The sequence below is a fragment of the Ammodytes marinus genome (assembly GCF_949987685.1).
Source record: "Ammodytes marinus genome assembly, chromosome: 12".
Taxonomy (NCBI): domain Eukaryota; kingdom Metazoa; phylum Chordata; class Actinopteri; order Uranoscopiformes; family Ammodytidae; genus Ammodytes; species Ammodytes marinus.
In genome coordinates this window covers 17,388,708-17,445,729 of record NC_137216.1, presented here as the reverse complement: position 1 = coordinate 17,445,729, position 57,022 = coordinate 17,388,708, and the positions used below count along the sequence as shown (strand labels likewise).

Here is a 57,022-nt window from a genome sequence, read left to right as displayed (position 1 = left end):
GTCACATTATGAACACAACTAATTGCTTAACTACTAGTTAGTAAATCAGTTAATGCTTTATAAATCAGTTATAAGCAACTAAGAGGAACTACTCTTTCCCAACCTGGCAACACACAAATAATAAAGCTTGATTGGTTACTACTTATTCAAGAGTTTTTGACACCAGTCAGAACAGGTGAAAAAAGAGAATTGTAAAATTGCAATCCTTTGTACAGTAGATCAGTAGGAACAAGTTTTGTTTTGTCAGGTGGTAAAACATTCCTTCGCTGGTGCTTCTTTCTATTTGGGTAATAATTTAGCCAAAAAGTAAGGTATATATTAATACATGCTCCTGGGTTTCTCTCTTTTTGCTAAGCATTCTAGTCGGCAGTATGTCAATAAATGATTGATAAAGGTTTATTTTGCGAGAAGAGGACAAACAGCAAAAGGGTTTTCATAACCACAACCCCAAAGTTGTTCTTATTGATGACTTATAACTGATTTATCAATCTATAAAACTGTTAGTTACTACTTCTAAATCATTTATAAAAGATGCCATATTAAAAAGTGCTACACAGGTATTTGACACATAATTGTACTGTGAAATGTACATTTGCAAATGAAGGATTTTGAAAAATCAGGTGAAAAGAGAATTATAAAAGTAAACATTTTTACAGTTGACTCATAAAGTTTGTGTTTGTGCAGGAAAGTTGCCGTCAGTTACTATTTTCTTCCAGGTTTAAATGTCAGATAAATGTCAAACATTGTAATCTGCTCTCTTATGTCAAACCAGACAACTGTGAAAGTAAAGGGAGAATCCACCTTAAAAACGTTCGCCTGTGATCCTTAACAGCGGCAGTGGTTTGAGGATATTAAAATAGCAGACGTTATTTCAGTTTTAGGGTGGATTTTCACATAAACCAGTTTTACATGTGAACTGCCACGGTATGCAAAGCAAGATTTCAGCCATATGTGACAACTTCTTGAATTTATGTGAACCATCAGCATTATCAAATTATGGATATCTCCCTTTGAGATACTCGGTTCAGTCTTTAATGCGAGTTCTTACATTTTAATGCATCTCAATGGGACTCCGGTTGAGGGATGGACTTGGCTGAGCAGGACTTTGATATAGTTTGTAAGAAATTCATGACAGTGTGTGTGCTTGACACAATGTCCAGTCCCCTAGGCAATTTACTTGCTCCAAACCTTTATCGACTTGTGGCCATGCCTCAAGTTCTACAGGGTCACCTCAGCAGTTTGGCTAAAGAAATATTCCCTGCTGCATTTGAGGGGAAATTAACTTGGAGGAACCCCCACTGCAAGTTTCCTGCCTAGTATATTCAAAGGATTGAACATGTCTGTACCATCCGTGTATTTCATTCAGTACTTTAAAGCATAACTCAGAGTCCATCAACAGAAATACTGTTACGAGCTGAAGACGTGTACGCGCAGAATATCTAAAAAGGAGATTTAAAAAAAAAAAAGTCAGTGCCATAAGTCGGTTTCTCATGTTAGCTCACTTTCCCGTTTTGATCATAATTTAGAATTTCCTGAGTTTTAAAAGAGCATAAACATGTTCTATAAGGTCAATAGGTGTCATTCCAGTAAAGGTAACCTAGATGAATAGCATTACAGGCTCATTCATTTCATATTGGCATTACTTTTGATATAATAATGAGCAACTTAGCAATTTAAAGGGATGTTGCGTTATAACTGTATGCATTGGCTCAAAAAAAGACAAAGATTTACAAAGGATGAATTTTTCTAATGATTCCTTAATTATTTGCACATGACATGAAAAAGGAATTACCAATAAAAAGATGAAAACCAAAGAATGCACCAATAGTAAAAGGTCAGTAGTTTAAACAGATTTATTTGACTGATATAAAACATCCGTTAACTAGAAATAAATAAAAATGTACAGTAGGTGTAGAAGCTGACTTTGTTTTGGTTCAGGTCCAGTTCAAGGTTGAAGAAGGCAATCTGCAGAAGAGACAGAGAATAGACCGCGTTATAGATTCCCATTGGGCAGCACACTCAAAATACTTTTCACTCAGTTTTCAATTCATATCATTTTATTTGCACGATTTAGTACAGTAAGTGCACTGACCCCCTGATGGATCTGAGAAAAAGGAGAGCAGAGAGCTGAACGCGATCTTGGCAGTTTGAACATTTTGAGCGATTTGACAGTGAGAGCCGTGGATTTGACAGAGTCAGAGGGCAATGCCACAACACCAACCCTTTTTTAACTTTCCATATTCTCTGGACAGTTGGAGAGAAAACAAGTTCCACATCTGTCTCATACGAGAGATATCAGAGAGTTGGGGAGGGGGTGTGGGGGGGTGGGGGGATGGGTAGTGTGAGGAGGGTGCATGTGTGAGAGTGAGAGTGAGTTTGAGTGTGTGGGAGAGAGAGAGAGAGGGGGGGGACGCTCGAGGCTACTGGGTACTTGAGCCGCTATAATGGTGTCTCGTATGAGAAAACATCTGTGAATTTCCTCAGTGATCTACAACAAAGTATAACTCAGAGCAGTCACTCAGCAGACCTTTGAAGTTGCTGTCTGACAGAAAGCTGCCATTGTTCGCAGCCCCCAACACACAGAAACTCAAACTTTCGTCTCACTAATTTTCCCCCTGCAATGTGATACATCTCTTTTTTTCTCTCTCTCCCTCTCTCTTCCGAGCGTATGAAGCTGGGGATCTCTGCATATTCAAGAGCAAAGAGCAAAGCCTTGGCAATGTGCAGTGTTGGCCCGGGGGTCATGTAAGGCGGGACAGGTCATTTTACCTTCTCTCAGCCCACCCTGGATGCTTAAATCTGGCCCTAAAGAGGGAAACTCTCCCCCTTTATGATGATGTACAAGGGTACGCCCTGAGGTGCTCTCCAAGGAAAAAAATCACAATATAAAGACCTCATTTCCAATCATCAAGCGTACTGCGATGCCATGAACAAAACCATTCTCAGATATTCAGATGTTATGCTATTATATTTACATTCTTAAATATTATTTGTGACAACTTTCCGGGTGTTTTTGCCTTAGAGAACTTTGGGCAAAACACAAAGAGCCTCTACATGATCCTGGTACGCAATTATTCAAGATATTGTCATCCATGAACGCTTTACCATACACAACACGTTGTTGATTCTAAGCACTTTCAAAACAAAAGTAGGAGGGAATAACAAGAAAACAAGCATTTATGTGTCACTAGAGACATCTATAAAAATAAGAAAGATTTAACAGTGGATATAAAATCATTTATACCGGAAACTATTTTATTGCAACCACAATTTAAACGCTGGTTTGGTTGAACACCGGGTGATACGTCCCTGCTCCTGCTGGCAGTGGCAACGAAAAAGACAAGCTTTCTGTAATGCATCCCAAACTGAAACAAGGCCGTGGTAATTCTCACTGTTACCCGTCCAGCGTTTATTCAATGGCAGCTGGTCCAACCATCTGGGAAAGCAGCACCAGGGCAAAACAAAACAGGTTACACCTTTGGCCATGCCAAGTCTTCTAGCGCCCCCACCCCGTCTACAAACTGAGAGAGGCTAATCACAATTTCACGCTCTGATTTGTCAAATCCCATTCCAGCACCGGAGGCCCAGAGAAAAACTTTTAAGTCGATACATTTCATGGCGTACAGGATAACAGCTTTTCCATAGAGTTTTCTACTGTTCTAAAGTTAGCTCTCTAGCCCCTCCCTTAGCTTCACCTCTCCTCACACAAGGAAGCATCTGAATGGTTACATCTCTCTCTTTTACAAATGAAGAGGAAGCTGTAATTTGGCGCAAAACATTTGGTCACCACCAAGATTAGCAGCCCGGGAACAAACTCTTGTCTCCTCATGCATGCATTTTATATTCATGCAAATGATAACAACAAAACAGTGCATAGAAGGGCCCCTCTGCAAACTGCAGGTGTGAGGAAGCTGAAACAAAGCCCACTGTAACCCTAATGGCATCCCTTGTCATTAAGAGACCTTTGATGTATGTACTCAACAGAGTCTTTTATCTCCTTCTTCCTCCTACTCTCTCTGTCTCCAGCCGGCCCAAACAGTTCCTTTATTAATGCCGTCTTTAGGGAACGTTCTTTTGCTCTGAGCACCTCAACGCACTTCTGACATCTGGTTGACGCTAATGTTTGTCGCCTTCTTTGGCACCAACCACCAGCCAGCCAAGAGCTTCACAATGCTATGTGTGTGTGTGTGTGTGTGTGTGTGTGTGTGTTAGCATCCTGCCCTTCAGTTGGTGGGAATCAAACAAGGCTCGCCGTTAATTCTGTACTTGTGAAACTGTGGTATGCAATCATACCATAGTGAGACATTCTACTGTGGTGGAAATCCAACACATCTGGATAGCAACAGCACGTACACTGCATTAAAACGGTATTTGAAGAGGCTGCACATGAAATACAGGTATTCAAACTCTCCCTTTGAACTCAAAAAGGATATAGAAACAGGACAATGTTGGCCTAATCGTGTTCTCCCTTTGAAGTGAGACATCACTATTAGGTGAAAAGGTAAGTACGCTTCTTTAGAAAATAAAAGCTTTTGTTAAGGCTGCAGCTCGATGGGATTTTCATAAAGGTGCTTTAAAACTTTTGATAACAGTGTTTTGAGGCCGCCTTGGATGGAGCTGTAATGAAAGTGCTGTGCATGAAGCAAATAGCTAAAACGGCAAGAATAACACCGGCAGTAACGCTAGCCACATTAAAGCAGTCCTCCTCTCGCGCGCCAGATGTTGTCAGATTTAATGAGGAAAAACAAGAGGGAGCTGGGTTTACGGAGACGTATTAAAGAAAACACAGGTGTCAAGTCTCCAAACACTGACTTGGGGGGCTTCATCCGTCCCACTGCATCCTGACCACATAGCCATAAGACAGGGGGGAGTGAGTCCAATAGAGCTTCAGTTCATTAGGTCAGAACATCTTTCAGGAGAGTGACGGCAGCATTTCATAACATTTTCCTTTCTGCAACACATAATCAGCTCACCGAAAGCAATTACGTACACACCTCCGCTCACCTCCTCTCATATGCTAAAGCAGGCAATCAGCCAGGGAGTTAATTTGGCAGAGAAAAAGAGGGGAAGAAACACCCACTCTGGAAGCATTTGTCACCACAGTCCAACCTTGTTATTCAAACTAGAGAGCCTATTTGAAATTCCTCTCCTTAGTACAAAAAAAAACAGGGTCAAAATAATCAAGGGAGCACGAGCACACTTAATTGATTCAGTGTACTTTTAAGATGCACTACAGGGTGCTGGGGGTGACCTATTTCAGACTGCTCTTCAGAGAAGCCAACTATCCCAGCAAGGGAGTAATGCACAACGAGGATTTTAATTATTGCAGGATCTGTGGCTACGACCGGAGGTGAAATGCTTCTGAACTAACTGTGACACCACATTATAACACTGCCACCGGTCTGGGCTATTACTCTTTGAATTCTTTGAATTAAATATGACGATAAATTGAAAAAAAAGACATAGGATTTTATTAATGATGCAGTTTAATTGTGAGCTAGTTTGATCGTGAACAGCAGATTTCTACTTTGATATTTTCTTTTTTTTGGACAGTCAGACAATTATAGGATTTATACAAATGAAAGCATGAAATAAAATAAAAAATCTTTTTACAAGTATTGTTTTCTAATCTTTTTCATAAGGGATGTTTTTTTGTGTTTGTGTTGGGTTTGGATACATGACCTAAGTTTCTCCAAGATAGTACAGCTACTTAAAACTTCTACTTCAATTCATAGGGTTGATCATACTTTGATTTGCATTTTACATTGCTGAATGGTTGTGGCTGTACAACACAGCAAACAGCACAGTAATGGTTTGGAAATGACCAAAGGAACCATGTATCATCATAAAACATATTTGAATAACATAGGATGATTCTTCAAATGCTTCAAATAGGACAGATATAACACAAGTAAATAACCAGTGATGTTTATGTGATGAGTAAGTCCTTGGTGACTCAACCTGAGTCCGACCCTTACTGAGTACTGAGCCTTGGGATTTATTGAACATTTTGGGGCTCTTTAAACCCACCAGGATTCCCATTGAACCTGAACCTAAGTGAAGTCAGTCTCGCTATCTAGGCAGAGCTCTAATGTTTTCCCCGCTGAGTATAAGGAGGATGAGATCCTCAGTCATACCACCCTACCCTTCCTATTAAGATCAAAATCTTCTCTCAGGCCCTCGGGTGTCAACAAAGGGAGATGCAGTAAATGATATGCAAATTGAAAAAAAAAAAAAAAAAAAAAAAAAAAGCTCCACAAATCAACTCGCCAGCCCTGTATTTCCGACACTTTACATCTTTAAAAAGAAAAATTCCTGCATTTGGGGTGAAATTCAAAGTGAGGTCTAGCTCTGCCTCTATGGGGATGTGTGTGGTGATTCCAGCACTCAGACAGCACAAAGCCCCTCTAACTACAGGCAGCTCGCTGTAGGAGAACTCGTGAAGGAGAGACTCTTAGGTTTCAAAAGGGATTTGTCTCTGGATCCTTCTTAGACAATAGACATAATGCTCAAAAATAGGTTGATGTTTCCAAGTCAGGTTAACAGCACTGAGAAGCACGTTCCGTACGAGATGAAGGGGGCTCCTGAAAGTAAATGTGGAGCGAGGCTGAAACGATAACAGTGATGTGAATATTTAATTGACAGAAATGAACTGAACAAGCATCTCCTAGTAAGAGCTTTAAAAAAAAAATTCTTCCGTTTATATCATTATAACTTGAATAGGATTTAACTTGTGACTGCTAGACAAACACATGCTTAAAATAAATGAGAAGTTATCTCAGGTTGTCTTTGTTTTAACAATGTAATGGATTGAAGAATCAACCAATTAAATATTCAGAAGCTAAGTGGATTATAGAAAGTAATCATGTATTGCAGCACAGACATAGTTTAGATCTTAAACATCCGACTTAACAATAAAACTGTGAATGGATGTGTGTTTCCTTGTGACTCTGCAGAATGTTTTTTATAACCAAAACCTCCCCGCCCTGTGAACAGCATTAAGACGTTATGTTAATTGTTTGTGATACATGTATTGTCATTAATTTAATTTAATTGACGCAACATCTGAATAATTTCATAGCAGTGTGTGAGGTGAATAATGTATTTGAGATCCCCCCTCAAAAAAGACTGTGGACAAAAAACTAAAACAAAAAAACACCATATTGATAAGAGAGATTAGAGGAGTAGAAAAAAGTTTGATAAAATTCACATGTCTGGAGCCCCTTTTCTTTCAAGAAAGTATAATCAAGCAGCCTGGCTTTCTAAAATCTAAGGCAAAATGGAGAAGTTGTGTTGGTTTTCTACACAGAGAATGGCCTAATGCTCATGAAAAACTCCCTGACCACTTTGAATTGATAGTTGAGGGCATCATCCCCAGTACAGCTCACTCATTCTACCCTGCTTCTACTTGCTCCACATACCACAGCACATCCAACACTAAGGATGGCCTTTGGAGTGTCTGTCTGCCTGTCTGCTTCTGTCTGTCTTACCGGTTGACATGGTTGTAAGGCTCAGCTCTGACTGACGAGACGCCCGCTAGAAAGGATGTGAGGGAGGTGCGGTCGCGTACTCTTCCTCGGGGATGGAATCCACGGTTGACAGTAATTTGTAGTACTCGTCTTCACCGTCCAGCACTTTGATTTGACTGTGATGGGGAAAGAAGAACAAGACAGAGGTGAGAAGTAACCGCGTTATACGGAAATAGGCCACAGATGTGTAAAAAACTAGACATGTAGAATAAAGACAATATGTGCACACGCAGCGATGAGGCGTTTTCTTAAACACACTGATCTGAAGCAGGCTGTCATTTTACAGTGCAAATACGAGTCAGACCTTCAACAATTAAATTAGCATGCTGACAAAGCCTCGATACGTAACCTCCCCCCCCCCTCTCTAGGCTAATGACGTAGAGCAACTGGCTCACATAAAAGCCCCGTTATTTTCGGCTCTCCATTTACATTATAAGAAAACAACTCCATTTCTGGATTCTCCTATTCCACAAAGGGCCTGCTCTGTTTAGAGCTGCTGTAAGTAGGAAAGCAGTTATTTACCCAAGTTTTCTCGGCTTCCTCTTGCTCCCCTGGTAATCCAGAGTTCTCTGAGGAAAGGGCCAAGAGCACACAGTCAAAAGATGAGCAGAGAGTCATTAATTTTTAATTCAAAGTGATTTTGTGTTGAATGCGAGCAGATGCTGATAATATCAGAAGTCACAGCATAATTTTTTCTGATCAAAGGGCTCAAGTGAGTCTGATGAAGCATGCATCTTGCTCAGCTTTGATAAACCACATCAATTATTCACCGTGAAGGCAGACATCCTGACATGAAAGCAACAGATAAAGAGCATAAGCACATGTTCAAGACAAGAGGCAGAGAAGCGTGGGGGTGGGGCTCCAGGGTCTGGCACAGGTAGGTTTAATTGTATTATCATGTGGAACCAAAGTCAGACAAAGGCCTTTATCGGCACTTTGAACTCACATTTAGCTGGTTGTAGTACAGACTGTCTTCAGGGCTGTTGAGCAGCTTGGGCTGCTGGCCCCGCCGGCGAGGAGTTCTCTGCTGCAGCTTCATCACTGGACCTGCAACAGAGGAAAAATTAGGGCAGTGATCCAACCCAGCAAAAACAACAACAACAACAAGCACCAATATGATAGCCTACTAACTGATGGCAGCGGCAAAAGCAGGAGTAAACAGACTCTGCCCACCGGCTTTGTCAAATCTGCACCCTCGTGTGACAAAATTGGCAGAAACCTTTTAAAATTGACTTTGGTTTAGGTTTAAGATTATGTAACTTCATCGATTAGCTGACTCAATAACAGCTTAACGTTACATAAACCCGCACATGTGAACCACATCTAATTACATCACTCCACTCAGGTGCACTGTGCACAGAAGACTACAGCTAAATTTGACAAGTAGTTACAATGGAAGAGGCAGAAACAGCAGAAGTGTATGTAGTACCAGTTACAATAAAGGCATGACAGCTGTCACCATCTGGGAAAATGATGTACCATGATTTAAGTGTATTTCTAGGACATAAGGCTAGACAATCTCTATTATTAAGAAGCAGCAAGTAGAAAGGCACTACAAGCGTTTGCTAAAAAGTCATCAACATTAAGAAAAATGTCATTTGTTTTTCAGCCAACTCATAGGAGTGATAATTATATATTTGTGTAAATGTATAATCATAAAGTATGTAGTTTAGTTTAGTTTAGTTTTATTTGTGCAAATAAACAAGATTAAAAAATGGCAAGAAGATGCGCATAGACATCCATAAATGCACGGGTGGGACAAACACCGACATAGTGTCAAGACAATGCAAAGTTAAACAATGTTTTGCTGAATAATACTTGGACTGGTTCTACATTTTCTAGATTTCTGTGTCTAAAATGTTTGATTTCACCATGGAATTGTATAGAATTTGATTTGTGGTGATTTTGATTAAATAACCCTATAAAGGAAAATGTCAATTATTAGTTGGGCCATTACAAAGTACATTTATACGATGAATACTTAATCAGAGACCTGATGAAGATCTTAAATGCTACTGACTCTGCAGATTTGCTTACTTACTTTTTATTCAACCAAATAACAGCAAGTGTGAACCATGAGTAATCTGTTAAACAGAATAAGAAGAAAATTGCAAATTCAGATTGCCATCCATTGAATGACTGCTTCTCTATTCACTGCTGCTGCTTCTCTTTCAGCAGATGACCAAACCTTTGGCAGCGTTATATTGTTTTCCTTGACTGTTTAAAAGTGCATAGGACTACTGACGGAAAGGGAAAATGTGAAATGTTATTGATGAATTACTAAACATAACCAGCTTTGTGATCATAACCTGATTATTCAAACATATTTCTAACATTCTTTTACCAGTGCACACGAAAAAGGATTTCAAAATTGATAGGTTACAAAAGTGTGTTTTAAAGCCGAGGCACCTTTACAAGGCAGCATCTATATTTAATGTCAGATAACGTTTCATCTTCTTTGCCTACGTTTCGGGTGAGACAGGACATTTCTTCATCATCTCTTGCTACCTCGGCTTCTCTACCTTGACTAAAGCTGCATTTGCTTTTTCCCATCTTAACACTACTTTGTACTCACTTTGAACAGACCTCATCACATCTCAATCCTTTACATCAAAGAGCAAGCCCCCTTACCCCTTACTCCCCATCCCCCATCTTTCCTCGGCTTTAGATGTTATTCAAACCAGCACGGTTTTACTAAAGTCATATTTTGTAAATGCCCAGAAAGTTCATGTCAGTTTCGAGATATTAGCTAACTTTTACCGTGAATCTTATCTATCTGTGCCTCATAGGTGCCAAATGTACACTGGAACCTTGTCACCTCAGAGTATTTGAGGGTATTTGGATGGATGACATGTTCCAAGGAAAATAACTGAAAAACAGCTGGGTGCATGTCTTGAAAAAACGAGCTTGGTTTGGCTGCGTCAAAAGCTCTTCGGTTTATATATTGCATTGAGATCAATTGTACAACAATGCTAGTTGACTTCGTAAAAGTGTTTACTCGGAAATGCTGGTGAAAAGATGATAAACCTGCATAAATATGTGTTTGCACCTTATAGTTTAGTCAAACAATGTCTGTATGTAGGACATTGTTCTGCTAATGATGCTGAAATGGATTTGATAAGAAAATGTTTTATTCCCCTGGAGTTGCATCAAAGCATTCAATCACACATAATGAATCTTGAAGTCCTTGAACAAAGTTGAAAAATCCCATTGTAAAATAGATTGCATATGTTTGAGAAGAAATGGCTAATCCAGTCCCACTGCAGCTAAATGAAAATATCTGCTGTAGGTAACCATTCTGTTTTTTAAATTGAAATCAGGATTGGAGAGAGAATAGCTATCAAACCGCTAGTTCCGCAATCTTAATCCTAACAAAATGTGTCTTTAAAACTTTAGGAAGTGGAAGTTAGCCTGCAGACTGTTGATTTTACCGTCTGCAATGAAAACTGTGGCGGGTACATTTACTCAGCTGCAGCAGCTACTAAACATTAATTCAGTGAGTTGGACAAACAGCAAACAAGAAGGTTTGGCTGTTGCCAGATTAGAGTGTCCTCTCTCAAAGTAAAAGTCTGTATTGTTTAGGTAAAGTTTACAGACACCAACTATTTTTGTGGAAGAAACATGACATTTTTAGCCAAACTTCTCACCAAAACATCTCCTGGTCAGGCGGTATGTCCAGTACTTTGGTCTAAATATGTTCATGGCATGAACACACTCATGGTCATAAGAGGATGAATCCTACTAACCAACGTCTGTGGTTGTTTTGACACAATTAAACATTCATGCCCCTGTAAGGATGAATTGTAATCACCTTGGTGATACTTGGACTTTTCATCCGCGCCACCATCAGGTCATTTTTTTTGTATCTGTTCCTACTAATGTAGATGCAAGATTTGATATTGTGGTTTGTATCATATTTAGTTTAATACTTGCATTTTAAAATCAAATTTGCAATCAATTATTAGTTTTCCTAATATCGCTCAGCTGCTGAACCTACCACTGCAGATCTAGAGCCCAAAACATGACACATGGGGGGGTTCAGCATTTATCCATTCTGATCTGCAGCGATTAGAACTTGTAGCAGATCAGAGGATGGGTCAGGCCTCCCATCTCTTTGCCTCTGTTTGGGAAATCACTGCCATTTGATCCAGGCCAGCCCCAGAGGAATGCTGCTCCTGCAGATATATTACAGGCAGGGAGGCTGCCAAACTAACTTCTGGCATGAGAGCGAGGTTTGGACATGGGCAGCCAGGGCTGGGAAGGGGTCAGACAGTGGCTCACACAAGGGGTTTGCTAAATGATCGCGGGTAATGTGTGCTGTTTGGGGTGGGGAGAAATAATGGCCGACTGGGAATATAGAGCCAGCGCGCTTCATACAATATTGATTACTCCGTATCAAAAGAAAGCCAAGCAGAGTTTGCTCTTCATGGTGTGAGAGACTTGAACATTGTACATGTTTGCTTCTTGAGATAAAACGGGCTGGAGTTCTTTTTGAGATAGGTATTTCTTTATTTTTTTCAAAGAGCCGCAGATGACTCGCATTACATCTCTAAATACCACTTTGAAATCCCTTGAAAATCTGAACGCTTCTCAGAAACAACATAAAAGAGCAGCTAAAAGGGATTTCTTCAGTGGAATAAATTAAAGATGTATTGATTTACTTCCCAAATCACGTGCTGCAATCACCTGACTTCTGCCGGACCACAGAGAACCACTTGGGCTTTGTTTATTCAGATGCAGGGAGCAGAGGCACCAAAAGGCATGGATTATAAGGAAAAATCATCAGCAGGGGCCTTTGATGTCTAAATGAGGCATATGCAACCCAGACCCCTCTCTTTACCTCACAGCCGCCTCTATACACACACACACACACACACACACACACACACACACACACACACACACCCGCACACACACACACAAACATACACATGCATTCGTGCTCAATAACACAGACGTTAATCCTCAGTTGCAAAACAAAGACTCCAAAACAGAGATGTGTAGCCGAAGAGGATTTCCAGAACTTTTCATGGCTCCTGAGATTTATTACCGCCCTCGTCATTTCAGACATCATACTTAAATAGCCACTCATGTGCTTTAAATTATGAGACAAACTGGTCGAGTCGTGCAGATGATGCCGAAAAAGAGTAGTTCCTGCATCTGTTTTCACTAATGTGAGTGGAGGATGTTGTTACTTACAAGCAATTTTTCACACTGAAATCAATCATTTCCCCTGACAGCAGATTTGGAACTTTTGACTCCTGGAGAAATGTTTGTGTGGAGGAAAAAAAATCTCTGAACTTTGTGGAAGCCAATCATTTGTCAGACACATAATACCTGTCATTTATAACTGTGACGTAGCAGGACGGGTAAAAAGCAAATACATGAATGCCAAGAAAAGCAGTCCAAAAAAAACATTTAATATGCAAATAAAAGGCATTAAGCTTTTTCTCTTCTGATCAGTAGCATCCCTAGAAATTCTATTAGATAAAATACAGGTTCATTGAACTATATCAAAACATATAATGTGGACAACAATAATAAACTGGTAAGGTTTTGGTGTTGAAAAACTTTGATTAACTACATCAAACGAGTCCAACCATATGTGCAAAAATGACAGAGGAACTTTGGGAAGTATCATTTTTCCACCTTTGGGTTTTACGTCTGGGGAGATTATTCTGCTGGAATTGTGATGATGACTAGTTTGGAAGTACATCCTGTTAACTACTCCCACTGACATTAAGAGGATTACGTAGGTAGCGTCAGACAGAGGCGACTCCTTCCGTTAAGTTGAGTCTTTTCCTATCCCATCCTATCCTTTGCAAATCTCTGCTGCCGCTATACGCCGAGCCTGTAATTTGCCTTAAACTGAAGGCATCCGGTTGAGACGCTGCGATGTGTGGAGAGAGACACACGTATCAATCAGAAAGAGGGCTGAGGAAGACAGCGAGAGGGGTGGGACTGTATTTGTCTAGAGAACATGGAAGAGGGTGGATCATTTGTCTGGCAGATGCATGTTGATATTGAGATGCTGCTGCTGCTTCTGCTGCTGTGGTGGTGGTTGTGGTTGTAAGGGTTTTGTGGCTTGTGGAGCAGCACCTGGTGGCATGCTAAACCTCGTGGGAGGACATGTGGGGAAGACGTTTAGTTGAGTAGCTAAAGGGAAGGGAGCGGGGCAGAGAGGAAAGTGAGATGTACTGGTGAGTGTGTGGGTTTGACCTCAGTGCGGGTAAGAAAAGAGTACACATTTTCAATGAGCTCTCCCAGGCGGCTACAGCTATAAAGTGTGGAGAGAGCTCGGGGCGACAAAAGAAAATCAATCCTTATTGACTACACCATGTTAAGCAACCGAGGAGACATAACTATAACCAATAAGTTGATGTGAACTTTTCTTAGCACCTATTTTATTCTTCTTTTTCCTCTTTTTTCATCCCTTCAAACGACCAGGTTAACTGTCTTCCACGGCGGCACGGAGGTAATTGGGTCTGTTTTGTTGCTCCACTTTATCACTGTCTCTCTCTTGACATGTGTGTTTACCACAACTATAATCTTCAAAAAGCCTGTTAACATAAGTAGCTCAGCTTTCATAAACCATAAAGTCAGCTCTGACTGATCCTCGGCACCATCCTGTTTACCACGCTGTGGAGCATAAGCAGCACTCTGATCATATCTACCGCTTGCTAGCAAAAGGCATTCTTTCGGGCGCACGCCTCAGTGACTCATTTCCAAACATGTTGTATTAATATTCAGGCTCGGAAGACAGGTGACGAGAGAGGTGACATTGTCTTGAGTGTGCGGCTTACATGGCTGCACTGTGTGTGTGTGTGTGTGTGTGTGTGTGTTTCAGCGTCAAAAACATGGGAAATCAAAGGTTGGTTCAGCAGACATCTGAGAGTGCCTGGAGTATGAATTGCCTTAACACTCTCTTCCCACCATAACATGCAACACTGGGGGTATTTGGCTATTTAGAGTAGTTTCTAAGCCTGGTGGTGTCGGATACACAAATGATCTCCCTCCCCTGGCCTGCTTTGTTTCATGCATGAAAGAGAAAACTGGAGCACTGAGCACATCACTTTGCAACGCTAGGCTTTGTTAAATCACTTAGAAAAAAGGGCCCAACGTCCGTCAAACACATTGAGAGGTTCCAGGTCATGCCCCTGTGTTTCGGGCAATAATGGGAGCAGCGTGCAGAGTGTGAGCGAGCGTCTGGAGGGGTGGGGTAATTCAATTTCCATGGCTAATTTTTGGTTTTTCTCCATTGGTGTCCTGAAACAGCGCAGGGGTCGAGCACAAACACCCCCGCCCCCCCGGGAGAGAAACGGTGTGCGATCACCAGGGGCGACAGCAGGATGAGACACAGGAAGGAGGTCTGGTCTCCAAACATCTGGCAGGGCAAGGCTTCCACCACTCGCTCAACCTCGGGATGAAAAAAAAAAGAAAAAGAAAAAAAGGGCCCTCAGATCTGCGGGGATCAAAGTGTACCCTTAGTGCCTGAGCCACCGTGGCCTCCCTCTACATATTCAAATGGGGTTTCCTGAAAGAAGTCGGGAGCCACCAGCAGACCTGGGAACATAAACGAGGCAGGAAAAGGGGCCGACCACTGAATACCTGAAAATCTGTGTGCTCTCCAATTCAGAATACGACAAAAGCGAACAGCATTATCTTTTTTTTTGGTCAGGAAATTTAAATAGAAATAACTGAACTTTCAGTTATGGAACACTCTTCATGTGACCAAAGCTATATTAGTCAGTATAGAGATCCCTGAAATTGACATAACACAAAAAGGAAGTCTGACAGTGTTTGATGTGTTGCAATAAATTATTCAAATGAGCTTTCACAAAAAGAATGTAGGTTGATTTAAGTTAGTGGTTCTCAACCTGGGGATCCCCAAGATAAGTTATTACTGCATAAATTAAATCGTAACAAGTCATTTTGGCTTTTAACTTGAGTCCATTAACTCATTTGTCCTTAAAACAAGTGAAAAAACTTGTTATTGATATTTTCGAACAAAAAATTCAACAATAATTCTTTAATTCCAGACTGAAATTCCACCAGGCTGGAGACTTTTAGCTATGACCATAGGGGTACAATAGAAAACATGAGAATTAGGTTTACTTTCCCTGAGTTTTTGTTATATGTCTTTTTACTGTTAAAACCAGATACTGTCCCCTCTTGCTTTTAAAAACAAAATCCAACTAAACAACCTGAGCAGCTCATGACTCATTTCCACACTGAATGATTTAGTGCGTTATGTGACAGAAAACAAAGGAGAACATTGTGCAACATTTCACAGTTCATGTTGTTACAATGAAGCCATTTCAATTCTGTGTATTTGAACTAGTTTTAAATTGAAAGGCGTCCTAAGTGCAAGGGAATGTGACTTTATACATCAATACAAACTTCCTCATCTTACGCAGCTCGGCTTCAAACTACAAGAAATCAATTCAGCTGTTATTCCAAGACTCTTTGTTTGAAAGCTCCAGTGACACAGACAGGACAAAACACACATTTGAGCAAAATGCCCTCATGCTGGCTTTCACTTTAACGTTTCCCTCTGTGATCACTCTTACATTATAAATTCATCAAACACTGGCTCCCTTCAGTGGCGGTGATGCCTGGGAGCGGGGGTCACCTGTATGCAGCATTAGCGAATTAGCCGCTATCTAACCCAGACCTGCTGTGGCGTGCTGACACTAATCCGGGGACCGCTGGAGAGCCCTGTCTGTGTTACATTATCATGTCTAATCCCCGTAATCTCTCTGCCACGCCGCTAAACGCTATTTCACCTCCGTCTCCTTACCTCATACACTCTTCTAATAATATTAATGAAGGGCCGGGCCCCCATTACCCAGGCTACCTCAGTGGTGACGGCCGTAATCACAGGCCCCCTGTGCAGTCACCCACTCAGCCTTCCAGGCAGCAGGAATTAATGTAATTCACCGCCTGGGGCCAAAAAGCAAACCAAACATATGTTCAACAAATCAGGGTTTGTGTGTTTTCTTGTCACCGTTACTGTGCAGGTCTATTACAGTCATTGATGGGATCCTTAGTGAAGGGCCTCGCCGTGCGGAAGAATGAAAGCTTTGAAGTGCTCATGCCACTTCCAAAAGCCCCACCACCCCACTTGCCGTGAGACGTTTATGACGAGCTGACCCGGGTTATTAAAATACCACAGGAATGATCACCCATAGTGCTCCTCTCTTCTTCGCTGTCAACAGAGAATGGCAGCAGGGGATTGGCTGGGATGAAAGGTTGAAAGAGGCCCCCGTATTAAAAATGGCACTTTATCCATTAAAGCGGGATTTCTGCTGTCTCTTTGTGTAATTACCTGCACCCGCCAGCTCCGTGCTCGGGCTTACCTTGTTTACACTGCGTGTCTCGCAGCCTGGCTGTCTCCCGGCAAGGCTTCGTCACACTGTCTTCTGCTCTGCCTTTGTCTCTCTTGACGTCTTTCACTTGTCTGTCGAGGCTGTCGAGGCCAACCTTGAAAGAGGAGGCGTAAACACACCCAGAAGAGCAATGTCAATGAAAGCATACACACAGGTTAAAGCAAGCCCTGTAATGTGTTGTTTGTTTAGTTTTTTTCAATTTAGTCATGTAGATGCTGTGTTCATTTATTTACAATTTGGCACTCATATAACTCAAACCCACTAATGTGCTTTGCAATGTTAATCAAATGCTAATGCAATTGCATATCCCCCTTTACTAGCCCTACCTCCTAGCAAACACCAGCACACTGACTTAATTGTGGGGGTAAAAAAAACAGCTCATACAGACTTCCTCTCATATTTAATTTTATCTTTGAATAAAAGAGCTATAGGAAAGTATTAATCTGCTTAACATTTCTAAGTACATCCTCCAAAGGATTTTGCTTTTTTAATCTTACATATGCTCAGCAGAGTTACTGGCAAAAACTGTACATTTTCCTCATTTCATCCTTTCAACATCAAATGGTGAGCAGCAAAAATTGGATCAGACTTCAAAGACTGTGATGTGCTCCAAGTCACGGAGTGGCTCTTCTATTTCACATATTGAATCCGAGCAGGATATCAAAGTGCTACCAAAGAACCTCAGGTCTTTACTAAAAAAGGGGTCTAACATCTGTAGAAAGAGGAGCGCAAAGACAAATCACCTCGGGGAAGAGCGAGCATTTATTCTCAGCCGTGAATTTCCAGCCTTTTGATTCTCTGCTTGCCGTACCACCCTGTCTTCTCCGCTGAGATGGAGGTTGGAGCAACTCTTTTGTCTCAAGGACTCAAAAAAAAATGTTTTTCCCAAAGAATAATCTGGGTTAAAGCTGCTTTTGTAGAGGAGCAGCATTTTACATACACGTCTAAAGTCAGGCTTAAGGAAAAAGGCTCATTGACATTCTGTTACTTACATTTCCTCTATGTATGTGATCTGCATGTGCGTCATTGCTCTGTGTGCCTTTAGACCTGTGAAAGTAAGAAGCATTTTTTTTTGTGAAATGAACACAAACTGTCACAGGACAACGCACAAGTAGTACGTATCTGGTTACTGCATAGTAATACAGAGTTGAGGATGGTTTGTATTTGTCTCAACGTTTAATTGTAAATAAAAGCGGCCTTTTATGATAATGCAATTTGCAGAGAGCGAGTCAGAGATATGTTTCTGTGTAGGATCACTCACTGTTGCATTATTTAAAAGGAACAAACACCAACACCTGCAAACACAATGCTGCGTGCCAGGCGCAGTCATGCTTTGGAGCCTCTAAAAACAAAATCGCATCCAGTTTGGACTCGGTGATGCAATTTGAGGCTCTGCTGTTTTGGACGCAAACAAACCAAATTTGTGCGTGGCGGAGAGAGAGGAGGGTTATCAAAAGGGAAAAGAACAGCATGTAGGTGAGAGCATAGATCTTACAGGAGGAAAATGGGCCAGATCATGTCAAAATAAATCTATATGGAGAGATTCCAACGCTGATTAAACAGAATTGTTAAGTGGCGAGTTTGAAGTCTTTCTCACCAAGGAATATGATTGTAAACACGGAGAGAGAAAATCCCAGATGAGGATTTCGCTCGGTTTCGGAGTATACAACAAGCACAACATTTTCAGATGTGTAAATCCAGTATTTTGGAGTTTGAGTCTGGGGGGAGAGATGTGTTAGGGTTGACCAGAAGTCACCCAAGATTTCTTTAATGCGTGTGATGGGTTAAAGATAAGCAATGCAACTTTACGGTCACCAGTTTTCTTAGTATCGCAATTTTCTTGTGTTCTTTGTTTTATTTTAGAGCTTGTGCACAACATATTCTCATAACATCCAAATCCAAACAGGAATACTTTACCCCTTATTGTGTAATCTTAACATCAGGGAATCTGTAATAACTCATGTCTGGGAGTTCAGAGAGAAGCTGAGAACCCGCCATCAACACCACGTGTGCTGCTGTTCAGTCGGTGGCTGCAGCTCTCCTGCTTTAGCACATACTTTCTTAATGACTGGCCTGCCCATATGCTGAATAAACACAAAGTCTTCAGCTCGTACATCTGGACACCAGCGCAGCGCCCAACCCCATTTGTGGTCAGACAAGTGTGCTATCTTAGTGGAAAGATATTTATTACGTTTATAAAACTGAGAGAGGTGGTGCTCGGGGAGGAGCTCTCTTCTCTGCTTTAAAACAACAGCACACCACAGGGCCAGAGGAGCCTGTCCAGCAGTGCCTTCTCAGTATGAGTGACAGGCATGTGAGACCCCTCGCTCTAGATGAAGCCGTGTCTAATGGCGGTCTCCATTTTAAGGTCACACTGTCTGACTGCTGTTGGCAGAAACAATAAAGAAATCACAAAAAATCAAGCGGCAGGAAAATATTCATTCAATGAGAGCAGACCCTGAAGGACGAGAGGATGTCAAGGCTCACCCCATGTGTTCCTCCTTGGTGGTCTCTACTCCAGCCTCGGGGTGACATCTGTCCCTCTGGGATCCATGCTCCCGACGCACCTGATGGCCCCTGTAAGCTGCAAAGAATATTTCAATCAGACATGCTCCCACCATGGTCAGAAAACCATTTTTTATCCAGAAAACATACACACTTACTGAGAGAGCATTGGGTCGATTACCTAGTGCAATTGTTGTAGTTAACACAATTTATCAAAGCAAACTCCCGCATTTGCTCAGAGGGATGTGAGATTTAGCATCCGCATAAGGAGTGTGGTGCAGCAGAGGGAAAACTCTATGTGATCATTGAGACGTATGCCGGGCTCAGATGGACGGCAAAACGAGCCCGCTGACTAACTCCATCGACGGAGCTTTTGTGTTTTTTTTGTAAAATGATATGCGTAGGAAAAAGAAAGCTCAAGTACAATGTCGGAGCCATGCTTCTATTTTGCATGGTCTAATCTGATCGATGCCGAGCATGTCCCCCGGGCCCCGCTGAGATCTGAGAAGCCACCAGGGCTCATGCATTTGAAAGGCATCTGTTTATTTTCAGAATGCAAATGCAGCCCACCTCAAAGGCTATAAGCTGCGGAGAACACACAATGTGAATGTGCTGGAGTGCTCTGCCGGGGGGCTGAGGCCCCACTTATGTCAGGTTCAGGCCCCCCCCCCCCCTTCTCTCCAGCCCACCCCTCCTCCCCCAAATGAACCCCGGCGGCCACACACAAACACACTTCTCTAAAGAGACGGCGGTGACAGAAAAGGCTTTTCCTCACACCAAAAAGCATGTTTACCCATTCCGCAGCGTTATTTACAAGGGTTTTAATGGAGGACATTTACACAAGGTGTGCAGGCGACTGAGATGCTCCATGTGCCAGATGAGGGCAGCCCCTCAGGAGAGCCGGGGGAAACAATGCCAAATCTCCTCCCCCTGCCCTCCTCTCCCCTGCCCCTTTTGGCACCCTCCCTTGTCCTCCAGTGAGAGGGAGGGAGGGAGGGGGGGCCGGGAAGGTTAATGTGCCCACTTTGATCTTCGTCAAGGCACACTGAGTAAGAATTAATTTACATTTCAGATGAAAAGGTTGACAGTATAAAAAGGCATCTTGTTTCTGGTATGTGAGAGCGGTGTAATAGGCCAGGAATTTGAGAGAGGAAGTCGTGAGGAAACAGAAGGGATAAGCCCCTCTCTTGCCTTTACTGGGAAAGAGATGAAAGGGAAAAAAGGATCTCAGTATGCACTGTTCTTCTGAAACATGGGGACCAAATGCTGCCCAAACTTTCAAAAGCTTTTTTCTTTATGCATTATTAATTAATTATTACTGTTTCGCGGGCCACTCGTTGAGATCAAAAAGGTGGTTCACAAAGATGTAAGGTTTTTCAGGCCTTTATCCTCTTGTCCCCCCCACCGGACACGGGGACTACATGAGAAATCCCAGCGGTCTGCACTTGAATATATGAAGAACTTCAGAAGAGGAAGATGTAAACATTTCTTTACCTGACTGAATGCGTGTAGCGGCATGGTCCCGCTCTTTTTTGATTTGCTTGAGGTTCTGCCGGGCAACAAAGCCCCTCAAGGCTATAGAAAGAGAAAGAGACAGTTTGTGTGTGTGTGTGTGTGTGTGTGTGTGTGTGTGTGTGTGTGTGTGTGTGTGTGTGTGTGTGTGTGTGTGTGTGTGTGTGTGTGTGTGTGTGTGTGTGTGTGTGTGTGTGTGTGTGTGTGTACGCAGGAGATTGCTGACCTGCCTCTGTGAAACAAAGTAGACTCCACATACTACACAAGATCCCACTTCAAAACACTGCTAAACCAGGTGGCGGAGGGATGGATCCCTTTGAACTCTCTGAGGTCTTATTGTCTGCTCTGAAGCATTGCTCTTAACCCTCGTGGGTCAAGCTGTGGTTATCAAACTCATCTCTTTTATGAAGACTAGCCAGCACATAATAGACTAAAGGTCATTAAGAAAACCAGCGGGTCACATTCACATCAAATTTGCACCTGTTCTGATCACTATGCACTTAAATAATACATGATTTTCAGGTGTATTCGCATATTTTTTTTAACTTAAGTTAGAATAATTCCATTTCTCTGTCTACTGTTTAACTTAACAGACCGGTGTATACCTGACTGGATGATGACGGCTCCGTGGTTTCTCCTGTCCTTCACTCTTCGGTAACGTCGGGCGGCCAGCCAGCCTTTGGTGTAAGCTTGTATCACCACCACCAGCGCTATCAACTCCCTCAGCAGCAAGTTCAGCTGCTCCACATGGTGGTACCTGAGAAAAACCTGACACGTGGATTAGCCCGGGTTAGAAAATCACGGTGTCACAGTCGAGATCGCTGTCCTGCCGTTTACAGAATGCACAGTTTGGACTGTTTCTCTATACATCATTTTGTTTGCTAAGTTATAGTCCTTGTACGTGGGATGCTGTAGGGCTGTGTGTAAATATTGCATTACCTTTGTTGTCCCCAGTACCCAGTTTTCCAGTTTGGCCTGCTTGAGTATGGCAATAGCATTCTCCTTGCTGGTCTCAGGCATCTGGTGAGCTCGAAACGCAAGGTAGTAATATCTATGAGATGGGAGGCAAAGGGGAAAACCAATAATATGTTGATCTGTGCACTTCAAGAGCAAAATGGAGTTGTATAGGGTATATGTTGTAATCAATATTAATTGATCAGATGAGATGATGTAATTATGAAAGATTTTCCATAGACGTCAGCACTGTTAAGGGATTAGGGGAAATTTGATATTTTGGAAAATGCACTTTTTTTTTTAAACAGACATGGAGCGTTGTAAAAGGTTGTTCACCAGAAATGATATCCAGGACCTTCCAGGATCCAAACCTGGGTGGACAACCTGGTCAACTAGCTGCTGGAAAGCTACAGCGGGCCGATAGAGCAAATCAGAACCACTGTTTAAGCGAATGGGGGTGGGCTAATAGGGAATTTTTTAAACTTATAGATATCATTATGAAACTTTGCAAGTTGATTACTGAAATTAAAACAACAACTTTTTGTATTACAGTATTTTCCAAAAAGTTTGAATAAATATGAAAAATCATCAATATCTTACTAATGATGCGTACATTTGCATATCTGCAAAGCCCCAACATCTAGATGTTGGACAAAAGCAGAGTCAATTTGTTTTTAAATTTTGAAAACAAAACAAGTGTCCAACTGCCTGAAGCTTTTACTAATCACAGTTCAAATTTGATCAATAACCCATAGAAAATAAATTTTTGACACAGTTTTTCCAAGGGAATGTCTAGCCGTTTCCTAAAATACCAGCTGGAGACTCCAAAAGGACACTTTTGGTCCATGGTACATGAAATGTAACTGTGTAAAAAAAATGGGTTATTGATCAAATTTGAACTGTGATTAGAAAAGGCTTCAGGCAGTTGGACACTTGTTTTGTTTTCAAAATTTAAAAACAAATTGACTTTGTTTTCTTCCAACATCTAGATTTTGGGGCTTTGCAGATATGCAAATGTACGCATCATTAGTAAGATATTGATGATTTTTCATATTTATTTAAACATTTTGGAAAATACTGTAATACAAAAAGTTGTTGTTTTAATGTCAGTATTCAACTGGCAAAGTTTCATAATGATATCTATAAGTTAAAAAAATTCCCCATTAGCCCATCCCCATTCACCCCCATTCACTTAAACAGTGGTTCTGATTTGCTATGTCGGCCCGCTGTAGCTTTCCAGCAGCTTGTTGACAAGGTTGTCCACCCAGGTTGTGATCGTGGAAGGTCCTAGATGTCATTTTTGGTGAACAACCTTTTACAACGCTCCATGTCCATAAAATCACTTTGCCCCCTGGGTATTATTTACTTTCTTGTCTGGACTTAAGATGTGCAGAGCAATACCACTGTCATGTCTGTCAGGTATTAGACTACAGTTAAAATCATGTTAGCTAGTTTAGTTTAATCTAAGATAATCTTACCTGGCAAATGTAACACAATCTGTCAACCAGCACTTTCATATAAACATGTGGTATCTCGTTTGCTTGAAAAGAAAAAACATATAGGAACCAAAGTTTAAAAAAAAAACGGTGGATGTGTCTATAGCTTCATATCTACAGAAACAACTTGAGAGGGGCATCAATCCTCTCATCAATAACAGTATTCATGTTCTTTTGAATTTGAATTGAACTGTCCTACAACTTCTGCATTTTGTTTGCGTAAACACTGGCATCCATTAGTTACATAACTGACAAACATGAAACTCCAATTTAACCCGTCATTGGTCAACTGTTCAGCTTTTGTCCTACTGAAGGCATCTCCACACAGCTGGAAAATCGCCTTTTTCTCAGAAAAAAACCCCAGAAAAAACATGAGCCTGACTGAGGCATGAGTCCTCAACAGAGGCCCTTTGTTGGAGCTCTTTTGAATGGATCTCGTCTCTTATTTCAGTTGGCCACAGAAAATGCCCATCAGGCCGGGCCTATCGGTGTTCATCAGCTCCACTGTGTGTTTATCGCCTCACATTGTTTAGATCCATCCACTGATCCTCTTGTTGTAGTTTACAAAAATACCAGCATAGGACAAAGTGGCTCTAACTGTTTGCTCAGGGACATGAAGGCTCCCAAACCACTGGTTCATCTCTTTGTGTTCTGGCCATGGTCAAAAAGAAGAACAACAAGACAGAGAAAAAACTTCTTTTGAACTCCCCTTCAGCCCCAGACTACAGCCTTTCATTCTAATTCCTGTTGATACCTGTTATTTCTTTGATGGTAAATACAAAGCACTGCTTGGCAACATCAGACGAGCCTTTGATATGAGAGCACAAATTTAAATCAGTTTTCACTAAAGGTGCAGTTTAGCAGTTCAGGTCTGTCTGTATAGGACTTCTGCCAGGCTCAGTTCGGATGATATGGATTCAATGGCAAGCTTCAAAAGTAGCCTGAGGTGGGTTTACACTGTCAGTCACACACAGAATCTGTGCACAGGTGTCGCAGAGAAAACTGTGAGATCGTCCCCCAGGTTTTTTGATGGTCTCCTGATAATCAAATTTTAATATTTGGACCAAAACTAGGATGTGCAAGAAAAGAAAGATGGTCATTCAAAGTTTTAGGTCACCAAAATCAAGCACCATTTCTGAAGATTCCCTAAAGACTAACCAGCCATCTCAAAGAATTTCCTTCCTACATGCCATAAGCCCCAGTTAATTAAAATTTGTATAATCTTTAAGTCTCCACATTAGAAGTGGCTGGAATATTTTTCAAAGGCAAAATGTATCAACCATAGGTTTTCTTGCCTTTACCCTGCACTTATATGTAGTAGTATGTGTATTCCTCCCTAAACATAGCTGTGGATGTGTAGGTATACACTTTACACATTTGGGGCTTGAATTTGAACAGAAGCGTGTAGCATCTATTAACAGTTGTCATATCATGTCCCATATTTTTTTTAACAAAAAACAACACCCTTATATAAAGTCCCCCTAATGAGGAAATCTTGTTTTAATTGTGTTCTAATGTAATACCAATGGGACGCAGGGACTTCATTTCAGCTTTTCCAGGTCATTGAGTTTAAGAACAAACTCTTTATGAATAGTCAAAGGAAGTCCATTAAAATGCATCACCCCCCGTAATCACAGTTCCTCCCTGTTTGAATTGTATCCCTATTTTTCCAGACTGGGGTTTCCTACCCACAGTTGAAAGAGCTGTAGGATTTAGCCTTGCACTATCACTAATGACAGCCAATTAGTCAGCCTCTTGCTCTGCTCAACTTGTACCCCTATCTAATTAAAGAACCTGTGTTTTTGTGTGATGCAGAACATGGCTCACTTGTTCAGCACTATCTCTGGGGTTGTGTCTGAGCTCAGCGTGTGTGTGTGTGTGTGTGTGTGTGTGTGTGTGTGTGTGCATGCTGCCTGTGTGTGCATGCTGCCTGTTTTGACGAAGCTCTCACCTTTTGACAAACTCTTCAAACATGATGCGGTGGGAGTAGCCCTGTCGGCGGATGTTCACCGTCTCCAGGATCCCTGTGTAGCGCAGCTGCACCAGCACCCTCTCCTTGCAGAAGCGCAGCGCCTGCCTGTCATCATTGGGTTTGATGCAGCGCACAAAGTGTGGCTGACCCACCACCATCTTAGACAGCAAGTCCATAAGGGAGTACTTCAGACACACAATGAGAAAACAATGAGCCGAGTGGCAGAAGACATGTTAACATATGAAGTTACATGATCAGTCTTGGTGGTGCCCGTTCAGTTATAAAGACTTTAATTTCATGAATACTACTTTTTCCAGACATTACTGATATAAAAGTGCATGCTGATTAGTATTTGAGTATTAATCAGTCCCACTCCCAACAGGATCCGGCAGAACTTTTTCATTCTCTCATCACAGTCATACTGTAAATAACTGAATCAGAAGAAATTGCAACACTTTCTTTGTGGGTTGTTTTCATTTACAATTCTACTAAAAATAAAAAATAAAATAATAAAAAAAAAGCTTTTTGCTTTGGGAGCAGCAGAACACATCAGCATATCATTAGTTTATCAACACATATTGTTAAGTTATTATGGTGAATGTGCAAACTATTTATTATTTATGTATCCACATTAACATTCATCAAGACTTTATGGCCACCTGTTAGTACAATATTTATTCTCTTTTTAGCTCTGTTTTAGTCTCCACCATCTACCAGTATTATGTTTATGGGTGGTAGGATGGCCTAGAGGAAAGGTGGCCGACCAGTAACCATGAGGTTGCAGGTTCGATCCCCGGCACAGGACAGGAGGGTGTTAGTTGTAAAACTAGTAGTGGCTGGAATTACTTGAGCAAGACACTTATCCACAAACTGCTCCAGTGGCGCTGTACTATAGCTGTCCCTGCGCTCTGACCCCCTCCGAAGTGTGGTAACTTGAGAGGGGATATGCGGAAAGACAGATTTCGATGTAACCATTGACTAATAACGTAACTTAAACTGTTACTGCTATTTGCCCTAAATGTAAACCCATCACATCTCCAGTGTGTTTCACATTAAGAGGTTTTGGTTACACCTACACGGAAATAGGAAGATACAGTCTGTCTCCTCATGCTGGTGGTTTCTTCTGGGTGACGCATCATCTCCATGGTGTCCACCTGAAAGCATACACGCACAACGAAGACACTGCATTGATAAAACAGGCTTGGACAGCACAGGAGCACCACAGCAAATGCACATTCAAATGAGTGCAGTTTATTTTCAACCTGATGTCCTCGTTGGGCTCTGTAGAGATAAAGGTATTATTACAGCAGGTCTTCTTCTTCTAAATGGGCCAATTGGGAATACACAGCTCTACTAACAGTCCCGTCTGTACAACACAGTCCCATAAACACTTAAAGCTAACAATCAAGAGAATAACTCTGCACTGCTGTGGGGCACGGGAAAAACTGAAGAGTGTTCTGAGTAATGAGACCAGCCGTCACCCAGCAGACAGTATTAACGAGGACACAATATAAGCTTTCTAATGGCCCCTCGCCGTTTGTGGCTTCATCAAAGTTAATGATGCAATAGATATTTTATGGTAAATCTACGTAGCAAAGTGCATATCTTAAAACTTTATTTCATCCTGGTACGGAGAAAGGAAGGTACGTCAAATGTTCTCCGGGGGCGGGAATTAAGATGCTTTGCCGCGTTTAAAAGGCAGATCAAATAGAAGTACAAACTTATCTCGGACTCACTCTTACTATTTTAACATAAGTCACGCCACTTTAATCTGGTCGTCCTGGCACAACTTTTTTGTAAAGCGTCAGTTTTTTTCTACTTTCCCCCAACTGTGATTGAGAACATGATGGCATACATATTACATCAATCACATCGAGTTGTTATCACGAAGCCGTTTCTTGTTCAAGAATAACTGAATAGGCGCTTAGTTCAAGTTCGACAAAGTAGGACAGTTGTTTTTCCACAGTTACTCATTCCCACATGAAGTATTTCTTGAATCTAAAAAGATCACATCACGTTTACATTAATACCACTGAATTCTGTCGCTGTGTTAGAGAGAGAATTTAATTTTTTTACTTTTTCCAAAGCCAGACTGTGATTGATGTCATAAAAACGAAGCTGCGCTCAATTCAGAGTTAGTAAACATAGTTAAAACTTTTCAATTTGGATTACAATGATTTATCCAGTGAATTATGTTTTTTCAAAGACTATTTCCCATTTGGAACTGTGTCTGATTAAGATATTCAGATTTAGAAACTGGCATTATGTCTAACAGAAATCTTACCTTCAATAGGTATTTGGGAGACTTTGAGTGCGGCACGTAACGGCGAATGACATGGAAATAAAGAAAGGGAGAAGTCGACAGACAGGAAGTAAAGAAGGAGTTTCCCATTCCAAACCATAACTTGAAGACTTCAGTTTGTATCTTTTATATTCGTCTTATAGACATTATGAGTTGACTAAATACTTCCCCCTTAAATAAAGTAAGACAGTGAAATGAAACCGTTGGAGTCCAGAAGAGAGAAAGTTAGAAAGCTCCTGCTATTAGGAAACATGTTTGGATAAGAGTGTTGTGGTGTTCAAATCAACATCAGTACATGCATAAACACGATATTTACGCAAACATTTTCAGTGTTGCTAAATTATCATGGCCTCTTGCTGAGGTATGCTGATGCAGTTATTTGAACTGATGTTGTGAGGGCCTTACATGTTTTTTTTACAATACCTTATTGCCCATTAACAACTTAACAACAGCAAGTCTGAAAGACTACTTTTATGCCGTAGACACCGAATACCAGATGGCGAGGCTGCATCACCACAAGCAAGACAGCAAACATAACAGGGTAGTCAATTAATATGGCTATGCTTCACGGCACAAGTTTTTACTGGGTTTCTTATGGTGCAATGCCTCTGAGCAACTACTAAAAGCAAAAAACATCATGCTCTCAGGCTTAGGTGTGATGATTTGTGCTACAAGAAGCCCATAGTCTCACCTTGCTGCGTCCTGAGTTGAGCTGCGGTGGCAGAGATCTGGAGGCTGCCGTGATCCGTGCTCTAGACGTAGCCAGGTTTCCTGTTCAAAACCAAACCATAGACATAGCCATAAGTAGCTTATAGAATGTTTGAACAGGTGTGTGAAATAAAAGGGGAAAAAAATGATAATTTAGGGCAAACTATCAAACACAGAGGCATGGTAAACACATTGAGAGGGGGGGGGGATTCTTTTGTCAACGTTGAAGACAAAAAAGTGAGAGGATACAGCGCTCGGTTAACGGTAGTGTTTACGCACAGCATAAAAGACAGCTCAGAAAGGAGCCGGAATCCAAGCTGAATCCCACAGACTCAGGAGTGCAGCTGCGTGCACAGCAGTCCAACAGCCCCACACACAGCGGAGAGGATATGAACATAGCATATGCAAGACAGTCTGAACATTTCAAAGTTTTCTGCACAAGATGTCCAAATGTTTTCTCTGGCTATATCTTCAGAGGCTAAACTGTGATTAATAGCAGTGAAAGAAGCCTTTGAAGCAGGATTGGTGACATCAAAGTCCTAATCCATGGGTGGCAGGATTTTTATAATGAGTGGGAAGTATCTTAACACATTTCAAAGGGTTTACCCCATGAATAAACAATAGCTGCACAGATGTGCCACACACACCTTTAGAAAAATACGTCTGCAGACACAGGAGGCAGCCTTACCAGAGCAGCCCGTGTATGGCAAGGAGGAAAACCTTTGTAAGTTTTTTTTTAAATAAAGCTGAAGTGACAGGCCAACAATTGTTCTAGATTTTCGTACCGCACACAGACCAACTTTGAGAAATGCAAATATGTAGCCGGCTACATATGATTTCAAGAAGCACGTCAGTTCTTGAGGATGTGGTTTGACAAGGAGCCAGAAAACTTAAACACTGGATCAGTGTCTGTCTCTCTCAGAGGACTCTGCGCTATCAAGTGTGCATTAAAAGTGTCAATCAAACACTGGAGAGATCAAAATCGATTAATGGCGGATTCATTAAGAGCCAGACCACTTCTAACTTTAGACAAAGAATGTCCTACTTGTGCCAAAGGTTTTAAAGTGAGCTGAAGAAATGTGGTGTCTCCGGGGACAAACACACGCATGCACACACACACACAGACACAGACACACACACTTCTGTAGTCAAAACATGCCAAGACATATAATGTGAGAGCACTTCAAAAGGAATCAAACAGTCTTTTAAGCTAGTGGTGATGCTGCTGCTTTATGTGTTATTTTTCTTAATCTTATTTATCTACTTTTTTATTCTTCCATTAATAAATATCTGCACTTTGGTAAATAAACTAAATAGATATTCTGTCACAAAAAAAGTGCACTTTTATATGTGTTAATAAGAAATTATCCCCCGGGTTCTGAATCCAAAACCTAAAAATAGAAGAAAGGAATAGTGTAAAATATGATAACGTGGAAATACGAGCAGTTAATTGCTCATTATGAGCACATGTTTGCAAACGGGGGCCTTGTGTTTAGGATCACAGGGACAGATTTGTACAAACTCAAACTCCCCTTTGGCGCAATCTGCACAAAAAAAACAAACACAAAAAAAAGAAGAAGAAAAAAAAAGAAAGAAGTATGATCTTTGAGAAACAGGAGCTGCTAAACTGTGTCGGGGTACATTAGCAGCACACAGGCAGGGAGGGCCCCGCTCCAATTAGCCCAGAGTAAAGCTGGATGGATTAATTGGAGTGGGTCTTGTGCAAATGAAGTGCGCTCTCCCCTCTCCCCATTAGTGCTGCTGGGCCAGATCATCTGAGCACATTTGTCATGATGAATTAGCGGCTGCGAGTGGAACGAGCTCGCCGAGTGTCACTGGTGCTTTCACGCCTCTCACTTCCATGACACCATCAAGGGGAGATGAAGGGGCTGCGCCGCGATGAGAGAAACTATGACAGTTGTACCTAAGCCTTGCAAATGGACACTTGCTAGTTGCTTTTCTTCCATGTATTCCTTGGCGGGTCGTATTAATTCATTCTTCTGCCGGCTTTTCGTATCCTCTACTGACTAGATGATTAGAGCTACGGGTGAATAGTCAGTATCCTCAAAGATTGTTAACCCTCCTGAGACATGAAAACCAAGGGGAACACCTGTGATGTCCAGCCCTGAAAGGAGACTAGTCTCATTTAGATACAGTGGGGGAACTTGTCTAATGATGTGCTTTATAATTATTCAAACCACAGAGACGAGCAAGAAGCAAGGAAAAGGAAGATTTGTTCTTTGACAGTAGATTTGGTTAAAGAAAAGGGCCACGTATGTTTTAGTTACAGCCAGAGGCAGTTGTCACTTTTGACGCTGCTCTCTAACAGATGCATGATGACAGTGAAATAAGAGATAAGAAGATTTATAAATATACAAAGCTTAATAATTTAAAGAAAAAAGAGGAAAGCAGGTGAAGGGGAACTTTCCCATCAGGTCATTCAGTCTTGAGAAACAGGCTGGTGGAGGAGCTTCCCACTGATCGCTTCTGCTTCACGCATGTTGCTCTTGGCATTGACTTCCAGGACAAACACAGTCAGGCAGAGCAGAGTGTGTGGGGGAGAGGGGTGGGGTATGTGTGTGTGTGGGGGGGGGGGGGGGGGATGGGGTGGAGGGGGGGCAGAAAGAGAAAAAGCCTTCCTTGGCATCTGTGCGTTCACTTTGAAAATTAAGCCCAGCAAGAATCCTGCAGGAGAGAGAGAAAAAAAATCTCAAGCTGGCAGTTGTATTGGGGTTCTATTGACAAGAATAGTCAATGTGCTCTGGATTAAAAAGCAATCCCGCGTTCAATATGACACCTCCCTGCACGCTTTTATGAGTGCCAGTGTGCCCCTTGTACTTCAGAAGCCGGGGATCGAGCTGTCGACACGGGGGACAATCAAAGTTGTGAGGGAGAGAGAGCAGCCCTTTTTCTGCAGAGCTGAGTGAGCAGAGGCTTGCTGGATATCTCCGTCCGCTCTCTCCCGCTCTCTTTTTGAAAACATGCGATCTAGAAAGTCAACTCAGCAACCAAGCAAATGAGATTAAAGCACCCGTAACCCCGCGCGCCACCCTCCCCACACCCGCCATAACCACAACCGTTTATGCCTAGAGATGGCTCCGGGGGCTGTTGATTTAAATGCCATCCACTACTGTCAGAGCAGATCAATCATAAAAAAAGCATGGTGTAATTGGCTTTTAGTGACACAACATAGTGTTGCATTTATCAAAAGGATGTCGTACCATGTGACTTAAGGAGAGCTGGCTCCTCACTATTGATGTGCTGCTGGGGCCTTCCAAATAAAAAAATCCCACTGCTGACTCAAACCCCTTCTCCTATACGGCGATTAGGAGAGAAATTGAACAAAAGTGATACTTGGGTGAGTGTCTCTTTTGGGTAGGGAGAGTGAGTGGAAGTCTAGCGAAAAAGACAGTGGTGTTTGCCCTCTGGGATGAAAAGGGCTTCTGCTGGGAGAGAACAAAGAGCCAAACGTGTCATATGGCTGGGAGAAGCCTGTCATTTCTACACAGGAGGATCTCCTAACATGAAGGCAGAGAGACGGAGGGAGATGCAAAGGCTGCTGCGGCTTCATGTGAAGATGTACTTATCAGCCCTGATATATCACAGGGGAATATTGTGGTATGGAGCTTGTTTCGTTAAATCGCCCCAGTTTTTACAATTGTAAAAATATATGAACAAGACAGAAAAATTCATGAAAATCTTGTCACTCACAAGTAATGTGAGACTTGAGAATGTGGACGCTGGGAAGGGGGGGGGAGGGGTTATTGAGTTTGTATTATAGAATACCATTACAAGCATTACAGTAACATCAAACCCTGATTTGGATTTAAATAAAGTAACATGGTTAAGAAAGTACTCGAATCCAATATCACAACATAAGAATATTCTTCAACTTACGGAAATGTAAAGCAGGAAATGGCAGTGTTAAAATGCATTATGTTAATTCATTATTATAACTGATGCATTACTTAGTAAATTATTGGGGTTGCAGATCATGGCAAACCAGAGCTACTTTATTTTCAGTTGGGCAGTGCGCACATTTTCAAACTGTAAAGTATGGTAAGTAGTAATACTGTTAAGTGACGGATAAATGTAGTAGGACAAGGTTTACCTCTGAAATGTAGTGAAGTACAGTAACCTGAAAGTAACTTGTGCAAATAAATACACAATAAACCAACATCCATTTACCAATTCACAAAATTCTCCTCTATGAAATAGAATAACGTCGAGGGGCTGACTGCCTTTTTATGGCTTTAGGGTTTTATTTCAAAACAAAAGAACACCCTAAACACATACAATCTCTGGGAGGATTTTTCAGCCTGAAAACTAAAATGTTTGCTAGTTGCTAAGGTGTTTAAAGAAGTCACCACAGAAAGCCATATTCTTACTAAAGTTTGAATTGCCAACATACAATGCTACATACATACATGCAGCCTTACATTTTGCCACTGCTAAAGTTGAATAAAATGAACATTTCAAATGCTCAACTGGTCTGCGTTCTCATAATTCAAAATGCGTTTTGCATGTTCCTTTTCCTCATAATGAGAAGTACTGAGTGTGAACTTATAAACTTAACTGACTGTAAATAAGACCCACATCTCTCTGCACATCCACCATTTTCATTGTGCTCTGACAAAGGACTGGCTGTCTTTGAGGTGCTGTGCATGCGCGCGCACACACACACACACACACACACACACACACACACACACACACACACACACACACACACACACACACACACACACACACACACACACACACACACACACACACACACACACACACACACACACACACACACACACACACACACACACACACACACACACACACACACACACACACACACACACACACACAGACCCATACTGTGACCACAGGCTGCCCAGGCCTTGGCAGGTCCTACAGAGCCCAGCCAATTCAAACACTGTGATCACCCCGATCTAGGAAAGGCCCCGGCTCTGATGAATTTGTCCATGCAAATAAATCCCATTTCCTCTGACAAAACACCACCACATGTCCAAGCATGAAGGACCTACACTCTGCAGGGCTCAAGGATGGCCTCGCTATTCACCGCCCGGGAGCTTTTTAGCTTTCTGGGGCCCTCCCAGTTTCCTACCATTCTCCAAACATAAACTGCATCAATACTCAGATCATCACATTCTCAATCTGGCATGTGAAATGCAAAGCTAGTCGACTGAATTATACATAAATGTGGACTGTGTGTCTGCTTTAAAAAGGAAAATCATCTGGTTTAGAGGCATTCTTCCTGTGTCACTGCAGTGAGATATGTGTACCCACAGACATTTTAACATTTACTGCATGCACGTGTGTAGTAGGACATCCCAGATCCATTATTTTACTCCCAATCCCAGTGTACGGGTGCAGGTTTATGAAGGGTGTCCCCTAGTGGTGACACTGTGATGGGACAACCCAGAGTTTGAAACCACCCTGGTGTAAAACAGATTTCCATCAGATCCCCCAAGATAATGGTAATTTCACAGATAACAGTGAATTTATAATGTGAAGTAAAATGCAAATTAAATCCCCCCACAAAATTTTACCCTGAAGAATAGATTTATAATTTCCTTATGCTATACTGTATCTCCCTTTAAACGGCGCTCCATCTTTCCAGAATGATAAGCCGGAGCAGAGTGTTTCATATCTTTTTATCTAAAGAGATGATCACAAACTGCAAGAAGAAAATTGGACCTCCGACTCCAACAAAGAATATACAGAGAGTTGGCTGTGAGCACATTGCAGTCATGCTGCCTTTAAAACAAACATGCAGAAGAATCTATGATATTAGTATGAGCTTTGGTGGTAGCTTTTTTTTTTTAGGATAAAAACGCTCAAACGGTCACACATTGATTTCTGCCACACATGGTCACATTAACTCCAGTCTGGATGGTAAGATAGACGATTGTGCAACGGAACAAGAAGGGAAATAAAGAGGCTTTTAGACCTCACTGACATTATGTCACCTGCAGTAAACATTACAGCCCATCTGAGCATCTATTCAGCGCCTTTGTGCACTAAAAAGAAGTGTTGACTGAATTTGTTTTTATTGAGTGTACTCCTGTGAAGCTGTTAATTGCAGAAAGGACGTGGCTGAAGGCTCCCTTGTGCACAACCTGCAATTGAAGTTTATAGACACAACGCACACATTTCTTCCGGAGTCCTTGGCTAAGTTGCCTTTTGTGAATTGAAGCCCCTTTTCTTTTTCTTTTTTTAATGCCACCGGGACTGAAAGCAGGCATTTACAGGTCCCTTAAAAAGGAAGTGAATCTCATAATGTGGCTTAGCTGAAATAATGTAGGAAGTGGAAATCTGATAAATTGAACACATCTATTAGCATTCCGGCTAAGTCAAGTGACCAAGGAGGCCTCAGCCGCGGCTAATGACGAGCACATTTCTCCACCTTCATTTAACCAACAGAAAAGAGGTGGGGAGAGTTGCTTTTGTGTTCTCTAAATACTGTTTCTTCATCCCCCGGGTATTTAGGAACCTTATCATAAAAAAATATCCCACTGCACCCACAATCTGTAGATAGCATTCAGCAGTGGAGAAACCAAGAGGGACAGCTTAGTGAAAATAAAAACAGAGCGCCGTGCAAGAGAGTTGAGCCTCTCAAGAGATAATGGAGACTGCAGATTTACCCGAGCGCGGCACACAGAGGCTTGAAACGAAGGGGGGACCAGGAGATGCCTGGGAGCCGCGCGTCTTTAAGAAACCCCACTTACCTGAACACTTATGGAAGCAGTAGACACCAGCACAATTCACAGGCTAATACAGTCAGAACGCGGCATTGTTAACAATAGTTAGCCTCAGAGAAAAGTTTCTTCCATTTCCATTTCTATTGTGGTTAGCCGCGGTGGAATACTACTGTAGCCGTTAGTAGCGGATATGTTTTTTTAATTGAGGCCTACATCACAGCATACCTGTTTTAGTCAAAGGGCTGGAGAACAGCTGCTGCAAAAGTTTGTTTTCCGATGTCCTCAGAACCACAACGATGTCTGCAGGGAGAGTGTCTCGGTTCTTCTCCAGAAATCCATTCACGTTGTACATTACCTGTGGAGTGGGACACAGGAAGGGACTAAATGTTATTTCATATTTCAAGGAGACAAGTTGATTTTGTGAATACATCTTGTTGTGAGCCTGGAGAATTTGGCTAAAATGATGTCATGAAACGTAAAAGAAAATGCCTCCCTTTCTCCACAGAGGACATTTTAACATATCACAATAGGATGATCACATGGTTAACAAATAAACTGAATGCTGGCTGAATTCCAGCTTCAGTTTCAGGGTCAGGGTATTGTTCATATATATAATATTGCTATAAGTAGCACCTTTGGTTTGTCTACAATGACAAGTCAGCCGAACATTTGCTACAGACATGCAATTTTATAACATGACTCATTTTCTTAAGTTTTTTATTCCATGCAACAACAGTATTCATTCATTTAAACAAGTTAATTTTGTGTAAAACACATTAACAGTTATATTATAGCCCAGCCTAATTTTGAATATGCAAAACTTAAATCCAATTTGAACATGATATGCCTTAACCCTCGATTTCTTTAACTGCTAATTGACCTGAATATGTATTGTGGATCTTAAGAAATCCCATGCTCCACCTTGATTCTGTTTATCTAAATATTGAGCACTGAACTTTATAGAAAGACATACACAGTACAGCATGTATAATTTCACTTTATTTCACCTACCACAAGTGGCATTTTTTTGTTACCTTTCCTGCATAATGCTGAATCCCAAAACAGAGCTCCACACGTTTCGGTATCCAGAAGTACTTGCAGCGCAAATTGTCCTCAAATTTATCTGTGGGAAAGACAAATGAGAAAGGAGTAAAAAATGTTGCTTAAAGCAGAGAAAGTTAGAAAGTATATAAACTGTGTGTTGAGAGCAGCAGAATCTACATTCAAAGAGCGACCCTCCTGACCTCTTTTATCAATATTTCAGTATTTGTGTTTGTTTGATGTGTGAGCATGTTGTGTAGCTCCAGTCTTACCCACTAAGGTCTGGTCAGTGGCCTGAGGGAAGCGGCTCTCCTCGTCCATCAGGGACAGTAGACCCATGGGCTTCTGCAGGAACATGTCCAGGATCGGCCGGTTGTCCTCGTACTCCACCAGGCTGGCATCCACCCCCTCACTCTGGTATTCCAGCTAATTAGAACCATTGAATGCAGCATAATCTAGTTAATGATTTCTCTAAATAACCCAATTAAACAATCTGGGTTAAATATGATTTGTGCGTGTGTGTGTGTGTGTGTGTGTGTGTGTGTGTGTGTGTGGGGGGGGGGGAGGTAGAGAGTTTCTAATCAACAAAACCAAACAGCTGCAGTTAGCTGTGTGTGTCTATGGCAGAAGTTTACAGCATAATAGAGTCTTTTTCTGAATGCATAAAAACAGAGCAGCTCTGAACTAACAAATAGAGCCACTTACTTATTCATAATTTATTTCCACTTTGCAAATAACCCAGAGTCATACCATATTATTGCATCTACTTAATTTCCAGATCAAAAAGTTTTTGTTAAATATATATTTCCCTAATAAAGTGGAACCAATGGATCTAAACTGTCCTCATGTCATTAACTCGGAATAATCAGTGTCTGTGTACAGTGAGACTGAAGACATCTTCACCAAATACAAAATATCTCCTCCACTGAGCGCTGTTTGCAGAAGACAAACAGGTCCCAGCACTTAACAGTTATCAATGTGTAAAAAGCTGAATATAGATTCAGATAATTGTTCTGGTTTCTTGAGAGTGCTGGAAAAGCGAGGAGTAGGCTACTATCCGTTTAAATGATCTTGCCGCAATAACTGATCTTGTGTGTTGTTTATTTAGTGTATTCCTTTGCACATAAGTGGCTGTATGCATTCAAAAGAGCATATAGAGTATACTTGTAATAAAGCGTGACATATGAATAAATAAAAACATTGCTGTACTTTGTTTCCTTTTAGAAGGAATGTTGCAAAGTTACCGCCGACTAAAAGGCAAAACAGTTCTTAATATATGTCTATTCATTTCCATCAAGGAAAATAAAGACTTCTAGCACTGCAGGGTAAACAACTTCATTAAATCAATTTAGAGAATCATGTGGTGGTGCACAACAGTATAAACAAGCCTTCACACATCACAGCCCGGCTAAAAGCAAACCGTTGAGAGCATCTCCGCCCTGATGGATATGAAAACACACACGCTATTTCAAAATGACTGATTTCCATAATTGTGTTTTCAGATTAATTTGCTTTGCTTAACACATTCTATGAGTGTGTCGTTTTGTAGACGCAATCCCTTCCAAGCACATTGCAGATGCATTATCACTGACCTCTATCTGTGTGTCAAAACTCACCTGTTCAAGGGCAAATATGTGCTGGTTGAAGTAAAACTGGATCTGCTCATTTGCGATGTTGATGCACAATTGTTCAAACGAGTTCTTCTTGAAGTTTTCAAATCCAAAGATGTCCAGGATTCCCACATTCATGCCGCTCTCTGCGGCACTTCAAAAGGAGGAAAAGGGGACAAACAAAGTTATTCTTTTATGTAGCGGCAACAAGCAAATCCCCAGCAGCCGTATTAATTGATAAAACTTTAATGATAATCCAAGTTCAACCCAATTACAGAGTCTGGTCTCGAAGTAGGCTGATGAGAAATCACAAACACCAGCTTTAGAAAAAAAGTCAGAGCTTTTTAAATGGTTTTATTTTGGTCTCTATTGATTTAACCCTTCAGTCATTTTCAATATGTGCACAAACAATACACTATTTTACAGCACAGCGTGAAGACTTAACTCCCTGCATTTTATAGTCAGTGCTAGGAGCAGCTACTTTCCATGATCAGCCATTACCCACAGTATGTAGAGGTCACCTTAAGCCTGTGCTCCCGGGTTATTAATGGCAATAAAGAAGTGGCAAAGATGACTGGACTGCAGACAGGAACCCTGGCATTCGTACGACTCCTTGACAGTCCACGCTCATATTTATGAAGGAATTCTTTCGGATCAATGAACGGCCTCTTTGCAGTCTCTCTGAAGTCTGTTTAATCATCTGAACATTATTTTCTCTGCACGCAACCCTGTATCAAAAATTTATTACATTTCTTCTTTTTTTTGTACTCTACTTGTCTTGTGCTTTCCCATTGATATTCTCCTCTGCGTGTTTGCATCTACCTCTACAGACTTCCATAAAGGTCATCAGAGCTTTGCAGAAACTCAGCGTGTATAGCTTTGAGATAATGGAAGAAGAGGGAGTAACAGTCAAGTGTCCACCACACAGATGCTCGTCAGCAGCGCTCACACTCACCAGATATTGCTGTCGGGCTGCAGCAGGGTGTTGATGCGGTTGACAATCCAGCTGAACAGGCGTCCGTACAAGGCCTTGGACATGGCATCCCGCACGTCTGCCGCTTTGTCCACAGTGTTGTTGCGGATGATGGTCTCGCCCCTGGTCACAACGCATTGGGAGGTCAGCGCCTCCTGGAGCTCCTCAGGCCCGATGCTGAGAAGAGCAGCAGCTGACAGGAGAAGAAGAGAAGAGTTTATCAGTTTGATTGAAGTCAATTAGTGTGTATGCCTTAGCTTCTTTACATTAGTTATGTATACTGAAAAAGGGTTCGGCTCTTTTGTGTACATACTACTTTCAACTACTTTTCCCCAGTTTTTCTGGATCACCAAAAAATGTCACATTTATTGTTTATTTCATATGATGCACATTATGAGTCCATAGAGGCTTAAATTACACCTGATATAATGTTGCTGTAGTGAAACAACATGTGTCATAGAATAACTACTGACAGAGACCTTTAGGCAGGTTTATCTAAATGGTTTCACTTTTTAAAGCAGAACTATAGACTTTTTCAAATCTATCCAACCAGAAAAGAATTTACACAAAAAAAAGGAAGGGCATTCTACTACAGGGAGCAGTCCCTACATTCTCACACAAGGAGTCTTTGAACATAAAATAACTTCCTTTTTTATTTTTATAAATCTTATCTAAACCACAAACTAAATCCTTCAGGGAGTCTTTTTCTAAGAGTTGTGCTTAGTGTTACAACCCACATTGCCTAATGCATTGTCTCTCACCATTCTCTAAGGCCTCTGCATTGGGCACTTCACTCTTATCAGTCTGGTGTTGCGATGTGATGGCAGCAAATTCAATGTTGCCCGTGTTCAAAATGGCTGAGAGAATACAGAACACAGAGTTGACCTCCTAAAAAATAGAGAAGAGAACATAGATATATCATAGCGCTGACCAAATACTCTACTATTAGGTATACTATTATACTGTATACTACTATCAAAGTATACCTCTTCAGTAAAGCCGATATTCCTGAAGCACTCCTGAATGGCATCAAACTGCTCCTTGTACAGTTTGCTGGAGACAATGTCTTGCATGACTTTACAGTGCTGACTGTCAATATACCTGCAGATGCACATTCAGACTATCATTTTCCATGATGGGAATGGGAGAGATTAGCAGAAGTATTCAAACCGCTGTGCTGCTAACCTGGGAGGTGTCCTGTTTGTTAGCCTGTAAGTCTTCAGCTTGTCTTGGTGGTATAGCCCGGCGTATATGTAATAAAATATGTGGAAGTTTTTCTCCCCCCTGAAAAGAAAAGAAAGAGCAGTGGTCAGAATGGTGACAAAGGGAACTACCAATCTGACGGAGAGCCTTTGCAGCACATACATGGCCTGTTTGATGACCCTGGACTTCTCCAGCAGGTACTCGGATATCTTGGCCCCAATGACCGCTCCGGTGGGCGTGAACTTCATCTCCAGGTATTTGCCAAAGCGGCTGGAGTTGTCGTTGATAGCTGTGCAGGCGTTTCCAAAGGCCTCCACGAGGGGGTTCACCTGCAAGATCTTCTCACGCAGTGTCCGATTGTTTGCCTGAGTGCACCAACATGATTTTTTTTAATAACATACTTTATGGCAGAATTTAAAAAAATACCTAGTGCATTGTTTGGCATGGGCATATCTAAGGTGTGTGGATGACCAGGCCGCCCGCTGCTGTACCTTTCCCAAGAAGGTTAGATGTTGTACAATCAAATGAGCGCTCTCCGTTTTCCCCGCGCCGCTCTCCCCGCTTATTATGATGCACTTAATCAGAAAGGAAACAAACATAGTGAATATGACCTTAAACAAACTATTTTGTTGCAATTTTCATAATTTCATCATGTAAAACATTAAGCACATTTTTTAAATGATTGGATGATTCCACAGATCAAATTAATTCTTTGTAGAATACCTGGTCTTTGCAGAACGTCATCATGCCTTGGTAGGCTGCATCTGCAGTAGCAAAGATGTGTGGAGGGTTGTCACTCCGCTTCACTCCGTGGTACAGCTTAGAGAACTAAAAGAAGGCACATGCACAGACGAGGCACATATTATACATATTCTCCCTTTTAAAGAACAAAAGAAGAAATGAAAACAACTGAATTTATTAAAATTTCCCATGTTTTTTTGTTTTTTTTAAATACTAGCATGTTAGTACATTAATTTGGCAGGTATGTAGTCATATAACAATGTATTGGAAAGGCTACAATTGTGACCTGGTTATGGTGCTGGATGAGGGATTACACTTCCTGAGGCAATCATGAATGATTGTACTAAATCTCAGGACAATCCATCAAACTGTTCTTGAGATATTTCAATAAAAAAACATATACCTTATAGTTGTACTAGAGAGGAAGTTACTTGATCACCAGTGTCGGTAGAATTCAAACTCGGGAGCATGGATGTACAGTATGTACAAAATGTCATGATAATCCTATTCATTAGTCACTGAGATATGTCAGTATTGGTAGACATTGCTAGCCCTAGAGCCATGTAGCTAGCGTGGGGGGCAAAAAAATAATGGTAAACTGTTTCTGCCTAAAATTGCATTTTTGACATATGAATGAATGACATTTATGCCATTCATACAGTTTATATTTAACAAGGTCTTCAACTGTTTATAGTATTCAAAATAATCAATTAATTATTAACTGACTTTAAAAATGTATACAAAGCAAAAAATGACACCCTACAATATCGTATATGCTTGATGAGCGACCATTGATCATTTAAAACGCGTAACCAACCAACCCGGGGAGAGTAGATGCTGAGATTCTGGAAAGGATTGAGAGCAATGAGGATGTCGCCAACATAAGTGTAAACCTGCAGCTCGTCATACCTCTTCTGGAGATGGGCAATTATCATCTCCTGCAGAAGAAGAAAAAGAACACACACACACACACACACACACACACGGCATCAACAAAGATTGTAACCTCGGACCGATCAATGTGTGATGAGATAAACACATTAAATCTTACCTCATCTAAGAACTCCAGGTTTACCAGATCATCGTAGGGACAGCTCTCTATTATGAGGGTTTTACGAGTATTGATCCGCTCATGCCTGTAAGAAAAGCCCATGACATGATAATGCTTCAGGAAACCATAAAGCGACCACCAAATGAGAAACAGTAGTGTCACCAGGCTTGATGTAAGACCCAGTCACATCCATTGGTTTGTGTGAAGCCCCTTAAAGCTCTCTCAGGGGACACATTCCCCATTATCACAGGCTCTGATTGCACTTCATCTGTGTTTTGACCTATCACTCCTTCCAATGAGCCCCAGCGGGCAGAGGTCAACACTGAGCCAGCCGCCTCCAGGGGACTGTGGTAAAAACCTCAGGGGACACCAGCAGTGATTATGTGAAAGAGAGCACGAAAGAGCTGTGGCTGTGAGTTCCTACTGATTTCTTTGTCTATTGCTGTACATGTGTACATTTCCACAGTAGGCTCCCAATGCCCAGTGGACAAACAGACATGTTTATGAAATCTACAGGATAAGGAAAGATATATTCTATACTTGCCTAATCATCATCAAATCTAATGAAAACACTGAAGCAAACACTGAATTGATCCGACCTACAAAAGCTGAAATAGCCTTCTCCTCATCATGTACAGTATAGTCTTATAACTCCATTGTTGTCCAATCACTATCAAAAATAGATAAATGAGCCATAAAGTTGCACTAGGTGTCATTGCATTGTAGTTTACTTTGAGCCATTACCTATATTATATATCAGTGATTCATGAGAACTGGGACAAAAGGCCGTCTTGCATATGTAACTGCTGTTATGTTTAAAACTAAAGATATTTAAAATTGTAGATGTTATTAGGGATTAAGAATAGAATGTCTGGAGCAAAATTATCCCCTTAAATTAAATTTGATCATTATTATGTCAAATATATGACACTTTATTATTATCTTCTCACAACGTCCAAAACAGTGTGTCCTCAGAGAAGGTTTGAATCTTTCATATCATGCAATAAAACCTATTAAAAAAGTACTTTAATGATTAAAAATAGCTTTTTTCATCAAAAGCAACACTAAATAATTTCTCATATCAATAAAAACAGTTTTTCTTCAACACATTCATGTTTTATATGGTTTCTAAGTGGTGGGACCACTTTACACTGTCAGACAGTTCATTACAATGTAATAAAATCAGGCAAACTAAGGGGCAGCTGTCACTTTGAAGGACCTCTTGTCAAATTCTACCTCTGCAGAGTACATTAGAGTCAGACAGGCTGTGTTGTAGTTTTAGAATATTTTACATTCCGAATCTTGAAAGTCCTGTGTCACAACCATGATATGTCAACACCGCCTTACAATTTCTGAAGAAGTTATTTGAATTTTTTTTATAATTTTATTTTCCACAAGTAGTTCTTACTATCACCTAACATCAACAGAAAAACCATGTCAACACCATCAGACAGGAAATCTGACGGAGTTGACATCTGACGGTGGTGATAGGCCAATGACGGTAAAAAAACAAAAGCTGGGAGGTTGTGTCAAAGCTTAGCTCAGTACCTTAGTATATGTTGGATACAAACTTGTAATTGTATTTGCCGAAAAATAGGGTTTGTATTTTTTCAACATTGCACCCTGTTTTGTCCGACTTCTCAAGAATCACTGATATATCAGAAATATAAATATTAGAAATCCCCAGCCTTGTTTGTTTCAATGAATGCTATTGAAAAGCCCTATAAACACTTCTGGTTACTTCTAAAACAAAACAAAACTAAAAAATATATATATAGATATATCTCACTCTCAAGATATTCATATATGCTATTATAAGAAATAATCAATCATATCATGAATGAAAATATTTAAGCTTCAGGTTAGGAAATGTTTCCTCCTCTGCCTTTGCGTTCATTCTGTATTCTGAATATAGTGTAAATGCAACATGCTCAATATGTGGCCCCCCCCCCCATAAAGTGAATACTGATCATCATGTCCCTTTAGAGGAGGACGTGACACCGCCAGCCTTTACCCCTCTCCTGCTTTGAAGTGAATCACACTATTCCACCTACGGCAGCTACTTTTAAGTTCCCTATGTCTTCATTCTTATCTGCAGTCATTGTGTTCTGATCTGTGGCATGAGAGCCTAAACCGGGCGAGCCCAGTTCTCGCCCTACAAGCTCCAAATCCCATTATCCACTTTCACTGTGGACAGGAATTCAGGATCAGGCTCAGGCACACTCGGGAGTAAACAGAGCTGGCACGACAACAAGCCTCTCAGTCAAGGGCAGGTTCAGCGAACTCCTTTATAATGAAGATTAAGCATCGCCCAAAGTCAGTATTTCTCCCATAAATAACAGGAGACTTTCTGATCTGCCATTCACTTCCATGAGAGTGTCGCAGTGGACTTTTTATCATGACATATTTAAGCGTTAGATTTCCTTAAACCTCTCGTGTCCATGTATCTATACATTTTTCATCTATACAAAACATAAGGAACTTGTACAGTAGCTGCTGTTACTATCTGTAAAGGCAAATTACCCTCATTAGCTGGTTCGAAACCAAGCTAAAAGAAGGCAGTGCAGTTTAAATATCACTTTTTTTAGCAGTAAATCAATCTTGAACAGAATATTAACTCCCATCATTGGTTTGGGGAGTGCTTTGTGCTAAAGACTCCCAACATGAATGGTTGCCACATCAATTGGCCTAAATGGCATTTATTAATCTGTGGTTAGTCAGCACAATCACTCCTCCCAAATTAGTCACACTACTCCCCTAATGTCCATTACTGGAGTTTAGCATCATTTCTGATTGTAAGAAGATGAGACCCTGCCCCCTACTGGACATAAAATATATCACCACTCAGTCAATGCCCATCTGCTGCGACAGAGATCTCCAGTGACATGCAGCACACAAATGAAGCAGCCAGCTTAGTCAGTGCAGCATAATATGTATTCTGCAGATGCATGCAATTTCGAAGGAAAACTCAAGTCACTTACTTGGTTTTGGTTTTGAGGCCCAATTCTAGCTGCTCCTGGACGAGAGCAGCTAACTGCTTTGGGAGTGCCACGTCTTTGCAGTGGGCCTGTTTGATGAAGGGATGCTCCAGTAGGTGGGTCACAGACGGCCGTGCCTCGAAATCCTTTATCAGGCACCTGTGAAATACAGAAACAGAGTCAACATTAAGCATGTTTCCGAATGACGAAGCCCCCTCACGTTTAGAGTAAGTGAATAAAACAACTTAAAAAAACTGAGCCAGCACCTAAACATTTTAGAAAGGCTGATTTTGTCTGGATTAGTTCTGTCAGACGTGGGGACAGCACGGAGCTCCTTTGCGAGTGTTTTTGATTCTGGGTCACTAATCAGTCGTGTCTGTCTGAGTACCACATGGTCACTATCACCATGGCCCCGAGTCCAAACAAGCCCTGCTATGGCACAGCGCTGAGTCCTATCTGTGATGTGCAGTGTTTGCTGATAGGACAGGTGATGTCACTTTGTGATACAGGCCCGCTGGCCACAACTCAGCATCGGAGCGCTGCTGATACCAAATGGTTGCTAAGAATATTGACCGTTAAACAGCACACAGAAAGCTGAAAGCAGAAATAATTTGGCTTTCATTTCAGACAGGTTTCATATATGATGAGTGAAAAACTATAAAACTAGAAGGCTTGAAAATCCTCACCTGAACTGGATTCATCCATCAACACATTTGCACGGCTAAATGCTTTCAACGTCTGGACGTGTGTGTGTGTGTGTGTGTGTGTGTGTGTGTGTGTGTGTGTGTGTGTGTAAAATAGAGGCAAGATAGGAGAAAAACAGCAATCTAATTCCCACCACTAATCTACACTGAAATTCTGTTTCTTCTCAGTTTGTTCAGCTCTGAAAGTTAATTCCATGAATTCATTAGCGTCAGGACATTAAGCAGAGGTTGCTGCTATTAGCAGGGCTGTGCTGCCGGGATGCTGAACGGCAGGCCACTTTGTCACAGGAGTCAGCTCTTTGGCAGACACTGGTGATGGATTTATTACCACACACACACACACACACACACACACACACACACACACACACACACACACACACACACACACACACACACACACACACACACACACACACACACACACACACACACACACACACACACACACACACACACACACACACACACACACACACACACACACACACACACACACACACACACACACACACACACACACACACACACACACACACACACACACACACACACACCTGACAGGGCAGGGGCTGACAGGGCTTCACAAACAGCCTGTAAAGCTTGATAACATTGTCCAGCCTCCCCACATTGAAGTCTGTCGGCCAGATTACAGAGCTACAATCCCAAAAGCATCCGATGAAAACCACTGCATTTACACTTGTAAAAGAATAACACCTAACATCACTACAAAGCCTCTTGGCTGGTTTAAATGAGGAGCGAACATGCCTCGGCTTTGACCAATCAATAAAAAAAGCAGATTGTCTGTTTGTTTGTTTTCAATTACACCTTTTTAGTTTTTGCACTTCAATGCAAACCGTCCAACATAAACGTTAGCCAGAAACCATGCCTACACAAACAGTCCTCCAAACAAATTGAATTTTATTTTCTCATTATGGTTCAGACTCACAAACCTCTGCGTGGGTGGATATTAAGGTTGTATATTCTGAGCCACCATTACAAGCCACCCCTTGACGTTATTAGCTTTGCACAGTGGAGGAAATGATAAGTTATCTGGGCCTCAGATAGAACTGATAACTCAGGTGAATTAGTCTGTTCCTCTGTGGCAGATTTACACAAATGAAAGTCAATGAACAGAAAGACAAGAGGGTTGGGATTGAATCTGGCTATGAAATACCAATGTCAATTCCCTTCCATGTTTACAAGCACATTACCGCCTGCTGACAATGTGCTGTAGCTGATGTTTGGCTGATTAAAAAAATAAATCAAAGTGTTATGGCTATATTTTTACATATTAGTATATCAACAGCAGTGAGCTTGAATGTGCCCTCGAGATCATATGTAAACAGACATATGCTCAATTAATAGAAAAAAGGCTACTTCTGCCCATTAAAAAAAGGATAAATATCAGCCAATATATCTTTATCCTGAAATGTGGGAATAAGTAAGGAGTGTCTATTGTGTGCTTTCACAACCTTTTCCGGGAACAGAAAGAGGACAAACATTGACAGGTTAAAGTTAGAGGACACTTACTGGCCGATGAAATGGCAAAAACTTCTGCACCACTCTTCTGGGTTCCGTAACGTAGGAGAGGGGTTTCTGAAACCAAAATCACACGTACAAAGGGTCAGCATGATATTTAAAAAACAATGACTTTATTAAATGCTTTATAATGACATCACAGTCGTCACTGAACATTAAAAAAGGGCTTTTGAGTCTCGTCTCCTGAGTTAGATGACAAATGGTTGCTGGCAGGCAGAGCGTGACCGTCAAGACTCCTGGGAGAGAGTTTTTTGGTCCGAGGACGAGCTGGTCTGGGTCCAGGTCTGTGGCATCCCAGGAAAAAGTGACAAATGATTACAGCCCCTCCACTGTCTGGCAGCAAGCATCTGCCATTGGGAGCCAAAAGTTATGGGAGCTAGTTATACCTCTGTCAGCAGCATTTACGGAGGCCATCTATAATGAGGGTAACACTTTTCATGTGCGCACGATGACAGGAGGCAGGTCTTTTTTTTAGGAGCCAAGGCTGGACGGGCCTGAGTACAGTCATCTTCAGAGGGAGCTGCTGCTCTGACAGCTGGAGGCTGAGCCTTTTGTCAGTGACAGACCTGGTCCAGACCATTATTAACTGCCTTCATTAGTTCACACGTGTTGTGTCACGGCGCCGTCAGACAAGAGGAATATGAGATTGCAGGAGCAAAAAGGAAAAGGCATGAATGTGGGATTCAAAGTGGTTTCATTTAGTCTATCAGAAAGCTGAGTTATATGCAGCTACACATTAAATGACAACATTGCACACATTTTTAAACATGTTCTTCTCTTTTTGTGGAATGCAGAGGAGGATGCTGGGGTACAAAATCTGTCATTTTCCGCAGCACTAAGTTAGTCGAGTCTTTGATAAGGATTCAGACAGGCAATCCTTTCCAAAGTGCAGATCAAAGCCAGTTACTGACTGCTTCAATGCAACCTCTAATATGAGCCTGAAGACACGTTGGCGCCTTGATGTTTTACCACACTGCTTATACATTACCAAGTCAATATAGCAGCACACTGCTGATAACACTGTCAAGTGCGCTCATTGTGCTTAACAAATTCATGCAGTTTTTTTTCTTCCTTTTAGTATTTGTGAGAACGCTGGCTCATATTGTAAACACAAATGGCTTATTCAAATCTAGGTCCAGGCAAAGTGTGTACTGTCAGACGTTCGTCAGAGCGGATTGAGGCAAAATCACAGAGGTGTCGACAGCACTTGACAGCTGTAACTAAGCCATGAAGGAAGACAAAAATCAGGCCAAATGCAATATTTGAATAAGTCATTTCTCCTTTTCCCATATGGTGTCTCCTTCATATAGAGCCCGATATATCAGACATCATGAAGTCTTTAATGGTGATGAAATAGCCAAAACAATTGGCAGCAATGAGTTGGTTCTTTTTAGCAGAGTTATGAAACTAAAATTCTATTCTGACTTAATTTATCTTAATTTATTAATCAATTTGGAAGATATGCTTATGAAATCGGGGGGGAGGGAATAATAGACATACGCAGTGGTGTGCTTTCTTACTTGTAAATGTAATGATTCTTTAATAAATGGTAAAAGATTCATGTATTTATAGATTGATAGACATAGTGTTGGCCTCTTTTCAGCAAAATATGGGAGTTTGTGCCCTAAAGTAGAAACACAGTGGCCAGGCTTCACAGAGGATGACTATGAGGATCCAAAATAAAGACTTCAGCGAATGGACCACCCTCACTTAAATTTCAGCTCATCCATCACCGGCACCGGAGAAGCGGCACTTCTTAGTGCATACATGCATGAACACGGAGAACTACTGCTACATTTATCATGTCTTCGGATGCCACAAAGCCAAATGCAGCAGCCCTAGACCCCACAAAGAGCAGTAAAATTACAGCATCAGAGAAGAAGACTTTACTCAAAATTGGAAAATCATCCAACCAACCAGTGATCACTTGTCTAAGGTCAATTCTGCATCAGTCGAAAAACTGGGCAATCTCTAACATTAAGGTTAATGGTGACATCAACTCTATCGAAGTCATTTGAGTTATTTTACATGGTGGTTGGTTTTCCCAGAGAAACAGTTTCCAAATCTGCATTACTTCTAAAATTGCTTGCAAAATTGTGTGACAGATTGAAAAGCCGACTCAAATTATCAATCAGAATCATCTAGAAGTAAAGTGTTTCACTATTCTTTAAGTTTTTTTTGTATTTGTTTTTGAGAAGACTTTGAGAGAAAGGATCCCGAAAATACAAGAAAAGCCATGCATACTAATCTACAATTGGTCCACCGCTTTGGTCCTGAACATACACAGTCTATAGTCCTGACTAAAATATCTATTAATCTAATCCAACATGTTGGTTTATGACCAAATACATGCTAAACTAATGACATCCCAATCGACCTCAGCTGTACTTAATCGTTAGCAAAACAAAGATGGTGGATATGGTAAACATGATACTGTACACACAACAGCATGTTAGCATCGCTGTTTGGTAGCATTCACGTTTGAGCCTAAGGGGTTTGAACAACAATTGTTTTCCAGGAGGATCTAAAAATACATGTCAAGCAAATGTAAAAAATTCTGCTTTTACAGTTTGGTAATGCATGGATTGAAGATATTATGCAGCACACTTGAAAGACGATAACTTTAGTTCAACCCAAAAGTAGATTTTTAAGATGGTGTCAGTAACACCAGAAACTGTGTTGATATCCCTCACCCTAGGCTGTTCTGCACCACAAACTTTAACTCTTGGCTTCTACCGTGAAGAGCTGTCTCTCACCGGCACACTGCTCTGTATTTCTCTCCCTGAGCCTCATGATTTGATTAGCCTTTGTTGCCTTTGACAAGCCATCATTTACTTGGGCTCTTCCATCTCCCTCGTTCTGGTCTCCGCTCACACTGATACACGTACTGTTAAATATGTGGCTAATATCTACAGGGATCTGGCCGAATAAACACAACCTTGGACGTCTTTGCCAATTGCCTCTAACCTTTACAACACAGTTTACACACACACACACTTTGCTTCCACTTTACATGCACACTACTCTTCCTGCACAGCGTAGCGAAAGCGTTGATGCAAGCAATTAACCTTCCCGCATATTAAAAAAAACACAGATCTTTGTCTTGAGTATCTAGTAATTCATTTTGCAGTTGATGATTTTTACAACTTTACCCTCTGACACGCTCCATTACATCCATCCATTGTCACCATGGGTGTCACGTAATCTGTCCTTCGTTATGTTACATAGTCAATTACTTTGAATTATAACAAAGAGCAAATTCACCGGGATTCGGCTCGGAATTAAAACAACCGGACCTACAACAACAATGAAATAACAGAATGATACACCTGAGATTTAAACGTTTGTATGGATTGACAGTATAGTCACAACTCATCACGAGTCAGATATTCCTGATGTGCCAACAGACCAGGTGCCAAGGTGACCCTAACTCATGGAGCTCATCAGTGTCCCCCCCCTTCGGACAGATATCAGAGCTCTTCTTATCGTTTAAAAAGCTTGAACTGAGAATGAGAATCATTTCTTCCTGGGCAGGTTTTTTGTCCAAATCTGTGACATAAAGGCTATCTACTGCTGGACCCTGTGGTGATAGCGCAGTGTTTATTTGGGTCTAAAAAGGAGCCATTCAATCTTAACTCGACAAGAGCAACTGTCCAGAGGAAGCTTATAGTGGTATTCTGAGAAGCAGAGCATAGCAGCTCTGACTACACAAATATAAGAAAAGGTATAACATGAACCACAGCTGTTTTTTTCTTCTTCTTGCATATTGAATATACCCTTGAACAGTGAACCCTTCATCCTGGAAACACATTACCGTGTGCAACTGTAAAAATATCAGAATGATGAAACAGCTTGGTTTCATAAAACATGTACTGGCCAAGGACAATACTTCAGAAAAAAAGGCTCCTTTGGTAAGGGTTTGTGATGTATTAAATAGTGAGAAGAAAAAAAAGAGAAACTTTGCAATGATCAAAACCCATGCGAAGATGAATCTCTCTGACTTCATCATGAATCACTCTTACAGCCAATAAAGACTCAAAATGTGAAACACATCTCCCTATTTAGGAAGTCATTCATACAGGAGTCATGATTTACATCACGTTTCCTCGTGATTTTCCGTCTACCGTGCTGCAGAGATGGGGAAATATATCCGAGATAAATGACATGTTAACAGAATCATTTCATGGTTCAACACGTTTTCTGTGTTTCATGCAACAACCTCCGCGCCTTTAAGGTCCCACTTCATACCAAAAGGGCAAAATATCTATTTTGATTGGAACAGAGACGAGGGAATGTCAGTTAGAAGATATATGTCCACTTCCATCAACATCCTAGTTATCACCAAAGTCAAAGAGTCAGATCTGTGGTAAACTATGTTTGGGTGCTGACAAGGGAAATGCGTATACCCTTTCTTATTACGGCTGCTGTTTTATAAGGAAATGTGCTTGATGTTCAACAGAATCCATCATCCAGTTCAAGGCTGCTCTTTCAAAAATTTCTAAAAACTTACAATCCAAAGACCAAAAGATGTGACATGTTATAAGGTGCACTTCAGAGCACATCATGTTGAATTTGCAGCATTTATTTAACCGGCGCATCCCACTACTAGCCGTGGTGGTTCGTGCTTATAATTATTTTAAATTCTGGTTGAATTTTGTGCTGATGAAATGATGCACCATAATTCCTGCCCCACAAGCCATCTGTGTTCCTCCTCTGCCTTTGCAGGGAGGAGATAACATTGTGACAGGGAGGAGGTGACAGCCTCATCTCAATGTGAATGGAGCTAATCACCAATGCAAATTGCAATCAGAAGGGCATATCTCCCTAACTGACAGATAATTGCACGATTGTGCCGATAACAAAAGGTCAACCGCTTGTAGACACTAAGCTCTCAAATGATCATCAGATGCACAGTCTCCAACAGTGAATATGTTTACAGATTGAATCCCTGCATTCATTTTAAGGCCAAATACTGCTACATTTTGTTGAAAAAATGCTGAACAAACGCTGATTATTCAGCAGATGCTGCCTCAACATGGCAACAAGAAACATGGATCAAACCACAAATATCCTGAAGGACTCTTTCATGCCATAATACAAATCAACCAATTTTTCAAGAAAACTACTGTCATTTTTTTTTTCTTAAACCAACCCTACTGCCAAATTCAGTTTGCTACAGTCCTCCTGGCATAATGGAAAAGCAGCATTTGAGTGTACTCATGCGGGCAGCCCCCAGCTGTGTGGCAGGAGCGCCCTCCAGTGGACTCACCGTGGGATCTTAAAGAGGGCTTTGACTGGATGCATCTCGGAAAGCGGCGGATCTCCGTCTGCCAGCTCTATGGCTGTGATGCCAAGCGACCACACATCGCAGCGTGCATCGTACGAGTAGTCGTACTGTTGTTCACAGGCTATGACCTGGAAATACATAACACAGCAGTGACCATCTGAACCACCCATTTAGACTTCTACTGAGTACTAAAATCCAGTGTGAAAAGAAATCTGCAAAACAGATTAATTCACTTTTAGTTTTTTTGTTTTTACCTGAAATTCAATTCTTAAACATAAAGCACTTTATTATTTATTTTTTCAAATTGAGGAAAATTATGTTCAAAAGGATCATGAAACTGTATTTGACTTCCTTGTTATAGGACTCACTTACTTACTGCCTAAAATCTGGCAGAGTTACAATCATCTACGGTATATTTATGGACAATTCACACAGTGAAAGGTAGGTCAATTCATGTGCCTGTGCTGTGAGCCTGTCTTTTCCACAGCCAATAATTATTACTGACACTACATTTTACAGCTGAGTTTATTCTAATTGCCCCTGAGGTCCCTCCCTTCCAGCCCAATCACCGCACCTCATTTCTGCCAGAGAGTGAGCCGAGTGGGGCCTCAGACTCCCAGCTATTAACCTTGAGGCGACCTCAAGAGCTGCGCCCGTGGAGGGGAATACACAATGTCACGGGGGAGAGTCACACAGAAATAACTCCCTCTCTCCTTGTGGCACATATAACATGACTTTGCTCATTGACACTGTTCCATCAGGCACTAAAACATGTGTGCTATTTTTACTGTGGCATTATCATAGATGAACATGTGTGTGTGTGCGTGTGTGTTTTAACTGAAGCGTAGACTGACCTCAGGGGCCATCCAAAACGGAGTCCCAACGGACGTGTTCCTTCGCAACCGTGCGCTGGTCAGTTGAGCTGAAACACCTGGAAAAATAAATAATAACGTTCAAACAGTGCATATTATAATTACGATTTAGATATAAGTATGTTTATCAGTGTGAATTTGCTGGGAATAAAAATATAATTTATGGAAGAGATCATCAATAAAGCCTAGCATATAATTTAGTGTGGCAACCTGCCAAGCGGTAATAATAATGGGCTATAATCATTTCAAATTATGTAGGACAGATTTTTATCAGCATGAGTCCACTTCATCTCCATGACACAGAGGACATAAACATGCCTAGGGGTGACTCGAAGTCATTTGCCATAACAGCTTTCTTTTAATATGCAAAGGATCAAATAATGCAATTTAAATGAGCAATAATAGCCTTGGGTTGAGGCTACGGTCCATGAAATAAAAAGATGTTATGGTGAGCAAGGGACTAAAGTAAATGGTTTATCCTGTGCTTGTGTTCATGTGCACAAACAACATTTGCGGGGATGTGCTGGTGAGGCTTCCCATAGCTGAGTTCAATACCAAAAATCACTCATTTGTCTAACGCTGCACCTCAGAGAAGATACAGTATAAAGGCTGAGAGAAAAATCTCAGGCATCGATGCGGTTGTCTCTGTCTAGGAAATCATGAATTGGCTAAATTGCATCTTTCAAGGAGCATTACCAAAGTCAACCAGTTTGACTCCTCCCTCAGTTGTAAGGAGGATGTTGTTGCCTTTCACGTCACGGTGGATGATCCGGTTGTTGTGCAAATGTTGAAGACCCTTTGAAGTTGGAGGACAGAAAACACAAGGTGCTCAGCATGAATCACCATCTCCTTATTTGTCATTGAAATTAGGATACGATGCATCAAAAGTTACTATATAAAAGAACTCCCACAGATGTTCAGAAGGATAGATATCCATTACCGCCCACCAGACTTCCAGCATGCTCTCTGCCTGTTTGTATCCCACCTCCTTGCTAACATTAGCAGCTTTGCAGCGGGTCGTCTTACCAAGAGGGCACTGTACAAGATGTATGAGATAACGGGCTCCTGCAGACGCTGGCCTCGGATGAGCAGGCCTTTGATGAGTTCTGTGACAGAGCCGCCGTTGCACAGCTGGGAGGGAGACAGAGAAACTTGAGTGACTCGTCCATCACTCACCAATCTAGATTATGATTCATTGGGGCAAGCTAGCCCACACAAACACACAAACACACACACACACGCACAAGTCAGAGCAAGCAATGCAGCATCGCACAGCAGCTGGATCAACATTCATGAAGTTGGGTTGCTGTGACAAACGGAGGCCCATTTAATACTACTTAAAGGGTCTCACTTAATCCAGAAAAGTTATATTGGTTAAACATTTTTGGGTTCATAGACACAAATGTGTAGTTAGATAGAGGTGAAGTCAAATAGTTTGACCCCTTGCATTGTGTCCATGTTAGCAAATGTGTTGTTGGTAGGGGGTGTTTTTGTGGCACAACCATAGATCTGTTTGATTATCTCAACAGATGAGAGATGTTGACAGTGTTCAGAGCTCTGGAACTAGGCTGCCGCTTGCGTTCAAAATCTCCACAGGAAATGTTTGAAAGAATAGTTGGACATTTTGAGAAACAAGCTCATTCGATTGGCTCTGTATCTTACAGTCTTTACATTTCCGTTTGTGTGTGGCTGAACAGAGCTAGGATAGCGGTTTCCTCTGTTTTCTGTCTTTATATCAAGCTAAGCTAACTGGCTGCTAGCTGTAGCTTCATATTAACTGTAGGCCTATGGACAGGAGAGTGGCATCGATACCTCATCTAACACTCAGCAAGAAGCAGAAGTGCATTTTTCCGAAAATGTAAATAATAATGAAATACACCACTGTTAGCACTGGCACTCTGGTAACATTAAAATGATATACTGTGTGTAGGATGCTGGAAATAGATACATCTTGGAAAGTCAGTGCACTGTAGAAAATACTAGGTATGCACTGATTAAGGTGAGCTCACCTCAAGTACCAACCAAAGTTGTCCACCTGATAAGTTGTCTGACTTGTAGAACATTCCGAAAAACTTCACTACGTTCGGGTGGTTGGACAAGGACCTCAAGATGTTGTACTCAGCCTCAATCTCCTCATCCACATCCTTTAAACAACAACAGTAAAACAAATAAAGTTTGAACAAATGAATCGGCAGAAAACGTTTCAATGCAAATGAGAAGCAAATAACGCTTCATTTAAATGACATTCATTCACCGTCGTTTTTGAAACACAGCAGGAAAGCAAGTGTTAGGATGACTATGATTATACTTCTAAAGATAGGGTTAATAGAAACTTGGTAACAAAAAGAAGGGGCTGGACGGGACGGGACCGGGTGCTAAACTATTTCTGGAAGTGGCTTTTCTATCAAAGTAAATCACAGAGGAAGGGAAGAGCAGCAGTCAGAGAGGCAGAATTTCTCTTCCTGGATGTCTGAGTGATAGTGCCAGCAGTCTAATCAGGGAGAGGGATGAGAGAGCAGGCAGCTTCATCTTCATGGGGGGGGATCATGGTGGATAGCACTGCCACGAAAGGGATTGTTCCATTGACACAATCACAGGCACGCCTCACAGACCAAAAGTCTAACAAAAAAAGCACAATACGGCACCAATGCAGAGTCTACAGCGTCCTACAGCTATACACTCTCTGGTAAGGGTGGTGTGGTTAGGACTTAATTTGACAGGAAATAAATGAAAAGGTGAGACGTTGATATGTATCACGGGAGCTATAGTACAACTGCATCAAGATGGAGAGGAGGGGAAAAAGGACTTACTCTGTTTGTATGGCTCGCATGCTGAGACAAGTCACATAGTTGCAAAGAAAAATACAATGGGTTTTTAGTCTTTGCTTTTATATGTCATGAAAAGATGTCAGGAATGGAATGGTTATGGGATTCTAACTCATTGTTAGTGTTGGTGAGGGAGTTACAACCCGTTTTAATTCCATTCAATACAATTTTGCTCAGTCTTATATAGAAACATTTCATACACAATTCATCTATACTGTACATGAATGAGTTTTTGGATGCTATGATGGAATACATAAACTACAGAGGGTAACTTTAGAAAGATGCATAACACAATGAAGCCCTAGCTGGCTCTGCATCATCCATAGAGGCAGCTACATGATCCCACTGCAGTTAAGAGTTGCAAGGTGATGGTTATCGTGCTGTCAAGCATCAGATGCAGCTAATCCAAATCCACATTGCCTATCAGTACCAAGGCACAGCAGCGGCAGTATACTTCTGCACAATAAATCCCTCAGCTTCAGCAGATACCGCATGTGGACCCTAATGGTTTATATAACAGACGGAACAATAAAAAGTAGACGACATTCAGCGGCCACAGTGGTTTATGATTCTGCAATGGGTCGCCCAGTAAACTTGACTTACATTGATCGGGTCCAGCACTTTCACCGCCGCCTGACTCCCATCCTTCTTGCTGGTCACTCTGTAAACTTTGCCGTACGTTCCTTTGCCAATGGTCTCCACTATCTCCCAGTTATTTGACGGATCGCCCAGGTCCTCCAAACCAATCATGCTGGACTTGTAAGGATACAGTCCATACAGCGACCTCCTAGAGGATAAACCACAACCCCAGAAGCAAAATGTTTGGTGAGAAAAACTTTACACAAATATAGAAGGAGTGGGAACCCAATAGAAACAAAGATAACTGTTAATCTCTCAGCAATACCTTATACTTTGTCTAACAAAAAGCAAGTATGGACTATGTGAATGTACAGCACAGATTAGTGCATTTGATTCCCAAAGGCCTTCTCAACCAGCTCAGTGAAACTACTACAGTATATCCGCTAGGGGAGCCACTTAACAGGTTTAAAGCAGGAGAAACCAAAGCAAACAAAAAAAAAACCCATAAAGCAGATAGCTCTAGGTGGAGA

The 57,022-nt window shown here is 41.4% G+C and overlaps 1 protein-coding gene across 1 annotated transcript; it reads right to left on the bottom strand.

Annotated features, from left to right (window-relative positions):
• Window positions 1-7,511: 7,511 nt before the first annotated feature.
• myo3b (myosin IIIB) lies at window positions 7,512-56,699 on the bottom strand (the record flags this gene model as incomplete). Its single annotated transcript, XM_080038468.1, is given in 36 exon segments — window positions 7,512-7,553; window positions 7,555-7,645; window positions 8,052-8,098; window positions 8,476-8,576; window positions 16,889-17,012; window positions 19,294-19,303; window positions 19,406-19,502; window positions 20,918-20,998; window positions 21,541-21,703; window positions 21,875-21,986; window positions 25,337-25,542; window positions 26,434-26,511; window positions 27,642-27,662; window positions 28,351-28,430; window positions 35,312-35,441; window positions 36,121-36,209; window positions 36,400-36,553; window positions 37,744-37,891; window positions 38,693-38,903; window positions 39,472-39,598; window positions 39,697-39,811; window positions 39,896-39,994; window positions 40,076-40,278; window positions 40,405-40,488; window positions 40,637-40,741; window positions 41,476-41,592; window positions 41,706-41,790; window positions 44,687-44,842; window positions 46,921-46,986; window positions 52,199-52,344; window positions 53,071-53,147; window positions 53,785-53,884; window positions 54,115-54,219; window positions 55,098-55,232; window positions 55,899-55,919; window positions 56,517-56,699. Coding segments are annotated over 36 exon segments (3,873 nt in total). The 5' UTR covers window positions 56,664-56,699.
• Between the last annotated feature and the right edge of the window lie 323 nt (window positions 56,700-57,022).